This window comes from Amblyraja radiata, chromosome 16 (genome assembly GCF_010909765.2).
Source record: "Amblyraja radiata isolate CabotCenter1 chromosome 16, sAmbRad1.1.pri, whole genome shotgun sequence".
Taxonomy (NCBI): domain Eukaryota; kingdom Metazoa; phylum Chordata; class Chondrichthyes; order Rajiformes; family Rajidae; genus Amblyraja; species Amblyraja radiata.
Genome location: NC_045971.1, coordinates 33,183,991 through 33,256,079, shown reverse-complemented (window position 1 = coordinate 33,256,079; position 72,089 = coordinate 33,183,991). Strand labels below are relative to the sequence as shown.

Sequence of the window (72,089 nt, the reverse complement as noted above, 5' to 3'; positions counted from 1 at the left end):
GCACAGCCATTGATCCTCAGGAAGGTAGAAGTGGCAAAATGTATTATCTGGACAATGCATGTTGTTATGTAGAATCAAGTAAACACTGAGAATTAATAGTCTGGCTATCTCGCAGGAGATTAATGGGTGTGTGTAGGCAACTTTTTCGGCGACTGCCAGCGACTGTCATAGTTATAGCAGGTCACCGAAAAAACGGTGACTGGACCCCCCTACGACAATGTCTACAACAAAGTTTACAACAACCTACCACCTAGTAGGCGACCCATTAGGACGTCCACCCATGACCACACCTATGACAACCTACGTCCACCCGCAACAAGCTACGACCCTGTCGGTGATAACTGATGGCAACTTAAGACAATTCAGTCGCCGGTACCTGTCGCTGGTTGACGTAGGTAGTCGCCAATGGAATTCATGGAAGTCAGCACCGACGACCTACGTCACCTGGCGACATCCTATGTCATCCTGGCGCAACCTACGACAGCACTTACATCAGCAGAAGTCAAGCTACGCTCATTGGCGTCAAGTCCACTGTCGACAAATATGTTTGAACATTTCAAAATCCAGCGGTGACCAGAAAAACGGTATGACTATTTGGGCGATTGAGGAGACTACTCACGACTAAACAGACGACACACTGGTGACCATGTGGCGACAGCCTAGGCGCCTGCAGTCACCTATAAAAATCGTCTGTGGGACTGGCCCTTAATGCTGTAGAAGGGCAGTAGAAACCGCATAAATCTCTTCATGTAGAGACAAAGAACAGCAGATAGACACAAAATACTGGAGTAACGCAGCGGGACAGGTAGCATCTCTGGCTAGAAGGGATGGGTCATGTTTTGAGTCGGGAATGTTCTTCATGATGAATTCCATTAAATTATGCAATAGCAATTGAGTAATTAGAAGATTGAGGGGGGATCTTATAGAAACGTACAAAATTCTTAAGGGGTTGGACAGGCTAGATGCAGGAAGATTGTTCCCTATGTTGTGGAAGTCCAGAACAAGGGGTCACAGTTTAAGGATAAGGGGGAAGTCTTTTAGGACCGAGATGAAAAAAACATTTTTCACACAGAGAGTGGTGAATCTGTGGAATTCTCTGCCACAGAAGATAGTTGAGGCCAGTTCATTGGCTATATTTAAGAGGGAGTTAGATGTGGCCCTTGTGGCTAAAGGGACCAGGGGGTATGGAGAGAAGGCAGGTACAGGATACTGAGTTGGATGATCAGCCATGATCTTATTGAAAGGCCGAATGGCCTACTCCTGCACCTATTTTCTATGTTTCTATGTAACAAAATGTAAATAGTTAAACAGACTTTAACTTTACTTCTAAATAAATGCCATTTTCATATATATAGATGCTTTAAAATAGTCAATTGCCCAAGTTTGTTTCATAATAGTAACAGCAATTGTTTTGTGTTAATTAGGCCACACACTGAAACGTTATCAAAATTGTTCAAGAGCTTGGGCAAAGAGAAGATTTAAGAAGAATTTAGAAGAGAAAAGAGGAAGTAGACCTGTTTCGTAAGGGAGGACTGTGGTGATATGTGGTGAGAAGAGTTGCAACTATGGCACGAGGCAGAATAGGAAGGATGTGGGTATTCCAGATACGTATGGGACTGGAGAAGATGACAGCCACCGTGAGGGGTGAAAAATGGATTTGTAAACTGTAAGCATGATTTAACTGGGGGCAAAGAATGTCAGGAAGCATAGGTTTGATAAATTTATGTTCATATGGTCATAAGTCATATGAACAAAATTAGGACATTCGCCCCATCGAGTCAAATTCACCATTCAATCATGGCTGATCTTTCTTTCCCTCCGGTTAGTAGACTTGATGGGCCAAATAGCCTAATTTTGCTCCTTTAACTTATGAATGTAGTAATACCAACAACAAAAACATGATGTTCAAAATGATTAGGAAGGAACTACAGATGCGGGTTTAAATCAGAGATAACTAAGGCAGGCAGCATCTCTGGAGAGAAGGAATGGGTGACGTTTCGGGTCAAGGCCCTTCTTGACGTTTGGATGACATTTCGGGTCAAGGCCCTTCTTCACCCTGACATCTGTGTAATAAGCGGATATTGGAACAGAAACTGAAAGGGTGTATGGAAGAGAGAAAATAGTGCGAGACTTTCAGTAACGGTGGTTTCAGCAAAGAATTATAGGAAATTGTGGCTGGCTTCCTGCAACCAGTAACAAACTGTGTCTAAATTAATGGCAGTTGCTTGCAGAACATAGCTGTTTCCTCTTCTGTTACTGGACAAAGGAAAGATTGAATTAAACACTCATCAGATGTAAATACTGTTAACATCTGGATTAAATTTAGTAACAATGAAGATGTTGCAGGTAATTTATATCAAGATAGATTGAACAAGCCAGAGCTATTGTGGAAATCTGTGGAATTCATTGCCATAATCGAATGCGGAGGCCAATTCAATGGATATTTTTAAGGCGGAGATTGACAGATTCTTGATTAGTATGGTTGGCAGGAGTTATGGGGAGAATGCAAGAAAATGGGGTTGAGAGGGGAAAATAGACCAGCCATGATTGAACGGTGGGGTAGATTTGATGGGCTGAATGGTATAATTCTACTCATGGAACTTATGATCTTAAGAACATGAGCTATTTAAAAAATGCAGAGGTGAAAATCCACTCTGGCGCAGGGTGCCCAGAACTTGTGTAGGAAGGAACTGCAGGTGCAGGTTTATACCAAAGACAGACACAAAGTGCTGGAGGAACTCAGCGGGTCAGGCAGCATCCAAGGGTTCCAACCCGGAAAGTCGGCTACTCATTTTCTCGAGAGATGCTGCCTGACCAGCTGCAACATTTTGGTGTTATTCCCAGAATTTGGAACTTGCTACCATTTGAGGCCAAAATTTCTTAGGAACAGCGATTAGTACCCAGAATCAGGAATTAAAAGACATCCTCTCGGTAATAGGCTCAATTCGACATTGCATCCGACAATTTTTTTGCACATTCATGTGGGAAGTGCAGCAACCAATAATGGCACAATTCCAACTTCAGTCTAACTCCAGCAATGCATGCTTTAGCCTTCATGCAGGGTAAAGGAATATTGCAGGCAAAATATCTAGGCAGCCCGAGATTTCCTGAAATAAACGTATATTGTCTTCAGTGAGATAAGTTGCAGGAGAAAGGACATGTCAGGGTCAGCAGGAGAAGACCCTGGCAGTTGATGGTTCCAGCCAGTGCCGGATTTAGATGAAGAGAGGCCCTAAGCTGTTCCACTTGTGAGGCCCCCAGCGACCGGACAGCCATGGCGGCCAAATCTCCCACAATTCAATGCGAGAGAGAAAGTGCCCAGCGTCGACCAGTTGCCGTTGCAGTGCGCATGCGCAGGGCGGCCGATGATGTGCTGGCCGTGGTTGTGCGCATGTGCAAGGCGGCCTGCCGTGTCGGTGGATGAGGAGCGAGCGGAGCCCGGCGGCCCGGACACGGATAGCGGGGGGAGATGGAGAGAGAGAGATAGAGAGGGGGGCCGCCCAGAGTTGAACGGTAGGTGTTCTGCCTTGGCCGGAGGCCCCCCTAGACCTCGAGGCCCTAAGCTTATTATTTGCCAGAATATATTTCTCAATGTTTCTTGTTTAAAGCCTGCACAATCACCCAAACTACTGTGCAGGCTTTAAACAAGAAAAATTGAGAAATATATTCTGGCAAATAAAAAAATCTCCTGATTTTGTCCAACAGCTGAGAATTATCCCATTCCTTAGCTTGCATCTGAGTAAAATTGATTTCCAAACGCATTGAGCGTTTACGATTATTTAAATGGTAAATGGAGCTTCAGAAGCATTTTCATTTTGCATGTTAAAACCCATCCGAGAACCATGGGCGATTTTGCAATTTTACTGAAGGATTTCTAACTTTTAATACTTTTCATCTAACAAATTAATAAAGATAACAAAGTCAATAATGCCACTTTTGATGAAATACAGCGAGCAAACGCGATAATTGACGATATTTTGGATCTTTAAATCTACACGAAAAATGTCCGCTAGCACTTCCGCTTATTTTGCCCCTTCAGCACCCTCTTGTATTTACCTTAGTTTCTATCTTTTTTTTGGACTGTAAATTTAGGTAGCTGTTCCTCACGGTCACCCCGACTGGCTCGCTTAATTGCAGCTCAAAACCTGGCCGTTTTCGATGTTTTTAACGGGTGTGAAAGTGCGTGTTTTCCCATCCACTAACATGTACCGGAAGTGACGCTTGTCCCCCAGTTAAAATTTTCGGTCACGTGAGTGGGGATCTACGCTCCAGTGACCTTTCGTGAAATCACCCTATAGGTAGATCCGGCCCTGGTTCCAGCTGTCTCCTTCAGGTGTGAGAATCAACATTGTTGAGCAAAGCAAAAATAGGTACCTGTATGTTGTCACAAAGTATTGTACATGATGGTAATCTTCCAATTTCAATAATGGATCATTCATTCAGGGCACAGAACAGTACACGGAGATAGACACAAAAAGCAGGAGTACCACATTGGGAAAGGCAGCATTTCTGGAGAGAAGGAATAGAAACATTGAGAAATAGGTGCAGGATAGGACATTCGGCACATCGAGCCAGCAACGCCATTTAATATGATCATGGCTGATCATCTAAAATCAGTGCCCCATTCCTGCTTTTTCCCTAAATCGCTTGATTCCTTTAGACCTAAGAGCTAAAACCAACTCTCTCCTGAAAACATCCAGTGAATTGGCCTTCATTGTCTTCCGTGGTGGAGAATTCCACAGATTCACAACTCACTGGGTGTAAATGTTTGTCTTCATCTAAGTCTTAAGTGGCCTACCCTTCATTCCTAGACTGTAAACCCCTAGTTCTAGACTCCCCCAACATCTGGACATTTTTTCCTGCATCTAGCCTGTCCAATCCTTTAAGAATTTTGCATGTTTCTATAACATTCCCTCTCATCCTAAATTCCAGTGAATTCAAGCCCAGTCGACCGATTTTTTTAGCATATGTCAGTCTCGTCATCCCAAGAATTAACCTGGTGAACCGATGCTGCACTCCCTCAATAGCAATAATGTCCTTCGTCAAATTTGCAGATCAAAATTGCACACAATAGACCAGGAGTGGTCTCACCAGGGCCCTGTATAACTGCAGTAGGATCTCCTTGCTCCTAAACTCAAATCCTCTTGCAATTGAGGACATTAGCTTTCTTCGTTGTCTGCTGTGCCTGCATACTTACTTTCAGTGACTTCTTCTTTCGTGTGACGTGCACAGCCTAAAGTTGTTGGACAACTTGTACTATTTGATCTTCCGTTTGTGCACGTCGAGTTGATTGCATTAGTTGAAACAGGGCAGACCACGTGAAGGTTGTAATCTTCCACCCCACTTTCAGTGACTGATGTAAAAGCACACTCAGGTCAAATTGCACCTCCCCTTTTCCTAATCTGTCACGATTTAGATAATAATCTGCCTTCCTGATCTTGCCACCAAAATGGATAACCTCATATTTATCCACATTATACTACATGTGCCATGCATCTGCCCACTTACCCAACCTATCCAAATCACCCTGCAGCCTCATAGCATCCTCCTCACAGCTCACACAGACACCCAGATTTGTGTCATCTGCAAACTTATAGATGTTACATCTAATTCCCTCATCTCAATCGTTAATATATATTGTAAATAACTGGGGTCCCTGCACCGAACCTTGTGGCACCCCACTGGTCACTGCCGGCCATTCTGAAAAGGACATGTTAATTGCTGCTATTTGCTTCCTGTCTGACAAGCAGTTCTCAATCCATTTCAATACCCCACCCCCAATACCATGTGCTCTAATTTTACACACTAATCACTTATGGGGGACATTGTCAAAGACTATTTGAAAGTCCAGATACACCACATCCACTGGCTCGCCCTTATCCATTCTACTTGTAACGTCCTCAAAAAATTCCAGAAGATTAGTCAAGCTTGATTTCTCCTTCATAAATCCATGCTGACTTTGACCGATTCTGTCACTGCTTTCCAAATGCGCTGCTATTATATCTTTAATAATCGACTCGTGCGTCTTCCCTACTATCAATATAAGGCTAACTGGTCTATAATTCCCCTTTTTCTCTCTCCCTCTTTCTTAAAAAGTGGAGTTACATTAGCTACCCTCCAGTCCACAGGAACTGATCCAGCATCTATAGAACATTGGAAAATAATCACCAATGCATCCATGATTTCCAGGGCCACCTCCTTGAGTACTCTGGGATGCAGACCATCAGGCCCTGGGGATTTATCTGCTTCCGACCGTAAAATCAGCTCAATTCATTGCAAAAGCCTTTCACTATACCTCAGTACATGTGACAAATGATTATAAGTAAACTAAATTAAACCAAACTAAACAAGGTGCAGACACTGAATATCTGCAAAAGAGAAATGTTCGGGACATGCATCAAGAAATAAATAGAATTAGATTGTGAAATAATTCCCTGTGAGTCATTCGGCAATAAACTATCAATAATCCCACCTTCCTTTTAAGAAACTTGCTGGGTTTCCTGAAATAATTCTGAATTGTGGCGCTTCTCTTTGGCTGTGACTCTGAGCCCAGGTTTCTCACAGATTTCCAGCACTGTGATCTGCCGACTTGGGAGAACCCTGAGATTTTCCACTGTCCCGAGGCTAAGTGTTCATGGTGTAGATCTTGTTGATCTGTGGCAACACTTGATAGAAAATACAGATCCTCTCCTGGGCCTGCACACAACACAAAGCAACATGAGGGCTGATGTGGTTGCACTTCAAGTGGTTAACTATTATTTCCAAATCTGTCATCAGTAGATGATGCATCAATGAAAAAGTTACCTTTGAAATCTTGGTGGACACAAGGAACTGCACATGCTTGAATCTTGAGCAAAAATACACAGAAAGTACAAGACATTGATGGAGCATTGTGGTCTGATTTGATCATCCAGCTGTAGGCAAGATTTTGTTCAGCAGTCACACCTGTCCGCCCGGACCCCGGCATCCGCTCCTGCCGCCGGCCCTCTCCCTCCCTTCTCTCCTCCACTTCTAACCCTCCCTCCCTTCTCTCCTGCCCTTCTAACCCTCCCTTCCCTTCTTCCCTCCCTCCCTTCTCTCCTTCCCTCCCTACTTCTTCTCTCTCTTTTCACTTCTTTCCTTCCCTCCCTCCTTTCTCTCCTTCCTCTCTCTCTTTTCCCTTCGCTTCTGCCCTCCCTCCCTTCTATCTCTCCTCCCCCTCCCTTCTTTCTCTACTTCCCTCACTCCCTTCTATCCTCCCTCCCTTCTCTCCTTCTCTCCCCCACACACACACAGATAGCGCACAGACAACTAACACACACACACACACACACACACACACACACACACACAATCAAACACACACACACACACACACACACACACACACACACACACACACACACACACACACACACACACAACTAAGTTAGGATGGGGTAGAAGCCCAAAGGGTAGGATGGGGCTGAAACCCAAAATGTAATGCCTGGCCTGGACTGGTTTTTAGTTATTGGTTTTCCAGGATCTAGTTAATTTTTTTTTTATATCACACTCACTAAAACAAGTGGTATTGTAACTATGTACTTTTCAGAGGTGATCTATACATTGTATTTGTTCCTTGTAGGCTTACATGTATGCAATTTTATATTAAAATGTAGCTTAGATCTGTTTGGTTCATTAACTCGCAGGCACCTTTTAAGCGCACATTTTGACTACTTTCCATTCTACCATAGAATGAAAAGTATTCTACCGTATTCTATGATTCTTCAGACGTTGGCTGGGAACCTGGGGCTCAACAAAATTGTTCCCAATTGGGCCCCGCACCTCCTAAAGCAGGCCCTGGGAGGGGGGGGGGGGGGGAGGAGGATGGCTTGAGTGGGTAAAGGATTTTCTGGACCTCCTTCCAAATGGCAATATTTTGTATGTTCAAAGTTCAAAAGGAGGACTAGGCAGGAATATCAAAATGATCACCTGCAGCTGAGAAAAAAAAGATGATTTGTGCATGAAGAAGCCATGACCGTAGCAAAGTTACTAGAGCGGAGACGGAAGCCGGTTATGGAAATGGTGCTGATGATTACCCATGACCCTACTACGGCGTTTTCGTCGAGTGGACTATCTTGTTCCGCTATAGGATCTTTGGTTTCCAGTCTCCATGAGATGGAGAGTGTGGAGGAAAGTAGCGCTGTAAGTGGCACTGTATGCTGCGGATCTCTCTCTCTCGCTCTCTCACTCCCTCTCTCTCGCCCTCTCGCCTCGGCATTACCTGAATTATTTGGCGTTTTGCGGGGACGTCTGCATTTGCGGTTCCTTCCTGTTGGGGGTGGGGGGTTGGGGGGAACCGTGGCCCGTGGCGGCTCCTGGTCAGTTCCCTCAGCTGAGTTCCTCCAGCATTCTGTGTTTTTTGTTCGGCTCTGGAGTTGAAGGTGGACACGGGGGGGGGGGGGGCTGGGGTGACTCAGCAGGACAGGCGGCGGCTCTGGGGAGTGGGTGACGATTCGGGTCGAGACCCTTCTGCAGAAAATCACATGTACTCTCGCCGACGAGAGTTCAGTTCTGTCTGAAGAAGGGCCTTCTCTCCAGAGTCGCTGCCTGGCCCGCTGAGTTACTCCAGCTTTATGTCTAACTTCAATTTCAAGAGTTAAATAAAAAACATAGAGTGCTGGAGAACTCAGCGGGCTGGGCGGCATCCGTGGAGGGAATGGATTAGGAGTTGTTTCGCGCCAGGGTTCTTCTTCAATAGGAAGGAACTGCAGATCAAAGATACTAGAGCAGATACTAGTATCTTTGCTGCAGTTCAGGCATGATAGTCTTCCGACTTAACTCGTAATTCCGATTTTATTGTTTTCCTATTTTCAATTTTTTGTGCCCGATTATTTGGCGGCCAATCAACCGCTGTCTCGAAGGGGGTTGGGTCCAATCACCGACCAGTTTCCCTTAAAATTCCAGTCCAATCAACAAATCGGTCTCCTCCCGCCCAATAAGATGCCGTCCACAAGGGCATTGTGTCCAATCACATAATGCGCTAGTCACTCAGCGGCCAATCAGATACAGTCTCCTAGGGGCCTTTTGATCAATCACCGACCTGCTTCCGTCTCCGAAGCAGACGATGGCTGCAGCCAACACAGAGAGACAGAGAGATGCAAGAAAGCAGCTATGACATATACACAATAAACTATGTTATAAATACACAATAAACAAGTTTTGCATTCTTGTATTCTTACATGGGTATAACCGCACATTACCCCCCCCCCCCCCCCCCCCCCCCCATCCCCCTTCCTTCACAACCTCAGCCTCGCGGACCATAGAGTACCCCTAGTTCGTAAAACCTATTTCCATCACTGGACGGAAGGGACATTGCTGTCGGCCGAAATAGCTCCCATCTCATTCCTCATGTGAGAACTCTTGCTTTAATTTTAGCGGAACTCCTTTAATCAAATAGCGAAACGCACGCACAAGAGACTGCAGCTGCCGGAGTCTAAAACAGAAAACAAACTGCTGGAGTAACTCAGCGGGCCAGGCAGCATCTGTGGTGGGGAAGAAATGGTCGACGTGGCTGGAATGTGAAAGCACAGTTACCCCAATGCTGATATCTCAACATCTTTGGAAACATATTAACATGAATGCGTTCTAAATTAAAATATGTCACATTCAGAATTTCTTAATGACCTTTAAATGAAGCAAACACGTCTCACTTCGTTACACACTCCCCTGTTTCTTATCGATGGACATAAACAAACCCTTGCTTTCCCTCCTCCTCGTAACCATTGCTTTCTCTCTTTCTCTCCGTCCCTCCCCCGTCCTCTTTCTCCGACTAGTATCGCCGTCATCCTTATTAGGTTTTACCGATTTATGCCTCGTTGTCACCTTCACATCAGCTAACAACGGTCCATTCTACATTTTGCTTGATCATCCCCTTTGACCTCTCGTTTTCACAGCTTACCCTTCCATATCTCTGGCCTCCCTCTCCCCAGTCGGCAGAAGGGTCTCGACTCGAAACACCCATTCCTTCTCTCCTGATGCTGCCTGTCCCGCTGAGTTACTCCGTCGTTTTGTGGCTATCGTCGGTGTAGTCGGTCCCACTTTGGTGGCAAAAACAGGAAAGTAGACTATTATCTGAATGGTGGCCGATTAGGAAAAGGGGAGATGCAACTGTGTACACCAGTCATTGAAAGTAGGCATGCAGGTGCAGCAGGTAGTGAAGAAAGCGAATGGTATGTTAGCATTCATAGCAAAAGGATTTGAGTATAGGAGCAGGGAGGTTCTACTGCAGTGGTACAGGGTATTGGTGAGACCACACCTGGAGTATTGCGTGCAGTTTTGGTCTCCTAATCTGAGGAAAGACATTCTTGCCATAGAGGAAGTACAGAGAAGGTTCGCCAGACCTGTCCTGGGATGTCAGGACTTTCATATGAAGAAAGACTGGATAGACTCAGCTTGTACTCGCTAGAATTTAGAAGATTGAGGGGGGATCTTATAGAAACTTACACAATTCTTAAGGGGTTGGACAGGCTAGATGCAGGAAGATTGTTCCCGATGTTGGGGAAGTCCAGAACAAGGGGTCACAGTTTAAGGGGGAAATCTTTTAGGACCGAAATGAGAAAAGCATTTTTCACACAGAGAGTGGTGAATCTCTGGAATTCTCTGCCACAGAAAGTAGTTGGCTAAATTAAAGAGGGAGTTAGATATGGCCCTTGTGGCTAAAGGGATCAGGGGGTATGGAGAGAAGGCAGGTACAGGATACTGAGTTGGATGATCAGCCATGATCATATTGAACGGCGGTGCAGGCTCGAAGGGCCGAATGGCCTACTCCTGCACCTATTTTCTATGTTTCTATGTAAACCAGCATCTGCAGTTCCTTCCCGCACAGTATCTTGACTTCCAGATACCTGCTTTCAGCTGAGCAATGCCGCATGATCGATCCTCCCTGTACCTGGAGACGGGGGAATAGACATCAAAATAATTACAGACGCTGATAGTATAAACTAAACACACACAAGAATGCCACAAAACAAAAACAGTTGCCCAGCACATGTGGAAAGAGAACCAGATCGAAGCCCGAAGACGCTGGAAAATTGTGGGAGGAGAAAATAGAGTCGGGTCGAAACCGTCCTAACTGGGGTAGACTGACAAGTCTGTTCCAGGCTCATATTTAATTCCATTGAGCAATATTTTGGGTCCGACTTTTCCAATCGACCACTTAACTGCATAGAATCGGCCCCTCCTTCCTGTCCCCTCCCGGCCTCCAGAAACCCAGATGGCCATCCCAAGTAAAGGGGTGACTAATTTAGACCGGCTTTGTCCCGTTGTGGTCTTTACTCCGGGAAACTGACACGCGGACTCGGGTTACCGCTTTCAGTTTAGTCCGCGTGCTTCCTGTCACTTGACTGCCTCTTCCACCCCACTCTGATTTAGCGGAGCTCCAGTGTCTTTGCTGACCTCTCTCTCTCTTTGGCTTTCTCCAGCTTCTCACCGAAGCTCACTTTCTGCTCTGTACAGTACACCCTCAGGGGATGGACATTGAATTTAATATAAATTTCACACGTTTATCTCTACTTACAACCATTCATTTATTTCCCTCCTCTAGCGTTTCAGACACCGTTGTACCCCTTCGCCGCGGCTTCACCTCGTCCAGACACACCAATACTACAGTTCTTCATCAAGTACCACCACCACCCATTCCGTCGCCGGAAACATTAGCTCTACAACACCTCGCATTCCGCTTGAGTAGCTTACAGCCCAAAAGTATGATGATAGAATTCTCCAATTTTAGGTAAATAGCCAACACACCATCTCCCAATTTCCCCGCCTCTGGGTGCGCACCTATTTCTTCCATCATCTTCCTCCATTCACTTCCTCTGGCTTCCCATTTCTCGCCACTTCGGTCTTTTTGTCCTTATCTCGCAGCCTTTTGTTTATTATCTCTGACCGTTTTCCACTCATCTTATCAAGTAACCCCCCTCCCCACCTGTATCCACCAGTGCTTTACAACATATACTCCTCCAACATTTCCGCCACCTCCAATGGGATCCCACTACTGGCCATATCTGCCTATCTCCACCCCTTTCTGCGTTCAGCAGAGACCGTTCGGTCCGTAACTTCCTGGTCACGTCGTCCCTTCCCACCCAAACCACCCCATCCCCTTCCACCAAAACCAACCCTTCCCCAGGTACTTTCCCCTGCAACCGCAGGACACCTGTCCCTTTACCTCCCCGAAGCAATGGCTCGGCGATCGTTTCGCTGAACACCTCCGCTCAGTCCGTTTTAACCTATCTGATCTCCCGGTGGCCCAGCACTTTAACTCCCCCTCTTATTCCCAATCTGACCTTTCTGTCCTGGGCCTCCTCCATTGTCAGAGTGAGGCCCAGCGCTAATTGGAGGAACGGCACCTCCAACCTTCAAATAGCCCTTGCATTCTCTCCCCTTCCCCTTCCCAGTTCTCCCCCGGGTCTTCATTCTCCCATGCCAACATTCTATCCCGCCCCCCACCCCTAACATCAGTCTGAGGAAGGGTCTCGACCCGAAACGTCGCCCATTCCTTCTGTCCATAGATGCTGCCTCGCCCGCTGAGTTACTTCAGCATTTTGTGTCAGTCTTCACCAGCATTTGCAGTTCTATCTTACACACCAAGGACTTGTTTGTTGGTCTGTTTTTACAACTGTTTTAATCCAATTAAACTCCAAACCCGTACGTTGTTGGATTGTGGGAGAAAATGGGAGAACCCGGAGGAAACCCACGCGGTCACGGATGAACGCGCAAACTCCACATCCACAGCACCCGAGGTCAAGATCGCACCCGGGTCTCTCTGTGAACTTTATCAGCTTCACGAACACATCCCATGCCGGCCACACGAGCCCAGGCTTCTGAGCTCCGGCACCGTGGCTCAGCGGCAGAGCTGCTGCATTACATCGCTAGAGACCCGTGTTCAATCCTGACTACGATTGCCGTCTGAACGGAGTTTGGGTGTTCTCCCTGTGAACGCGTGGGGTTTCTACGGATTTCCAACACTCCAAAGACGTACAGGTGTCGGTAAAAATTGTAAATTGTCCCTAGTGTTGTGGATAGTGTTCGTGTGCGGGAATCGCTGGTCGGCACAGACTCAATGTGCCGAAGGGCCTGTTTCCGCACTGTATCTCTTAAATCTAAATGTATTCATATTTACAAAATGTATCAACATTAAAACAGGGCTTTGTATTGTATATTTAATTCATAAGAACATCCAGGTTGCTCACAGCAGTGTCGTGAGATACGACATGACCAGGGAGAAAGTAGCTCAGGTATTTTGGGCAGTGCGGGATGTTTAGCGCGAACTCGTTGCGCTGATGGGCTTATTTCCGCGCTGTATCTCTAAAGTCTAAAGTAAAGTATAAAGTAAAATAAGGACTGGACCGCAAGTGGTGTTCAGTGGGGTTCTTTCATGTGTATTTCCGATTGAATGCCTTGGGTCGCGTTACTTTGGACGATCAAGAGTCTACTAATTTCAAAATTCACAGACGGACAAGAGGCACAAAGACTTTTCTATAAATAAGTTTCAAAAGTGGTCCAAGTACAAAATCTTTATTACCTCGCTTCAATTAAAAACAGCAGTTTTAAATAAATAGTCTATAAATTATATTAGAGTGTGAATTCACTTCATAGTAAGCACCAGACTCCAGCAAACATTCTCAAAATAAAATAAATACTGACAGTATATTTTTGCTTGTTAATATTATAAAATAGGTGTCATTTTCAACTAAGCTGTGAATAAATAACATGAATCTGGTAAAATGTGTATTGGTAACTTCCAGGAAACTTCTTCAAAACAAAATAAATACTTACAGTATATGTTTACATGTTAATATTATACAAAACAGGTTATCTTTTCAACTATGTAAATAAATAACATAAATCTGGTTAAATGTATATTGGTCACATCTTCAGTTCGCCTCGTTGATTCTTGTCATTAATAGAGGCAATTGTTGTAAACACGCCCTGGTCTCGGCGCGCGTTACTTCCCAGGCGCAGGCGCTGAATCTCTGCAAAAGAGAAACGTTCAGAATCACGCATCAGAGAATGAATAGATTTAGATTGAGTGAAATAATTGCCCGCGGTTCGTTAGATGATAAGATTCAACCGTCTCACCTTCCGTTTAAGAAACTGGCCGAGTTTGCTGAAGTAGTTGTGAACCGCGGCGCTTCTCCGTGGCCGGGTCTCGGAGCCTGTGTTCCTCACACAGTTTTCCAGCTCTCTGATCTGCCCATCCAGGAGAAGCCTGAGATTCTCCACCTTGTCCCGGGGCCTTGTGACCGGGGCCAGGTTCATGCTGTAGATCTTGCTGAATTGACGCAACACTTGGTAGACAACACGGAGCGTGTTCGGGGCCTGCACACAACACAGAGCGACATCAGCGCGGCCATGGACCCGTGAGAACGGCCGGGAGAGGACAATATCACACTCATTTCCAAATCGAACAGTGATCAATAAAAGTCATAGAGCCATAGAGTCATAATCTGATACAATGTGGAAGAAACTGAATACAGATGTGTACGTAGGAACTGCAGGTGCTAGTTTACACCCAAGATAGAAGTTGGAGTAACTCAGCGGGCCAGGCAGCATCTCCGGGTAGAAAGAATGGGTGAAGTTTCGGATCGAGACACTTCTTCAGACTGAGAGTCCGGGGAGAGGGAGATACAAAGATAAGGAAGGGTAAGGAGTGAAAATGAGACATCAAAGGAAAATGTAGAATAGATCATTGTTGGCTAGGAGAAGGTGACAATGAAGTGAACTGTGATAAAATCAAATCTGGGGAGAGTCAGAGTGGTCGGAGATCTAGCAAGGGAGAGGGATGGAGGGAGAAGGAAAGCAAGGTTTAATTGAAGTTAGAGAATAATCAATAGATTATGCATGTTTGCAAAAGTTGTCTTGAAAATCTTGTATAAACATTTCTGTTGGCACCTTTCCGGCGTGAACACCTCGGTAAGACCAGTTTGAAGAAGGGTCTCGACCCGAAACGTCATCCAATCCTTCTCTCCAGGGATGCTGCCTGCTCACTGATTTACTCCACTATTTTGTGATCTACCTTCGATTTAAACCAGCATCTGCTTGTATAGTTCTTTCCTATACAACTCACGGTTTACTTTGTGTAGGAAGGAACTGCAGATACTGGGTCGGGAAGCATCTCTGGAGAGTAGGAATAGGTGACGTTTCGGGTCGATACCATTCTTCAGATAAAATCTGACCCGTCGGAAGAAGGGTCTCGACCCGAAACGTCCTCTATTCCTTTTCTCCGGAGAAGCTGACCCACTGAGATACTCCAGCATTTTGTGTCATGTTTTACTTTAGCAGTGTCTCTTTCAATCCAAGTATATGAAATCGCTCTTCCCAGAATTGCTGCGTTCGTTGAAAGCCCAGTAGTTGTGGGTATTTATTAAAATGGGCAAAACAATGTGATTATACTTAAACAACCGCGTCCCTGATTAAATTTACATGCGACCCGTACATTCATTGTCCCTGGGAACATTCGCGGATACATTAAATGACGTTTATAAATGCACACTCACCCGTCCTCCCGCCGTGAGTTTGGACAAGTCCAATGTCCTGACTTCCAATGATGTCTTTTCAGCTAGGCACCGCCGGGTCAGGAGGGATCCCTACAACAGGGGAAACGGTCAAGTCCGGCTCCAGCACACAGTTCATATTCACACCAACATTATCTCTAATAACATTGTTGTTATCGAGCAACCTTTTGGGTTACAACGGACAATTTGAACGTACCCGTCCTTTTCCCCCCTTCTCTCCCCTCCTCTCATCCGACGTGAAGCGGTACAGCTCTGCATGCGGGTTATTAACCGCGTATCCCACACGCCGCGTGTTCTCCGCTACGGTAGACAAACTAGGCGCAGTTTGGGTGACCGCTCTGCTGACTGTTGTCTACTCCATCTACCCACTTCTTCAGCGAGGCTCGCCCGCCCACTCGCCACATTGATCATTTACTTTATCTGTTCCTGTGCGCCAGACTTTAATAGTGTTCCTTCTGTCTACGCCTCCACCACACGGCTCGCGCTTACACTGCGACAATCCTGTCCCGCCCTGGTTCTCCGACTAGTTTCACTGTCCTCCTAATTATTTTTACTGGTTGTATGCCTCGCTGTCACCTTTCCCTCAGCCAACAATGAACCATTCTGACTTTCCGTGGTCAGCATCTGCACTTCCATATCAGTTTCCTTGGCCCCTAACCTTTAGTCTGAAGAAAGGTCTGGACCCGAAATATCACCCATTCTTTCACTCCAGATATGTTGCTTGTTCCGCTGAGTTACTCCAGCATTAAGTGTCCGCCCCCTACTCTCTGATCATTTCCCCTTTCTCTGCAGCGGGAGTCTCGCTTCATTGCAAACCTTCTCAGCTGTGTAGAGGTGGTCGAGCTGAAACGCTGCTTGTCGCGCCTCAGAGGCCGCATGACCCACTGAGAGTTCCATCAGGGTCTGTTTCTAACAAGATCACACGGGGTTTAACACTTTACTCACTTTAATGCTACAATGTGATTCTCTATTTACACTTACCATTTTATTCAGCACAATCTGAGCATCCTTATTAATATCCACCTGCACATGCGGACCCCGGCAGCCCTGAGCCAGGACCGCCGCCAACAACACTGGTAAAACGCAGAGTCTCCATGCGTTCGCGAAGGACATGTTCAACCAACCTAGGGACAGTCGGCAGTCTGGAATCTGAGCAGTGGCGAGTCCGGGATTGAGGTCGGAATGCTATATCTGTCCGAGATGACCTGCTTTGCTCTTGGATTGAAATGATAGCCTCTGCTCGAGGCGGTGGGCCCATTTTAAGGTGTACAGCAGGATATTCCTTTGACGTTTCAAAAACAAATCCCTTTTGCTTCTCACCGCAAACTTTGAGGGAATCTTTAATTTCGTTGCGAGCTGACTACAGCTGAAACCTTTCACTTTCTGCTCGTTTCAAAGAGCGAATTGCCTCTGACCAACAGAGATGTCGGTAGCTTCTCAGTATCTCAGGTGGGATGTTCTTAGATACCGGGATTCACAAAGTCAATTAGTAAAATTCCATTTTATGAATGTTTAATTTTCAATAATTGCAGAATGATTTCAGTGTTGGAAATCATGGTACTGTCTAATGATTAGACGGGGATTTTTTTAGGTGTTCAGATTCCATTCACCCCTCTCTACTGCAAGGGGAAAACGAAGCCATGTTCTTTGTACCTCCAGTTTCCAACTCCCATGACTCTCAGTCTGAGAGGTCTCTGCCCAAAACTTCATATATTCCTTTCCCCCTGAATTTTACAACTCCCCCCCCCCCCCCATCTGTCGTGGGGTAGACTGAGACTGACCCCCCCCCCCCCCCCCAATCTTTTCATATCCCCCAAGACTTTCCACTCCTCGCTATAATTTCATGTTTCATGTATTTTGGATTTTTTATGACTGTTGGCAGAACAATTTCCCTCATGGGATAAATGAAGTTCTATCTTATCCTAAGATGTGTCTTACTTCCATTATGTCCTTGCAGTCCCAACAGGTCGCTGGGTGCGGTGTTGCTGAGCTAATTCTACACATTGCAAATCAGGGAAACACACATCAGACCCCTTTGGGTGTGACACTGTGGCCATTCCCATAGAAACATTGCATCCAGGTTCAACACAACACTCTGGGCACAGTCCTCCACCTGTGTGTGCCAGCTCGCAGCATTGCTGGAAAAACTCACATGATAAGGAATCCAGCGAGATTCGGTGGATCAGATGACGTCTTTACCAAGTTCATGGTCCTTCCACAGCAGTTGATTTTTGATTCCACAGAGTACAAAGGCATGGAATTGCATGTTTCATGAATTACACCATATATTAAGTTGAGTGGAAGTTATTTTCATTGCACAAGTACGATGACAAATCGTGTTTGCAGAAGCATCACAGGCAAACGCACAAAAACAAGTTATACATTAAGCATACATAAATTACCATCAAAATTTGTAAAAGAGAAAAAACTACCAAAAAAGCAAGAAATCAGTGTAAAAATACAGGCGAGTAAGTCCATGGTAATACCACAGATGGATTGGAGTGTTCTGTTGTCATGGGAGGGTTTAGGTTGTGCAGGTTGGGTCAAGAACCTAATGTTTTGCGGGGAAATAGGCTGATCTTGAGCCTGGTGATGTGGGAAGAAGGAATGGCCCAGATGATGACGATTTTTCATGATAGATTCCACCCTTTTGAGGCTTTCAATTGAGAGGAATTCTATCCCTGAAATGGACTGGGCTGTGTCTACCACTCTCTCAAGCCTCTTGAATTCTAATGCAATTGAATTACCATACCAGGCAGCAATGCAACTGCCAGGATGTTTTCTCCAGTCTTTCCGATTGCTACACGACAGGAAGATATACTCGAGGTAGCATGGGTGAAATCTGAACCCAGTCTGTTGACGGGTCTTGACACAAAATGTCACCCACCCTTTTTCTCTAGAGATGCTGCCTGACCCACTGAATTCCTCTGTCACTTTGTGTTTATCTTGGGTGAAATTAATGATGGGTCTATCTTAGATGGAGCTTATCGGCATGGATGATTTGGGCCAAAGAGTTTGTTTCTGTGCTGTATGACTCTATGACTACATGAGTGCAGATTATTCGGTCTAAATAAGTTTGGATAATTCCATGAATGATTTTCCTTTAATAATAATAATAATAATAATAATAATAATAATAATAATAATAATAATAATAATAATAATAATAATAATAATAATAATAATAATAATAATAATAATAATAATAATAATAATAATAATAATAATAATAATAATAATAATAATATATTTTATTGTTATTGCACATCAGTGCAACGAGATTTAGTATGCAGCTTCCAACCGATGTAAAAGAAAAGTAAAATAAATAAATAAGTTGTGCGATGTGATCATCCGAGTGAGATAGTCCAGGGGGGGGGGGGGGCACTCAGCAGGGCCGGTTCAGAGCCGCTATAGCTCTGGGAATAAAGCTGTTTCTGAGTCTGGAGCTTTGGGCGTAGAAGGCCTTGTAACGTCTGCCGGAGGGAAGTACTTGGAACAGTCCGTTACAAGGGTGTGAGGAGTCTTTATGGATGCTGACGGCCTTCCTGAGGCACCGCGTGTGGTAGATGCCCTCCAAGGTGTCCCAATGTGTCCCAATAATCCTCTGCGCTCTGTGGACGACGCGCTGAAGAGCTCTCCTCTCCGCCTCCGTGCAGCTGAGATACCACACAGAGATGCCATACGTTAATATGCTCTCTGTGGCGCAGCAGTAGAACGTTGTCAGCAGCTGTTGGGGCAGACCAGTCTTTTTTAATGTCCTCAGGAAGAACAGTCGTTGCTGTGCCTTCTTGACCAGCGCAGCGGTGTTGGTGGACCATGTGAGGTCTTCTGAAATGTGAGTGCCCAGAAACTTAAAGCTGGACACTCTCTCCACACTTTCTCCGTAAATGGAGATTGGGGCGTAATTTCCATTATGGGACCTCCTGAAGTCAATAATCAATGAAGATAATGAAGACGAGAAGAAATTTGACAGCGGTTCATAAAATTTTGAGGTATCATGATGCATTTGATAGGAATAACCTTCTTTCTCACAGCAGAGACATTGATAACCAGGCATGTGGTTTTAAAATAAAGGTGGAATAAATAGAGAGGATTTGAGGAGTGTGATGAGGGTCAGTGAGTCAATGTTTGCAAGAGCAGAAGATGCAGAAACCCTCATCACTTTTAAAAGGTACTTGGATATGTAATTGATGACCTGTAACTTACAAGATTTAGAATATTGTGTACAGTTTTTGGCTCATTGTTATAGAAAGATGGCAAGCTGGAAAGGATGCAAGGATGATTCATGAAGATGTTACCAGGACACAAGGTCCTGAGCTATATCGAGTAGTTGACTCTATGACTTGGAGTCCAGGAGGACAAAAAATGATCTTTTAGAGGTGTACAAAAGATAATGGAATGTTGGCCTTCATAACAAGAAGATTTCAGTATAGGAGTAAAGACGTTCTTCCTCTGTTGTATAAGGCTCTGGTAAGACCACATCTGGAGTATTGTGTACAGTTTTGGTCTCCTAATTTGAGGAAGGATATCCTTATGATTGAGGCAGTGCAGCGTAGGTTCAGATTAATTCCTAGATGGCGGGACTGTCATATGAGGAAAGATTGAAAAGACTTGGCTTGCATTCACTGGAGTTTAGAAGGATGAGGGGATATCTTATAGAAACATATAAAATTGTAAAAGGACTGGACAAGCTAGATGCAGAAAAAATGTTCCCAATGTTGGGCAAGTCTAGAACCATGGGCCACAGTCTTAGAATAAAGGGGAGGCCATTTAAGACTGAGGTGAGAAAAAACTTTTTCACCCAGAGAGTTGTGAATTTGTGGAATTCCCTGCCACAGAGGGCAGTGGAGGCCAAATCACTGGATGGATTTAAGAGAGAGTTAGATAGAGCTCTAGAGGCTAATGGAAGCAAGGGATAAGGGGAGAAGGCAGGCACGGGTTATTGATTGGGGACGATCTACCATGATCACAATGAATGGCGGTGCTGGTTCAAAGGGCCGAATGACCTCCTCCTGCACCTATTTTCTATGTTTCTATGTTTCTATGTTTCTATGTGAGAGAAATAAATCAGGTAAATGCACAGAGTGTCTTGCCCAGAGTAGGGGAATCGAGAACCAGAGGACACAGGTTTAAAGTGAGGAGGGAAACATCTAATAGGAACATAGAAACATAGAAACATAGAAATTAGGTGCAGGAGTAGGCCATTCGGCCCTTCGAGCCTGCACCGCCATTCAATATGATCATGGCTGATCATCCAACTCAGTATCCCGTACCTGCCTTCTCTCCATACCCTCTGATCCCCTTAGCCACAAGGGCCACATCTAACTCCCTCTTAAATATAGCCAATGAACTGGCCTCGACTACCCTCTGTGGCAGGGAGTTCCAGAGATTCACCACTCTCTGTGTGAAAAAAGTTCTTCTCATCTCGGTTTTAAAGGATTTCCCCCTTATCCTTAAGCTGTGACCCCTTGTCCTGGACTTCCCCAACATCGGGAGCAATCTTCCTGCATCTAGCCTGTCCAACCCCTTAAGAATTTTGTAAGTTTCTATAAGATCCCCTCTCAATCTCCTAAATTCTAGAGAGTATAAACCAAGTCTATCCAGTCTTTCTTCATAAGACAGTCCTGACATCCCAGGAATCAGTCTGGTGAACCTTCTCTGCACTCCCTCTATGGCAATAATGTCCTTCCTCAGATTTGGAGACCAACACTGTACGCAATACTCCAGGTGTGGTCTCACCAAGACCCTGTACAACTGCAGTAGAACCTCCCTGCTCCTATACTCAAATCCTTTTGCTTTGAAAGCTAACATACCATTCGCTTTCTTCACTGCCTGCTGCACCTGCATGCCCACTTTCAATGACTGGTGTACCATGACACCCAGGTCTCGCTGCATCTCCCCTTTTCCTAGTCGGCCACCATTTAGATAATAGTCTGCTTTCCTGTTTTTGCCACCAAAATGGATAACCTCACATTTATCCACATTATACTGCATCTGCCAAACATTTGCCCACTCACCCAGCCTATCCAAGTCACCTTGCAGTCTCCTAGCATCCTCCTCACAGCTAACACTGCCCCCCAGCTTAGTGTCATCCGCAAACTTGGAGATATTGCCTTCAATTCCCTCATCCAGATCATTAATATATATTGTAAATAGCTGGGGTCCCAGCACTGAGCCTTGCGGTACCCCACTAGTCACTGCCTGCCATTGTGAAAAGGACCCGTTTACTCCTACTCTTTGCTTCCTGTTTGCCAGCCAGTTCTCTATCCACATCAATACTGAACCCCCAATGCCGTGTGCTTTAAGTTTGTATACTAATCTCTTATGTGGGACCTTGTCGAAAGCCTTCTGGAAGTCCAGATACACCACATCCACTGGTTCTCCCCTATCCACGCTACTAGTTACATCCTCGAAAAATTCTATAAGATTCGTCAGACATGATTTACCTTTTGTAAATCCATGCTGACTTTGTCCAATGATTTCACCACTTTCCAAATGTGCTGCTATCCCATCTTTAATAACTGACTCTAGCAGTTTCCCCACTACCGATGTTAGACTAACTGGTCTGTAATTCCCCGTTTTCTCTCTCCCTCCCTTCTTAAAAAGTGGGGTTACGTTTGCTACCCGCCAATCCTCAGGAACTACTCCAGAATCTAAAGAGTTTTGAAAGATTATTACTAATGCATCCACTATTTCTGGAGCTATTTCCTTAAGTACTCTGGGATGCAGCCTATCTGACCCTGGGGATTTATCGGCCTTTAATCCATTTAATTTACCCAACACCACTTCCCGGCTAACCTGGATTTCACTCAATTCCTCCAACTCCTTTGACCCGCGGTCCCCTGCTATTTTCGGCAGATTATTTATGTCTTCCTTAGTGAAGACGGAACCAAAGTAGTTATTCAATTGGTCCGCCATATCCTTGTTCCCCATGATCAACTCACCCGTTTCTGACTGCAAGGGACCTACATTTGTTTTAACTAATCTCTTTCTTTTCACATATCTATAAAAACTTTTGCAGTCAGTTTTTATGTTCCCTGCCAGTTTTCTTTCATAATCTATTTTTCCTTTCCTAATTAAGCCCTTTGTCCTCCTCTGCTGGTCTCTGAATTTCTCCCAGTCCTCCGGTATGCTGCTTTTTCTGGCTAATTTGTACGCATCATCCTTCGCTTTGACACTATCCCTGATTTCCCTTGTTATCCACGGATGCACTACCTTCCCTGATTTATTCTTTTGCCAAACTGGGATGAACAATTTTTGTAGTTCATCCATGCAGTCTTTAAATGTCTTCCATTGCATATCCACCGTCAACCCTTTTAGAATTAATTGCCAGTCAATCTTGGCCAATTCACGTCTCATACCCTCAAAGTTACCTTTCTTTAAGTTCAGAACCATTGTTTCTGAATTAACAATGTCACTCTCCATCCTAATGAAGAACTCAACCATATTATGGTCACTCTTGCCCAAGGGGGCACGTACAACAAGACTGCTAACTAACCCTTCCTCATTACTCAATACCCAGTCTAGAATAGCCTGCTCTCTCGTTGGTTCCTCTACATGTTGATTTAGATAACTATCCCGCATACATTCCAAAAAATCCTCTTCCTCAGCACCCCTGCCAATTTGATTCACCCAATCTATATGTAGATTGAAGTCACCCATTATAACGGTTTTGCCTTTGTCGCACGCATTTCTAATTTCCTGTTTGATACCATCTCCAACTTCACTACTACTGTTAGGTGGCCTGTACACAACACCCACCAGCGTTTTCTGCCCCTTAGTGTTTCGCAGCTCTACCCATACCGATTCCACATCCTGCAAACTAATGTCCTTCCTTTCCATTGCGTTAATCTACTCTCTAATCAGCAACGCTACCCCACCTCCTTTTCCTTTCTCTCTATCCCTCCTGAATATTGAATATCCCTGGATGTTCAGCTCCCAGCCTTGGTCACCCTGGAGCCATGTCTCCGTGATCCCAACTATATCATAGTCATTAATAGCTATCTGCACATTCAACTCATCCACCTTATTACGAATGCTCCTTGCATTGAGACACAAAGCCTTCAGGCTTGTTTTTACAACACTCTTACCCCTTATACAATTTTGTTGAAAAATGGCCCTTTTTGATTTTTGCCCTGGATTTTCTGGCCTGCCTCTTTTACTTTTCACCTTGCTACCTATTGCTTCTACCCTCATTTTACAACCCTCTGTCTCTACGCCCACACATTTAAGAAACCCTTTCCCTTTAACTCCATCCTCCACTAGCCCATTCGACACCCCACCCCCCTTATTCAGTTTAAAACCACCCGTGTAGCAGTGGCAAACCTGCCTGCCAGAATGCTGGTCCCACACCTGTTAAGATGCAATCCGTCCCTTTTGTACAGTTCCCCCTTACCCCAAAACAGATCCCAGTGATCTAAGAATCTAAATCCCTGCCCCGTGCACCAGTTCCTCAGCCACACGTTCAGGTCCCGTATCTCCCTGTTCCTGCTCTCGCCAGCACGAGGAACTGGAAGCAAACCGGAGATAACAACCCTGGAGGTCCTGCTTTTCAGCATTTTTCCGAGCTCTCTAAAGTCACGCTGCAGAATATTCATACCCTTCTTTCCGACATCGTTTGTGCCGACATGCACTACCACTTCCGGATGTTCACCTTCGCCCTTGAGGATTTTCTGCACTCTGTCCGTGACATCCTGGATCCTGGCACCAGGAAGGCAGCACACCATCCTCGCATCCCGTCTGTTGCCGCAGAAACCCCTGTCCGTACCTCTCACAATGGAGTCTCCCACTACAATGGCGTTGCCTGCCTTAGGCCTTTTTGGTTTTGGCTCAACAGCCCTATTCGCATCACAAGCCAGTTCGTCGCCTAGTGTAAACACCTCTTCTGTCCCGACAGCTTCTAAGTGGGTGAACCTGTTCACAAGAGGTACAACCCCCGGGGACGTTGGCATTCCATGCTTCCCTCCCGTTCTCACTGTCTCCCACCTTCTCTCTTCCAGTACCTTAGGTGTAACAATCGTACTGTGAGACTTGTCGAGGAACGACTCCGTTTCTCGGACGAACCGGAGGTCATCCACTTGCTTCTCAAGTTCCCCAACACGGCCCTTCAGGAGCTCTACCTGGATGCACTTCTCGCATTTGTAGCAGCCAGAGGCACCAGCGGTGTCCTTGACCTCCCACATACTGCAAGCATCACACTGAATCAGCTTGCCTGACATCTCCTTCTTTCGTCTCTCCCTCTGCAGTGTTTTGCGTAGTCTCCTCTCCTCAGCCTCCTCTCCGAAGACTCTCGAGCCAAAGACTCACACTTTTCTCACAGGGCACTTCACTCACAAGGCCGCTCACTCACTGCCGCTCCCTAAGAGAAGTCTTACTTAAATTGACTGATAAATTGCCATGAGGGGTAACTTTTTATATGAAGGGTGGTGGGTATATAAAACATGCTGCCGTAGGACGTATGTGTAGGAAAGAAATGCAGATGCTGGTTTAAATCGAAGGTAGGCACAAAATGCTGGAGTAACTCAGCGGGACAAGCAGCATATCTGGAGAGAAGGAATGGGTGACGTTTCGGGTCAAGACCCTTCTTCAGACTGAAGATCAGTCCTTCTTTCCAGAGATTTTGCCTTGTCCCGATGAGTTACTCCAGCATTTTGTGTCTATCTGCTGTAGGAGATAGTTGAGGCAGGATCAATCACAACGTTTAAGAAATATTTACATGGATAAATAGGGGAAGTGGGATTAGTGTAGATCAGTGTGGGCAAGTTGGGCCGATGGGCCTGTTTCCACACTGTATGACTCTATGACTCTATCTAATTTGTGGAACTAGCACAGAAGAGGAGATGAGGCCGGGGGGAGACAATCCATGACAACCTCGGCGAGGTCAAGCAGCATTTGTGGAAGACATGTATTGGTGATATTTTGAGTCAGATCTCTTCATCAAAGAGCCTATATTACACTACAAACCATTTCCAAAGGCACAAGATTAATGATCTGTTTCCATGCTGAATAGTTTCTTGATTTCATGCTTTATATCTTGATTATAATACCCATAATATAAACACATATGTATTGTTTCTATGAGTTATAAATGAAAATTAATTGTAATGGTACTTTGAAATGAACAGGAAGTTAAAGAACAATGGTTTTGAAACCAATTCTGGAAAACATAAACCACATTTCTCTTTACGATGATGATTGATGTTTTAAGTATTTCCAGCAGTTTCTGTTTTAATTTCACATTTATTTTGTATGTAACTCCTTCTGATCCTTCAGCAGCTGTACCTATGTATGTCCCCCATCCATGTTCTTCAGGGACGCTGTCTGACCCACTGCTGCCTGACCCACTGCAGTACTCCAGTACCTTGTGATATGTAAAAAGGAAAAGATTATTGAAGACAAATATAGGTCCCTCACAATCAGAAACATGTGAATTTTTAATGGAAAACAAATAAAGGACAGAACAGTTAAACAAATACTTTGGTTCTGTCTTCAATAAGGAAGACACAAACAATCTACCTGAAATACCAAGGGACCGAGGATCTGGTGGGTGGGAGGGGGGCACTGAAGGGAATTCATATTAGACAGGAATTGGTTTTAGGTATACTGTTGGGACTGAAGGCAGATAAATCCCGAGGATCTGGTGGGGGGGAGGAGGATGGCTTGAGTGGGTAAAGGATTTTCTGGACCTCCTTCCAAATGGCAATATTTTGTATGTTCAAAGTTCAAAAGGAGGACTAGGCAGGAATATCAAAATGATCACCTGCAGCTGAGAAAAAAAAGATGATTTGTGCATGAAGAAGCCATGACCGTAGCAAAGTTACTAGAGCGGAGACGGAAGCCGGTTATGGAAATGGTGCTGATGATTACCCATGACCCTACTACGGCGTTTTCGTCGAGTGGACTATCTTGTTCCGCTATAGGATCTTTGGTTTCCAGTCTCCATGAGATGGAGAGTGTGGAGGAAAGTAGCGCTGTAAGTGGCACTGTATGCTACGGATCTCTCTCTCTCGCTCTCTCACTCCCTCTCTCTCGCCCTCTCGCCTCGGCATTCCCTGAATTATTTGGCGTTTTGCGAGGACGTCTGCATTTGCGGTTCCTTCCTGTTGGGGGTGGGGGGTTGGGGGGAACCGTGGCCCGTGGCGGCTCCTGGTCAGTTCCCTCAGCTGAGTTCCTCCAGCATTCTGTGTTTTTTGTTCGGCTCTGGAGTTGAAGGTGGACACGGGGGGGGGGGGGGGGGGGTTCAGTTCTGTCTGAAGAAGGGCCTTCTCTCCAGAGTCGCTGCCTGGCCCGCTGAGTTACTCCAGCTTTATGTCTAACTTCAATTTCAAGAGTTAAATAAAAAACATAGAGTGCTGGAGAACTCAGCGGGCTGGGCGGCATCCGTGGAGGGAATGGATTAGGAGTTGTTTCGCGCCAGGGTTCTTCTTCAATAGGAAGGAACTGCAGATCAAAGAAACTAGAGCAGATACTAGTATCTTTGCTGCAGTTCAGGCATGATAGTCTTCCGACTTAACTCGTAATTCCGATTTTATTGTTTTCCTATTTTCAATTTTTTGTGCCCGATTATTTGGCGGCCAATCAACCGCTGTCTCGAAGGGGGTTGGGTCCAATCACCGACCAGTTTCCCTTAAAATTCCAGTCCAATCAACAAATCGGTCTCCTCCCGCCCAATAAGATGCCGTCCACAAGGGCATTGTGTCCAATCACATAATGCGCTAGTCACTCAGCGGCCAATCAGATACAGTCTCCTAGGGGCCTTTTGATCAATCACCGACCTGCTTCCGTCTCCGAAGCAGACGATGGCTGCAGCCAACACAGAGAGACAGAGAGATGCAAGAAAGCAGCTATGACATATACACAATAAACTATGTTATAAATACACAATAAACAAGTTATGCATTCTTGTATTCTTACATGGGTATAACCGCACATTACCCCCCCCCCCCCCCCCCCCCCCCCCCCCATCCCCCTTCCTTCTCAACCTCAGCCTCACGGACCATAGAGTACCCCTAGTTCGTAAAACCCATTTCCATCACTGGACGGAAGGGACATTGCTGTCGGCCGAAATAGCTCCCATCTCATTCCTCATGTGAGAACTCTTGCTTTAATTTTAGCGGAACTCCTTTAATCAAATAGCGGAACGCACGCACAAGAGACTGTAGCTGCCGAAGTCTAAAACAGAAAACAAACTGCTGGAGTAACTCAGCGGGCCAGGCAGCATCTGTGGTGGGGAAGAAATGGTCGACGTGGCTGGAATGTGAAAGCACAGTTACCCCAATGCTGATATCTCAACATCTTTGGAAACATATTAACATGAATGTGTTCTAAATTAAAATATGTCACATTCAGAATTTCTTAATGACCTTTAAATGAAGCAAACACGTCTCACGTCGTTACACACTCCTCTGTTTCTTATCGATGAACATAAACAAACCCTTGCTTTCCCTCCTTCTCGTAACCATTGCTTTCACTCTTTCTCTCCGTCCCTCCCCCGTCCTCTTTCTCCGACTAGTATCGCCGTCCTCCTTATTAGGTTTTACCGATTTATGCCTCGTTGTCACCTTCACATCAGCTAACAACGGTCCATTCTACATTTTGCTTGATCATCCCCTTTGACCTCTCGTTTTCACAGCTTACCCTTCCATATCTCTGGCCTCCCTCTCCCCAGTCTGCAGAAGGGTCTCGACTCGATACACCCATTCCTTCTCTCCTGATGCTGCCTGTCCCGCTGAGTTACTCCGTCGTTTTGTGGCTATCGTCGGTGTAGTCGGTCCCACTTTGGTGGCAAAAACAGGAAAGTAGACTATTATCTGAATGGTGGCCGATTAGGAAAAGGGGAGATGCAACTGGGTACACCAGTCATTGAAAGTAGGCATGCAGGTGCAGCAGGTAGTGAAGAAAGCGAATGGTATGTTAGCATTCGTAGCAAAAGGATTTGAGTATAGGAGCAGGGAGGTTCTACTGCAGTGGTACAGGGTATTGGTGAGACCACACCTGGAGTATTGCGTGCAGTTTTGGTCTCCTAATCTGAGGAAAGACATTCTTGCCATAGAGGGAGTACAGAGAAGGTTCGCCAGACCTGTGCTGGGATGTCAGGACTTTCATATGAAGAAAGACTGGATAGACTCAGCTTGTACTCGCTAGAATTTAGAAGATTGAGGGGGGATCTTATAGAAACTTACACAATTCTTAAGGGGTTGGACAGGCTAGATGCAGGAAGATTGTTCCCGATGTTGGGGAAGTCCAGAACAAGGGGTCACAGTTTAAGGGGGAAATCTTTTAGGACCGAGATGAGAAAAGCATTTTTCACACAGAGTGGTGAATCTCTGGAATTCTCTGCCACATAAAGTAGTTGGCTAAATTAAAGAGGGAGTTAGATGTGGCCCTTGTGGCTAAAGGGATCAGGGGGTATGGAGAGAAGGCAGGTACAGGATACTGAGTTGGATGATCAGCCATGATCATATTGAACGACGGTGCAGGCTCGAAGGGCCGAATGGCCTACTCCTGCACCTATTTTCTATGTTTCTATGTAAACCAGCATCTGCAGTTCATTCCCGCACAGTATCTTGACTTCCAGATACCTGCTTTCAGCTGAGCAATGCCGCATGATCGATCCTCCCTGTACCTGGAGACGGGGGAATAGACATCAAAATAATTACAGACGCTGATAGTATAAACTAAACACACACAAGAATGCCACAAAACAAAAACAGTTGCCCAGCACCTGTGGAAAGAGAACCAGATCGAAGCCCGAAGACGCTGGAAAATTGTGGGAGGAGAAAATAGAGTCGGGTCGAAACCGTCCTAACTGAGGTAGACTGACAAGTCTGTTCCAGGCTCATATTTAATTCCATTGAGCAATATTTTGGCTCCGACTTTTCCAACCGACCACTTAACTGCATAGAATCGGCCCCTCCTTCCTGTCCCCTCCCGACCTCCAGAAACCCAGATGGCCATCCCAAGTAAAGGGGTGACTAATTTAGACCGGCTTTGTCCCGTTGTGGTCTTTACTCCGGGAAACTGACACGCGGACTCGGGTTACCGCTTTCAGTTTAGTCCGCGTGCTTCCTGTCACTTGACTGCCTCTTCCACCCCACTCTGATTTAGCGGAGCTCCAGTGTCTTTGCTGACCTCTCTCTCTCTTTGGCTTTCTCCAGCTTCTCACAGAAGCTCACTTTCTGCTCTGTACAGTACACCCTCAGGGGATGGACATTGAATTCAATATAAATTTCACACGTTTATCTCTACTTACAACCATTCATTTATTTCCCTCCTCTAGCGTTTCAGACACCGTTGTACCCCTTCGCCGCGGCTTCACCTCGTCCAGACACACCAATACTACAGTTCTTCATCAAGTACCACCACCACCCATTCCGTCGCCGGAAACATTAGCTCTACAACACCTCGTATTCCGCTTGAGTAGCTTACAGCCCAACAGTATGATGATAGAATTCTCCAATTTTAGGTAAATAGCCAACACACCATCTCCCAATTTCCCCGCCTCTGGGTGCGCACCTATTTCTTCCATTATCTTCCTCCATTCACTTCCTCTGGCTTCCCATTTCTCGCCACTTCGGTCTTTTTGTCCTTATCTCGCAGCATTTGTTTATTATCTCTGACCGTTTTCCACTCATCTTATCAAGTAACCCCCCCCCCCCCCCCCCCCCACCCCCCCACCCCCCCCCCCCCCCCCCTCCCCACCTGTATCCATCAGTGCTTTACAACATATACTCCTCCAACATTTCCGCCACCTCCAATGGGATCCCACTACTGGCCATATCTGCCTATCTCCACCCCTTTCTGCGTTCAGCAGAGACCGTTCGGTCCGTAACTTCCTGGTCACGTCGTCCCAAACCACCCAAACCACCCCATCCCCTTCCACCAAAACCAACCCTTCCCCAGGTACTTTCCCCTGCAACCGCAGGACACCTGTCCCTTTACCTCCCCGAAGCAATGGCTCGGCGATCCTTTCGCTGAACACCTCCGCTCAGTCCGTCTTAACTTATCTGATCTCCCGGTGGCCCAGCACTTTAACTCCCCCTCCTATTCCCAATCTGACCTTTCTGTCCTGGGCCTCCTCCATTGTCAGAGTGAGGCCCAGCGCAAATTGGAGGAACGGCACCTCCAACCTTCAAATAGCCCTTGCATTCTCTCCCCTTCCCCTTCCTAGTTCTCCCCCGGGTCTTCATTCTCCCATGCCAACATTCTATCCCGCCCCCACCCCTAACATCAGTCTGAGGAAGGGTCTCGACCCGAAACATCGCCCATTCCTTCTGTCCATAGATGCTGCCTCGCCCGCTGAGTTACTCCAGCATTTTGTGTCAGTCTTCACCAGCATTTGCAGTTCTATCTTACACACCAAGGACTTGTTTGTTGGTCTGTTTTTACAACTGTTTTAATCCAATTAAACTCCAAACCCGTATGTTGTTGGATTGTGGGAGAAAATGGGAGAACCCGGAGGAAACCCACGCGGTCACGGATGAACGCGCAAACTCCACATCCACAGCACCCGAGGTCAAGATCGCACCCGGGTCTCTCTGTGAACTTTATCAGCTTCACGAACACATCCCATGCCGGCCACACGAGCCCAGGCTTCTGAGCTCCGGCACCGTGGCTCAGCGGCAGAGCTGCTGCATTACATCGCTAGAGACCCGTGTTCAATCCTGACTACGATTGCCGTCTGAACGGAGTTTGGGTGTTCTCCCTGTGAACGCGTGGGGTTTCTACGGATTTCCAACACTCCAAAGACGTACAGGTGTCGGTAAAAATTGTAAATTGTCCCTAGTGTTGTGGATAATGTTCGTGTGCGGGAATCGCTGGTCGGCACAGACTCAATGTGCCGAAGGGCCTGTTTCCGCACTGTATCTCTTAAATCTAAATGTATTCATATTTACAAAATGTATCAACATTAAAACAGGGCTTTGCATTGTATATTTAATTCATAAGAACATCCAGGTTGCTCACAGCAGTGTCGTGAGATACGACATGACCAGAGAGAAAGTAGCTCAGGTATTTTGGGCAGTGCGGGGTGTTTAGCGCGAACTCGTTGCGCTGATGGGCTTATTTCCGCGCTGTATCTCTAAAGTATAAAGTAAAGTATAAAGTAAAATAAGGACTGGACCGCAAGTGGTGTTCAGTGGGGTTCTTTCATGTGTATTTCCGATTGAATGCCTTGGGTCGCGTTACTTTGGACGATCAAGAGTCTACTAATTTCAAAATTCACAAACGGACAAGAGGCACAAAGACTTTTCTATAAATAAGTTTCAAAAGTGGTCCAAGTACAAAATCTTTATTACCTCGCTTCAATTAAAAACAGCAGTTTTAAATAAATAGTCTATAAATTATATTAGAGTGTGAATTCACTTCATAGTAAGCACCAGACTCCAGCAAACATTCTCAAAATAAAATAAATACTGACAGTATATTTTTGCTTGTTAATATTATAAAATAGGTGTCATTTTCAACTAAGCTGTGAATAAATAACATGAAGGTACACAAAATTGCTGGGGAAACTTCAGTCTGAAGAAGGGTTTCGGCCCGAAACGTCGCCTATTTCCTTCGCTCCATAGATGCTGCTGCACCCGCTGAGTTTCCCCAGCAATTTTGTGTACCTTCGATATTCCAGCATCTGCAGTTCCCTTTTGAACACAATAAATAACATGAATCTGGTTAAATGTGTATTGGTAACTTCCAGGAAACTTCTTCAAAACAAAATAAATACTTACAGTATATGTTTACATGTTAATATTATACAAAACAGGTTATCTTTTCAACTATGTAAATAAATAACATAAATCTGGTTAAATGTATATTGGTCACATCTTCAGTTCGCCTCGTTGATTCTTGTCATTAATAGAGGCAATTGTTGTAAACACGCCCTGGTCTCGGCGCGCGTTACTTCCCAGGCGCAGGCGCTGAATCTCTGCAAAAGAGAAACGTTCAGAATCACGCATCAGAGAATGAATAGATTTAGATTGAGTGAAATAATTGCCCGCGGTTCGTTAGATGATAAGATTCAACCGTCTCACCTTCCGTTTAAGAAACTCGCCGAGTTTGCTGAAGTAGTTGTGAACCGCGGCGCTTCTCCGTGGCCGGGTCTCGGAGCCTGTGTTCCTCACACAGTTTTCCAGCTCTCTGATCTGCCCATCCAGGAGAAGCCTGAGATTCTCCACCTTGTCCCGGGGCCTTGTGACCGAGGCCAGGTTCATGCTGTAGATCTTGCTGAATTGACGCAACACTTGGTAGACAACACGGAGCGTGTTCGGGGCCTGCACACAACACAGAGCGACATCAGCGCGGCCATGGACCCGTGAGAACGGCCGGGAGAGGACAATATCACACTCATTTCCAAATCGAATAGTGATCAATAAAAGTCATAGAGCCATAGAGTCATAGTGTGCTACAATGTGGAAGAAACTGAATACAGATGTGTACGTAGGATCTGCAGGTGCTGGTTTACACCCAAGATAGAAGTTGGAGTAACTCAGCAGGTCAGGCAGCATCTCCGGGTAGAAAGAATGGATGAAGTTTCGGATCGAGACACTTCTTCAGACTGAGAGTCCGGGGAGAGGGAGATACAAAGATAAGGAAGGGTAAGAAGTGAAAATGAGACATCAAATGAAAATGTAGAATAGATCATTGTTGGTTAGGCGAAGGTGACAATGAAGTGAACAGTGATAAAATCTAATCTGGGGAGATTCAGAGTGGCCGGAGATCTAGCAAGGGAGAGGGATGGAGGGAGAAGGAAAGCAAGGTTTAATTGAAGTTAGAGAATAATCAATAGATTATGCATGTTTGCAAAAGTTGACTTGAAAACCTTGTATAAACATTTCTGTTGGCACCTTTCCGGCGTGAACACCTCGGTAAGACCAGTTTGAAGAAGGGTCTCGACCCGAAACGTCACCCAATCCTTCTCTCCAGGGATGCTGCCTGCTCACTGATTTACTCCACTATTTTGTGATCTACCTTCGATTTAAACCAGCATCTGCTTGTATAGTTCTTTCCTATACAACTCACAGTTTACTTTGTGTAGGAAGGAACTGCAGATGCTGGGTCGGGAAGCATCTCTGGAGAGTAGGAATAGGTGACGTTTCGGGTCGATACCATTCTTCAGATAAAATCTGACCCGTCGGAAGAAGGGTCTCGATCCGAAACGTCATCTATTCCTTTTCTCCGGAGATGCTGCCTGACCCACTGAGATACTCCAGCATTTTGTGTCATGTTTTACTTTAGCAGTGTCTCTTTCAATCCAAGGATATGAAATCGCTCTTCCCAGAATTGCTGCGTTCGTTGAAAGCCCAGTAGTTGTGGGTATTTATTAAAATGGGCAAAATAATGTGATTATACTTAAACAACCGCGTCCCTGATTAAATTTACATGCGACTAGTACATTCATTGTCCCTGGGAACATTCGCGGATACATTAAATGACGCTTATAAATGCACACTCACCCGTCCTCCCGCCGTGAGTTTGGACAAGTTCAATGTCCTGACTTCCAATGATGTCTTTTCAGCTAGGCACCGCCGGGTCAGGAGGGGTCCCTACAACAGGGGAAACGGTCAAGTCCGGCTCCAGCACACAGTTCATATTCACACCAACATTATCTCTAATAACATTGTTGTTATCGAGCAACCTTTTGGGTTACAACGGACAATTTGAACGTACCCGTCCTTTTTCCCCCTTCTCTCCCCTCCTCTCATCCGACGTGAAGCGGTACAGCTCTGCATGCGGGTTATTAACCGCGTATCCCACACACCGCGTGTTCTCCGCTACGATAGACCAACGAGACGCAGTTTGGGTGACCGCTCTGCTCGGCAAGTGGGAAGTGGAGCTGACTGTTGTCTACTCCATCTACCCACTTCTTCAGCGAGGCTCGCCCGCCCCCTCGCTACATTGATCATTTACTTTATCTGTTCCTGTGAGCCAGACGTTAATAGTGTTCCTTCTGTCTACGCCTCCTCCACACGGCTCGCGCTTACACTGCGACAATCCTGTCCCGCCCTGGTTCTCCGACTAGTTTCACTGTCCTCCTAATTATTTTTACTGATTGTATGCTTCGCTGTCACCTTTCCCTCAGCCAACAATGAACCATTCTGACTTTCCGTGGTCAGCATCTGCACTTCCATATCAGTTTCCTTGGCCCCTAACTCTCAGTCTGAAGAAGGGTCTCGACCCAAAATATAACCCATTCCTTCTCTCCAGATATGTTGCCGGTGGAGTTACTCCAGCATTTTGTGTCCGCCCTCCACTCTCTGATCATTTCCCCTTTCTCTGCAGCTGCAGACGCGCTTCATTGCAAACCTTCTCAGCAGTAGAGAGGCCGTTGAGTTGAAACATTAACGCCGCTTGTCGCGCCACAGAGGCCGCCTGACCCACTGAGAGTTCTACCAGGGTCTAACAACATCACACGAAGTTTAACACTTTACTCACTTTTATGCTACAATGTGATTCTCTATTTACACTTACCATTTTATCCAGCACAATCTGAGCATCCTTATTAATATCCACCTGCACATGCGGACCCCGGCAGCCCTGCGCCAGGACCCCCGCCAACAACACTGGTAAAACGCAGAGTCTCCATGCGTTCGCGAAGGACATGTTCAACCAACCTAGGGACCGTCGGCAGTCTGGAATCTGAGCAGTGGCGAGTCCGGGATTGAGGTCGGAATGCTATATCTGTCCGAGATGACCTGCTTTGCTCTTGGATTGAAATGATAGCCTCTGCTCGAGGCGGTGGGCCCATTTTAAGGTGTACAGCAGGATATTCCTTTGACGTTTCAAAAACAAATCCCTTTTGCTTCTCACCGCAAACTTTGAGGGAATCTTTAATTTCGTTGCGAGCTGACTACAGCTGAAACCTTTCACTTTCTGATCCATTCAAAGAGCGAATTGCCTCTGACCAACAGAGATGTCGGTTGCTTCTCAGTATCTCAGGTGGGATGTTCTTAGATACCGGGATTCACAAAGTCAATTAGTAAAATTCCATTTTATGAATGTTTAATTTTCTATAATTGCAGAATGATTTCAGTGTTGGAAATCATGGTACTGTCTAATGATTAGACGGGGATTTTTTTAGGTGTTCAGGTTCCATTCACCCCTCTCTACTGCAAGAGGAAAACGAAGCCATGTTCTTTGTACCTCCAGTTTCCAACTCCCATGACTCTCAGTCTGAGAGGTCTCTGCCCAAAACTTCATATATTCCTTTCCCCCTGAACTTTACAACTCCCCCCCCCCCCCCCCCATCTGTCGTGGGGTAGACTGAGACTGCCCCCCCCCCCCCCCCCTCAATCTTTTCATATCCCCCAAGACTTTCCACTCCTCACTATAATTTCATGTTTCATGTATTTTGGATTTTTTATGACTGTTGGCAGAACAATTTCCCTCCTGGGATAAATAAAGTTCTATCTTATCCTAAGATGTGTTTTACTTCCATTATGTCCTTGCAGTCCCAACAGGTCGCTGAGTGCGGTGTTGCTGAGCTAATTCTACACATTGCAAATCAGGGGACCACTCATCAGACCCCTTTGGGTGTGACACTGTGGCCATTCCCATAGAAACATTGCATCCAGGTTCAACACAACACTCTGGGCACAGTCCTCCATCTGTGTGTGCCAGCTCGCAGCATTGCTGGAAAAAAACTCACATGATAAGGAATCCAGCGAGATTCGGTGGATCAGATGACGTCTTTACCAAGTTCATGGTCCTTCCACAGCAGTTGATTTTTGATTCCACAGAGTACAAAGGCATGAATTACACCATATATTAAGTTGAGTGGAATTTATTTTCATTGCACAAGTACGATGACAAATCGTGTTTGCAGAAGCATCACAGGCAAACGCACAAAAACAAGTTATACATTAAGCATACATAAATTACCCTCAAAATTTGTAAAAGAGAAAAAACTACCAAAAAAGCAAGAAATCAGTGTAAAAATACAGGCGAGTAAGTCCATGGTAATACCACAGATGGATTGGAGTGTTCTGTTGTCATGGGAGGGTTTAGGTTGTGCAGGTTGGGTCAAGAACCTAATGTTTTGCGGGGAAATAGGCTGATCTTGAGCCTGATGATGTGGGAAGAAGGAATGGCTCAGATGATGACGATTTTTCATGATAGATTCCACCCTTTTGAGGCTTTCAATTGAGAGGAATTCTATGCCTGAAATGGACTGGGCTGTGTCTACCACTCTCTCAAGCCTCTTGCATTCTAATGCATTTGAATTACCATACCAGGCAGCAATGCAACTGCCAGGATGTTTTCTCCAGTCTTTCCGATTGCTACACGACAGGAAGATATACTCGAGGTAGCATGGGTGAAATCTGAACCCAGTCTGTTGACGGGTCTTGACACAAAATGTCACCCACCCTTTTTCTCTAGAGATGCTGACTGACCCATTGAATTCCTCTGTCACTTTGTGTTTATCTTGGGTGAAATTAATGATGGGTCTATCTTAGATGGAGTTTATCGGCATGGATGATTTGGGCCAAAGAGTTTGTTTCTGTGCTGTATGACTCTATGACTACATGAGCGCAGATTATTCGGTCTAAATAAGTTTGGATAATTCCATGAATGATTTTCCTTGAATAATAATAATAATAATAATAATAATAATAATAATAATAATAATAATAATAATAATAATAATAATAATAATAATAATAATAATAATAATAATAATAATAATAATAATAATAATATCTTTTATTGTCATTGCACATCAGTGCAACGAGATTTAGTATGCAGCTTCCAACCGATGTAAAAGAAAAGTAAAATAAATAAATAAGTTGTGCGATGTGATCATCCGAGTGAGATAGTCGGGGGGGGGGGGGGGGGGGGGTGCACTCAGCAGGGCTGGTTCAGAGCCGCTATAGCTCTGGGGATAAAGTTGTTTCTGAGTCTGGAGCTTTGGGCGTAGAAGGCCTTGTAACGTCTGCCGGAGGGAAGTAGTTCGAACAGTCCGTTACAAGGGTGTGAGGAGTCTTTATGGATGCTGACGGCCTTCCTGAGGCACCGTGTGTGGTAGATGCCCTCCAAGGTGTCCCAAGGTGTCCCAATAATCCTCTGCGCTCTGTGGACGACGCGCTGTAGAGCTCTCCTCTCCGCCTCCGTGCAGCTGAGATACCACACAGAGATGCCATACGTTAATATGCTCTCTGTGGTGCAGCGGTAGAACGTTGTCAGCAGCTGTTGGGGCAGACCAGTCTTTTTTTAATGTCCTCAGGAAGAACAGTCGTTGCTGTGCCTTCTTGACCAGCGCAGCGGTGTTGGTGGACCATGTGAGGTCCCCTGAAATGTGAGTGCCCAGAAACTTAAAGCTGGACACTCTCTCCACACTTTCTCCGTAAATGGAGATTGGGGCGTAATCTCCATTATGGGACCTCCTGAAGTCAATAATCAATGAAGATAATGAAGACGAGAAGAAATTTGACAGCGGTTCATAAAATGTTGAGGTATCATGATGCATTTGATAGGAATAACCTTCTTTCTCACAGCAGAGACATCGATAACCAGGCATGTGGTTTTAAAATAAAGGTGGAATAAATAGAGAGGATTTGAGGAGTGTGATGAGGGTCAGTGAGTCAATGTCTGCAAGAGCAGAAGATGCAGAAACCCTCATCACTTTTAAAAGGTACTTGGATATGTAATTGATGACCTGTAACTTACAAGATTTAGAATATTGTGTACAGTTTTTGGCTCATTGTTATAGAAAGATGGCAAGCTGGAAAGGATGCAAGGATGATTCATGAAGATGTTACCAGGACACAAGGTCCTGAGCTATATAGAGTAGTTGACTCTATGACTTGGAGTCCAGGAGGACAAAAAATGATCTTTTAGAGGTGTACAAAAGATAATGGAATGTTGGCCTTCATAACAAGAGGATTTCAGTATAGGACTAAAGAGGTTCTTCTTCTGTTGTATAAGGCTCTGGTAAGACCACATCTGGAGTATTGTGTACAGTTCTGGTCTCCTAATTTGAGGAAGGATATCCTTATGATTGAGGCGGTGCAGCGTAGGTTCAGATTAATTCCTAGATGGCGGGACTGTCATATGAGGAAAGATTGAAAAGACTTGGCTTGCATTCACTGGAGTTTAGAAGGATGAGGGGATATCTTATAGAAACATATAAAATTGTAAAAGGACTGGACAAGCTAGATGCAGAAAAAATGTTCCCAATGTTGGGCAAGTCTAGAACCATGGGCCACAGTCTTAGAATAAAGGGGAGGCCATTTAAGACTGAGGTGAGAAAAAACGTTTTCACCTAGAGAGTTGTGAATTTGTGGAATTCCCTGCCACAGAGGGCAGTGGAGGCCAAATCACTGGATGGATTTAAGAGAGAGTTAGATAGAGCTCTAGAGGCTAATGGAATCAAGGGATAAGGGGAGAAGGCAGGCACGGGTTATTGATTGGGGACGATCTACCATGATCACAATGAATGGCAGTGCTGGTTCAAAGGGCCGAATGACCTCCTCCTGCACCTATTTTCTATGTTTCTATGTTTCTATGTGAGAGAAATAAATCAGGTAAATGCACAGAGTGTCTTGCCCAGAGTAGGGGAATCGAGAACCAGAGGACACAGGTTTAAAGTGAGGAGGGAAACATCTAATAGGAACATGAGGGGTAACTTTTTATATGAAGGGTGGTGGGTATATAAAACATGCTGCCGTAGGACGTATGTGTAGGAAAGAAATGCAGATGCTGGTTTAAATCGAAGGTAGGCACAAAATGCTGGAGTAACTCAGCGGGACAAGCAGCATATCTGGAGAGAAGAAATGGGTGATGTTTCGGGTCAAGACCCTTCTTCAGACTGAAGATCAGTCCTTCTTACCAGAGATTTTGCCTTGTCCCGATGAGTTACTCCAGCATTTTGAGTCTATCTGCTGTAGGAGATAGTTGAGGCAGGATCAATCACAACGTTTAAGAAATATTTACATGGATAAATAAGGGAAGTGGGATTAGTGTAGATCAGTGTGGGCAAGTTAGGCCGATGGGCCTCTTTCCACACTGTATGACTCTATGACTCTATCTAATTTGTGGAACTAGCACAGAAGAGGAGATGAGGCCGGGGGGAGACAATCCATGACAATCTCGGCGAGGTCAAGCAGCATTTGTGGAAGACATGTATTGGTGATATTTTGAGTCAGATCTCTTCTTCAAAGAGCTACACTACAAACCATTTCCAAAGGCACAAGATTAATGATCTGTTTCCATGCTTAATAGTTTCTTGATTTCATGCTTTATATCTTGATTATAATACCCATAATATAAACACATATGTATTGTTTCTATGAGTTATAAATGAAAATTAATTGTAATGGTACTTTGAAAAGAACAGGAAGTTAAAGAACAATGGTTTTGAAACCAATTCTGGAAAACATAAACCACATTTCTCTTTATGATGATGATTGATGTTTTAAGTATTTCCAGCAGTTTCTGTTTTAATTTCACATTTATTTTGTATGTAACTCCTTCTGATCCTTGAGCAGCTGTACCTATGTATGTCCCACATCCATGTTCTTCAGGGACGCTGCCTGACCCACTGCTGCCTGACCCACTGCAGTACTCCAGTACCTTGTGATATGTAAAAAGGAAAAGATTATTGAAGACAAATATAGGTCCCTCACAATCAGAAACATGTGAATTTTTAATGGGAAACAAATAAAGGACAGAACAGTTAAACAAATACTTTGGTTCTGTCTTCAATAAGGAAGACACAAACAATCTACCTGAAATACCAAGGGACCGAGGATCTGGTGGGTGGGAGGGGGGCACTGAAGGGAATTCATATTAGACAGGAATTGGTTTTAGGTATACTGTTGTATACCTCGTTTGAGTCTCACTGGGGCTCAAATGACAATAAATTTGTATTGTATTGTATTGTATTGTATTGTATATTGTTGGGACTGAAGGCAGATAAATCCCCAGGGCATGATGCATTGGTGATCATTTTCCCGTTCTCTCGACTCTACATCAATTCTGTAGGACTGGAGGGTAGCCAATGTAACTCCTCATTTTATGCGTGAAAACGGGTAATTATAGACCAGTTAATCTTACATTGGTAGTGCGGAAGATGCTTGAGTCGATTGTTAAAGATTGTTAAAGCAGCGCATTTGGAAAGCAGTGACAGGATTGGTCAAAGTCAGCATGGATTTATGAAGGGGAAATCATGCTTGACCAATCTTGTGGAGTTCTTCAAGATGGAACAAGTAGAATGGGTAAGGGAGAGCCAGTGGTTGTGGTGTATCTGGAAATTCAAGAAGCCTTTGACAAGGTCCCACACAAGAGATTAGTATGCAAAAATAGAGCACATGGTATTGTGGGTAGGGTATTGACATGGATAGAAAACAGGTTGGCAGACAGGAAGCGAAGAGTAGGAATTAACGGGTCCTTTTCAGAATGGCCGGCAGCAATTCGTGGGGTGCCACGAGGCTCGGTGCTGGGACCCCAGTTATTTACAATATATATTAACGATTTAGATGAGGGAATTAAATGGGAATTAAATGTGACATCTCCAATTTTGCGGATGACACAAAGCCGGACGGCAGTGTGAGCTGCAAAGGGAATACTATAAGCCTGCAGGATGACTTGGATAGGTTGGGTGAGTGGGTAGATGCATGGCCGATGCAGTATAATGTGGATAAATGTGAGATTATCCACTTTAGTGTCAAGAACAGGTAGGTAGATTTTTTTTTCTGAATGGTGTCATATTAGGAAAATGGGAGGTACAACAAGACCTGGGTGTGTTTGTACATCAGTCACTGATAGTAAGCATGCAGATCCAGCAAGCAGTGAAGAAAACTTAAGGCCATCATTGGGAAAGGATTTGAGTTTTGGAGCAAGGAGGTCCTACTGCAGTTGTACTGGGCCCTGGTGAGACTGCACCTGGAGTATTCTGTGCAATTTTGGTCTCCTAATTTCAGGAAGGACATTATTGCTATTGAGGGAGTGCAGTGTAGATTCACCGGGATGGCGGGATATGATGAAAGAATTGGTCAACTGGGCTTGTATTTACTGGAATTTAGAAGGATGACTGGGCATCTTATCGAAACATGTAAAATTCTTAAAGGATTGTACAGGCTAATTGCAGGAAAAATTTTCCCGATGTTGGGGGATTCCAGAACCAGGGGTCACAGTTTAAGAATAATGGGTAGGCCATTTAGGACTGAGATGAGGAAAAACTTCTTCACTGCTGTATCTCTTAATTCTAAATTTATTCATATTTACAAAATTTATAAAAATTGAAACTGCCCTTTATATTGTATATTTAATTCATAAGAATTATGTGGAATTCCCTGCCACAGGAGGCCAATTCACTGGATGGTTTCAAGAGAGAGTTAGATTTAGCACTTAGGGCTAAAGGAATCAAGGGATATGCAGAAAAAGCAGAAACGGAGTACTGATTTTTGATGATCAGCCATGATCATATAGAATGGTGTTGCTGGCTCAATGGGCCAAATGGCCTTCTCCTATCTTTCCGTTTCTTTGTCTAAACCAGCATCTACTGTTCTTTGTTTCTAAATTAAGATGGCTAAACTGGGTTTGAACCTAAACAGAAAAACAGTCTTATTTGACGAGAACAGAAGCAATAGGAGGGAGATGGCTCTCAGACATAGGATTCAACTACTTACCCAAACACAACAGCTGGGGTCACACAAGGGCTAAGGTCTAAGACTCAGAAGAGGAAACTCTGGATTGTGAATATAAAGGTGAGCCACAAGTTTGGAACTTACAACATTGTGTCTAGCTGATCGTATGCTAATAAGAGCCCATGATACTGGCAATGATATATTGACATGGATGGAAGATTGTTTGATAGTCGCAAAGCAATATTTAGGGATAAGGGAGTTATTTTATGTTGGCAACATAATCCAGATCTCTCAGTTCCCTGCATATCCATGTACCTCTCCAGAAGTCTCTTAAATGCCATTATCTTATCTGCCTTCACCACCACCCCTGACAGTGTGTTCCAGGATCCACCCCCTGTGCAACAATCTTGCCCACTCACATTAAAGGTGAGTATTTGATAGTTCCTGGATAACAAAGTTTTGATTGCCTACCTTATCTTTGCCTCTCATAATTTTATACACCTCTGTCAAGTGTCCCTTCAACCTCTGACATTGCAGAGAAAACAATCCAAGTCCATCCTACTTCAACTATTATCCACTAATCCAGGCATCATTCTGAAGAAGGGTCTCGAACCAAAACGTCACCCATCCCTTCTCTCCAGTCTGTCCTGCTGCCTGTCCCGCTGAGTTACTCCAGTATTTTGTGTCTACCTTCGATTTAAACCAACATCTGCAGTTTTTTCCTAATCATTCTGGTAAACCTTCTTTGCACCATTTATAAAGCCTTCACGTCCTCCCTGTATGTAGGTGACCAGAACTGCACACAATATTCCAAATGTGGCCAAATCAGATTGTTAAGATGCTGCATCATGATGAAGACAATGAAGGCAAGAATACAACATGTCTTCTTTAAGAAGCCGTTCATTCTGGTAGGAAGAACAAAAGGGCAGGGAATTATGTAAAATTGAGAAAATCCACAATGCAGCAGCACAAAAAGATTTGGATGTCCATAGATATTGAAACATCTAAGATGGTTAGGGGACAAGAAGGAATAAATGCCAAGACAACACTCATGGGAGAATCTAGCAACAGAGACATGATCTTAGAATAAGGGGTGTCCACCTACTGTAAGTCTGCGTCGATGAAGAATTTCATCCCTCAGAGGGTGGTCCATCTTGCGAAATATTTGGAGAGAGAGCTGCATCAGGAGAGTTCTCCAAAAATATGTAACATTGAGCTGTGTAGATTTCTGCTTGGTAAAGGAACAGAGGGTTATTGTAAAAGGAATGGGGATGGATTTGAGAAAAGAATCAGCCATGATTCTATTGAATGTTACAGCTGGCTTCTTTGTCTGCGTGGATTCCTCCTGTTCCCACATGGTCAAGAGTCAAGATTCAAGAGTGTTTTATTGTCATATGTCCCAGATAGAACAATGAAATTCTTACTTGCCTCAGCACAACAGAAAATGTAAACATAGTACTTTGTAAACAGTGTGATAAACGAGAGAAAAAAAAGTTATGTGTGTATATATACACATATTCACACACACACACACACACACACACACACACACACAAACACACACACACACACACACACACACACACACACAAACAAACACACACACACACACACACACACACACACACACACACACACACACACACACACACACACACACACACACACACACACACACACACACACACACACACACACACACATATATATATATACACACATACACACACACACACATATATATATATACACACATACTCAAAAAACAAACAATAGTAGTGCAATAATAATAATAATAATAATAATAATAATAATAATAATAATAATAATAATCATCATCATAATATTGTAGTTCAGAGCTTATTTGAGGTTATTGTGTTTAATAACCTGATGGCTATTTCTTACGAAATTCTGGGGTCTCTCTCATTAAATGCTATTATTTAGAAGAATTACATATTTCCCCTAACAGCCCACAGTAATGCGGGTGGAACAGCAGTGCAGTTGGTATCGCTGCTCTCCAATGGGTAACATGGATTCAATCCTGACCTTTTTGTGTGGAATGTGCACATTTCTATTATGATGGTGTGGGTTTTCTCTGGGTTCTTCAGTTTTTTCCCCACAAGCAAAAGTCATATGGGATGGTCATTATAAATTTCCCATTAGTATATAGGTGAATGATATAACTTGGAGGGGGGGATATGAGGCAAAAACATTTGAATTAATGTTGGACTAGTATAAATGGGTGGATGGACTCACTGGGCAGTAGGACATCTTTCTCTGCTAAACTATTCTACATGTTTCTGATATTCTTTCTTTTCAGGAGTTGAGAATGGGATGATGTTGAGAGTGTGGTTTACTTTAGTTTTTTTGTTTAGTTTAGATATTCAGCGCAGAAACAGGCCTTTTGGAACACCGTGTCTGCACCACCCCACACATTAGCACGATCCTGCACATATGGACATTTTACTATTTTTACCAAAGCCAATTAATCTACAAACCTGTACGTCTTTGGAGTGTGGGAAGAAACCGGAGGACTCGGAGAAAACCGACACGTCACAGGGGGAACGTACAAACTAAATGCATACAGTATACAAGTCGCCCCGTGAGAAAGCCCCATTACGATCAAACCTAGGTCCCTGGCAACTCTACCGTCGTGCTGCCGTGCCTTGTCGTGTTCAGGTTGAGGCTATAGAAGGGACTTAATCTAGTATTCTGAAGGTTATATATCGTCTTCTGCCATTGTAGCATTTCACATTTCCCATAACCAGCCAATGTGTGTAAAATATTTTTAGGTTCAGCAAGAAACTGCAATATTTGTGTTGGGAAACCTAGCTTTCAAAAGGGTCTTGACATTGAATTTTGTTGGTGGTTTAAGCTTCCTTCCTTACCTATGCAGGAGAATACTTATTGACCAACTACATACACTGACAAATCTCACTCCTCACAGTTGATTGAAATAAGGTGAAAGTGACACTCAGGCTGAAAGCAATGGTGAAACCTGCAGAAGGCTGGCGATGATTAGTGGAGATCACTGCATCACCACCGTGAGAAAGGGAACCAAAGACAAAGAAAATATCAGGGACAACTATTCAAATACTCTTGCAGGAAATGTATTAGGTTGTGGCAACAGAGGGGCATCTGATCAACTCATTCCATAATCAAGTAGGACTGTGTTCCTTGAAATGTTGGAGGCCTAACATTGGGTGATCTAAATAGTGTATAAAATCATGAGGGGACAGATAGTGTGATTGCACATTTTTCTTTTTCCATGGGAGGGGAATCAAGAACCAGAGGACATAGGATTTACGGTGTGAGTTGCAAGATTTAATAAGAACTGAAGAGGCAACTTTTCAAAACAGATAGTGCTGGGTGTATGGAAAGAGCTACTGATGTACTTGAGGCAGGTACTATAACAGCATTTAAAATACATTTACACAGGTAGATGGATAAGAAAGGGACAGAGGGATGTGGCCAGGTAATACAGGCCTAGATACGGCATTTTGGTTGGCATTGACAAGTTGGTGCAAAGGGCCTGTTTCCGTTAAATGACTATAACTCTAAAGTGTTAATTAACGCAAACCGCTCCTGTACACTTTACAGTTTGTTTACAGAGGGTCTCTTGTTTAATGCTCTCTCCTTTACTCAGCAGGTGATCTAAAGAGTTCAAATAGGAAAGGAAAAAATACTGAAAGGGAGATTAAGAAATAAATCAAAGGAACGTAAGCAAAAAAATCAAAGAATCTTGAAATCATATATCACTATTCTTTGAAAGAATAATTCAAATAGGTTAGTTTTATTTGTAAAAATCCTCATTCCACATATGTATTTCATGGAGATAAAGAGTAATGGATTCAGACAGGACAGGGAAATGGGCCACTTGGACCACCATTCCATGTTGACCGTCAAGAAACCATCTACACTAATCCCACTGCCAACACTTGGTCTGTAGCCTGCTGTACTTTGGTAATTCATGTAGTTGGCTTGGTGCTTTTAAAATGGTGTCAGAGTACCTGCATCCACCATCTTCTCAGAAAGTGTTCTCGATTACAAACACCATGTAGGTCATTTTATTCCCATCAGAACCCCTTCTACACTCATACACCTCACCTTAAACCAAGTCATCTGGTTTTCTTTTCTCCCCAAAGTAAGGAAAGGTTTCTCACTATCTACCCGACCTATGTCGGCATAATTTTGTAATTCTCAATCATGTTGCTTTTCACATGCCTGAGGACTGGAAGGCAGCCAATGTAACCCCACTTTTTAAGAAGGGAGGGAGAGAGAAAAGGAAATTATAGACCAGTTAGCCTTATATCGGCAGTGGGGAAGATGCTTGCATCGATTAATAAAAATGTAATAGCAGCACATTTGGAAAGCAGTGACAGGATCAGTCAAAGTCAGTATAGATTTATGAAGGGGAAATCATGCTTAATTAATCTTCTGGAAATTTTTGAGTATGTAACAAGTAGAATGAATAAGGGAGAGCAAGTGGGTGTGTTGATTCCAGACTTTCAAAAAGCCTTTGACAAGGTCCCACACAAGAGATTAGTGTGCAAAATTAGTGCACATGGGACTAGGGTATTGACATGAATCGAGAACTGTTTGGCAGACAGGAAGCAAAGAGTAGAAATTAATGGGTCCTTTTCAGAATGGCAGGCAATGACTAGTGGGGTGCTGCAAGGCTCAGTGTTGTGACCCCAGTTGTTTACAATATATATTAGTGATTTAGACAAAGGAATTAAATGAAACATCTCCAAGTTTGTGGATGACACAAAGCTGGGTGGCAGAGTGAGCTGCGAGGAAGATGTTATGAGGCTGCAGGGTGACTTGGATAGGTTGGGTGAGTGGGCAGATGCATGGCAGATGCAGTATAACGTGGTTAATGTGAGGTTATCCACTTTGGTGCCAAAAACTGGGAGGCAGATTATTAACTGAATGGTGTTGAAAGGAACTGCAGATGCTGGTTTAAACCGAAGATAGACACAAAAAGCTGGAGTAACTCAGCGAGTTAGGCAGCATCTCTGGAGTGAAGGATTGGGTGACGTTTCGGGTCGGGACCCTTCTTCAGACTGAATGAGCACCCGAAACGCACCCATATGAGGAACCAAGGGTTTGACTGGACTTGAATTCACTAGAATTTAGGATGAGAGGGGATCTTAGAGAAACATAAAATTCTGAAGGGATCGGACAGGCCAGATGCAGGAAAATGTTCCCGATGTTGGGGGAGTCCAGAACCAGGGGTCATAGTTTAAGAATAAGGTAGGCCATTTAGGACTGAGATAGGCCATTTAGGACTGAGATGAGGAACATTTTTACACCCAGAGAGTTGTGAATCTGTAAAATTCTCTGCCCTGAAAGGTGGTGGAGCCCAATTCATTGGATGTTTTCAGGAGAGAGTTATATTCAGCTCTTCAAGCTAGCAGAATCAAGGGATGTATGGATAAAATAGGAATGGGGTACAGATTTTGGATGATCAGCCATGATCATATTGAATGGAGGTGCTGGCTCGAGGGACCGAATGGCCTACTCCTGCACCTATTTTCTATGTTTCTACATTTCTACAACAAACCAAAACTATACAATCTCTTGACATTACTGAACAAATCAATCCTGGCAGCGTCCTGGTTAATCTCCTCTACTCCACCTCCATGAGCATTCATATCTTCTTGTGCTGAGATCCCAGGAACTGCATTGAACACTCAAACTGTGGGATAACAAAACCTCGACAAAATGTTAGCATGAGCTCCATGCTCCATACCCAGTCTTATGAAGCTCAAAATCCCAAATGCTTTCTTAACCACCGAATCTACCTTAGTACACAGAACAGTACAACACAGAAAAATACACTACGGCCTACAATGTACATGTTGAATATAATACCAAGACCCATCAATTATCTACGTGCACATAACCCATATCCCTCCATTCCCTGCATATCCATATGCCTATCCAAAAGTCTTCAGCCACTATTGCATCTGTTTCGTCCGATCCCTGGCAGTGTGTTCCAGCCACTCACTTCCCTCTGTGCAAAAAACCTGCCCACACACATACCTTTGCCCCTCTCACCCTTAAGCTACACCCTCTGATATTTGATTTTTCCATCCTGGGAAAAATATTCTGACTGTCTACCCTATCTACACTTCTCACAATTTTATAAATGCACAGTTTGGAAACCACTGCAACTTGAAAGTTTGTTTAAAAGTGTCATATTTGGAAACCGTAGTTAATTCCACCATAATTTGACCATGAAGTAAGATTTTTGAGTTGGAGTTTGAGTTTAGTTTATTGTCCACAAATGTTACCTCATCTTGATTACTCTATATGCCAGATTCTGATGCGCTCTAGCTCCATGATAGTAAGCCAGTATGTAGAAGATCCTGCTGAATCAAACAGATCAATGTTAGCATCTGGCAGTGATGAATATTCTGTTGTGTCAGTGCCTTGTTTTGAATTAAAATCACAATTAAAAATTAATGTGGCTGGCCATTTAGAACGGAGATGAGGAAATACTTTTTCACCCAGCCTGTTGTGAGTGTGGAATTCGCTGCCTCAGAAGGCAGTGGAGGCCAATTCTCTGGATGCTTTCAAGAGAGAATTAGGTAGTTCTTAACGATAGCGGAGTCAAGGGATATGGGGAGAAAGTAGGATTGGGGTACTGATTGTGGATGATCAGCCATGATCACAGTGAATGACGGTGCTGGCTCGAAGGGCTGAATGGCCTACTCTAGCACCTATTGTCTATTGTCTATTGTCTATTATCTATTGTCTATAGTCTATAAGCAGTTGTGTGATTAAAAATCAATAAAAGGTATATGTGTGGTACATGGCTATAATATACACCCTGGGCATGTGGTCATAAGACATGTTCATGTTTCCAAATGACCCAGACCAACAATGACATTTGGAAATAATTAAAAATGAAAAGTTATTCATTAAAAACAAAATGTAATACAATATTAATTAACATAGGTCTTGACCTGGAATTACATATTGTATAAGCTGTAAAATTTAATTAGGTGAAGGCATTGCAATAAGTGAACTGGATGTGTTTGGCACACCATATATACAGAGATCACCGCAAATCAGGGAAAAGGTTTCAGGTTTGCATATCCACACTTTGAAGGCCTAAATAAATGGTACTCCTCAAAAAATGACACAGATGACTGCTGGATGGAATAATGCTCATCTGCTGAGTTTTCAATAACCAAAACAGAGACGCTGCCACGGAAAACAAGATCAAAATTAAAGCTGCTATTCCCTTTCAGAGGGGTTTCAATCCACAATTCTGATTATAACTGCGACCAACCAATCAATTCAGCCCATCTGAAAACGTGATAATATATTTAATGTGCAAAAAATATAACTTTATGAAATAAATTAATTAATTTAATATTATAATTTTCTATGAACATGTCACTTGAAAATATATGTATTGCTTTTGTTATTTTTGATTTGACATATAGTACAAATAAGTTGAATGAATTAATCATAATCAGTTATTGAGTCATCGAGTCATAGAGTCATACCACATGGACTTGAATACGACTAAGATGTCACACTAGACACTTGTCCCACCTGCCTGCATTTGTCACATACCCCTCTAAATCTTTACAATGAATGTATCTGTCTAAAATTATTTTAAATGTTGTCATAGTACCCCCTCAACTACCTCCTCTGGCAGCTTGTTCCACATAACCACCAGATAAATTGTGTGAAAAATTCCCCCCCAGGTTCCTCTTTCTCCTCTCACCTTTAACCTATGCCCTCTACTTCTTGATGTCAATGTCCATCTACCCGACATGATCTTACTTCGGTTATAGCGGACAAATAAGCCCATGCCTTGTGGGGCCGTTCTGTCATTTAATTGAATCTGATTACGGATAAAGAATGAAATGTAATTGCAGAGGCGCCGTCTTCATCAGAGGAGTGGATAGAGATAATGTCACCGCAGATATTTTGAAGAAAATCGTACGCGCCTTGGCAAACAGGGAACATGCTAATTACAGAATTCAGAAAAATATATATCAGGCAAAATGGGAGACATAATGGGGAACTTAAATTTAATAGGAATATATATTGAGTGAATCAACATGGAAAGACGGGCCAACCAAGTGATTCTGTCTTGAGGGGAAGAAAAAGCAGAGCAACAGTGTTAAAGCTGATGTATATTCACAGATGTTTAAGGGCAAGTTGATAAACGAACAAGTAAACGCTTTGGAGAGAATGCAGGTGCATTTTTAGTAAAGTGAGATAAAGCGTAAATGATGGGCAGATATTTCAATATTCACTCAACAGGCAACCGGCTTGGCTGCCCGCTATAACCGGATATTAATATAACCGCTATAAGGCGCGGTGGTAGAGTTTCTGACTTTAGACCAGAGGCCCAGATTTGAACCTGACTACAGGTGATGTCTGCAAGGAGTTTGCACGTTCTCCCCGTGACCTGGGTTTTCTCCGGGTGCTCCGGTTTCTTCCCACACTCCAAAGACATGCAGGTTTGGAGGTTAATTCGCTTGGTAAAATTGCAAATTGCCCCTAGTGTGTGTAGGATAGTATTAGTGTACGGGGATCGCTGGCGCGATTCGGTGGCCTGTTTCCGCTCTGTATCTCGGTGGGCATGTTTCCGCTCTGTAACTCCAAACTAAACTACACATCTTCTGATATTTCGGATGTTCATAATAAGCTTTAACATCTCACTATTCACAAACCCACTAACCAGGCATCAAGTAGCGCATTATAGCTATTTGAATTATTCGCTAATATTGTCTCACGATTTTCAACAGTTACAGTCAGGGGTGGGGAATCTAGAGGTATGAAAAAGCACAAAGTACATGGCTTTGTTTCACCCTTGCAGTCGTGAGGGATCAATAGAGTCTGAACTGTCAAAAAAAAAATCCCCGTCTAATCAAGATAGTACCTTGATTTCCAATACTGAAATCATTCTGCATTGATATAAAATTAAACATGCATAAAATGGAATTTTACTAATTGGCTTTGTGAATCTCGGTATCGAAGAACATCGTACCTGAGATCCTGAGAACCAACCGACCTCAATTAAGTCTCTGTTGGTCAGAGGCAATTCGCTTTGAATGGAGCAGAAAGTGAAACGGTTCAGCTGTAGTCAGCTCGCAACGAAATTAAAGATTCCCTCAAAGAATTGCGGTGAGAAGCAAAGGAGATCTGTTTTTGAAACGTCAAAGGAATATCCTGATGTACACCTTAAAATGGGCCCATCACCTCGAGCAGAGGCTACCATTTCAATCGAAGAGCAAAGCAGGTCATCTCGGACAGATATTGCATTTCGACCTGAATCCCGGTCTCGCCACTGCTCAGATTCCAGTTGGTTGGTTGAACATGTCCTTCGCGAACGCATGGAGACTCTGCGTTTTACTAGTGTTGTTGGCGGGGGTCCTGGCGCAGGGCTGCCGGGGTCCGCATGTGCAGGTGGACATTAATCAGGAAGCTCAGATTGTGCTGAATGAAATGGTAAGTGCAAATAGAGAATCACATTGTAGCATTAAAGTGAGTAAAGTGTTAAACTTCGTGTGATGTTGTTAGACCCTGGTAGAACTCTCAGTGGGTCAGGCGGCCTCTGTGGCGCGACAAGCGGCGTTAATGTTTCAACTCAACGGCCTCTCTACTGCTGAGAAGGTTTGCAATGAAGCGCGTCTGCAGCTGCAGAGAAAGGGGAAATGATCAGAGAGTGGAGGGCGGACACAAAATGCTGGAGTAACTCCACCGGCAACATATCTGGAGAGAAGGAATGGGTTATATTTTGGGTCGAGACCCTTCTTCAGACTGAGAGTCAGGGGAGAAGGAAACTGGGGATATGGAAGGGTGAGGTGAAAATGAAAGAATAAAGCACTAATGATCTGGACTGCACTTCTTCCCACCCTGCTTCCTGTAAGGACTCTATCCTCTACTCCCAATTCCTCCATCTACGTTGCATCTGCATCCAGGATGAGGTTCCAAACCAGGGCATCGGAGATGTCTTTAGGGAACGGGGATTCCCCTATTCGACTATAGATGAGGCTCGCACTAGGGTCTCTTCTATATCCCGTAGCTCCACTCTCACTCCCCCCCCCCACGTAACAAGGAGAGAGTCCCCCTTGTCCTCACCTTCCACCCTACCAGCCGTCACATACAACCGATAATACTCAGCCATTTTCGCCACCTCCAACGGGATCCCACCGCTGGCCACATCTTCCATCTCATCCCCTTTCGGCTTTCTGCAGAGACCGCTCCTTCCGTAACTCCCTGGTCAATTCGTCCCTTCCCATCTAAACTACCCCCTCCTCTGGTACTTTCCCTTGCAACCGCAGGAAATACTACACTTGTCACTTTACCTCCCCCCTCGACTCCATCCAAGGACTCAAGCAGTCTTTCCAGACGAGGCAGAGGTTCACCTGCACCTCGTCCAACCTCATCAATCCCATCCACTGCTGGAGGTGTCAACAGGCTTGCCGATCGCTTCGCCCAACACCTCCGCACAGTTCGCATTAACCAACCTGATCTCCAGGTGGCTCAGCACTTCGACTCCCCCTCCCATTCCGAATCCGACCTTCTGTCCTGGGCCTCCTCCATGGCCAGAGTGAGTCCCACCGCAAATTGGAGGAGCAGCACCTCATATTTCGCTTCGGTAGTTTACACCCCAGCGGTATGAACATTGACTTCCCCAATTTCTTTCTCCCTCCTTCCCCTCTCCTTCCCAGCTCTCCCACAGCCCACTGCCTCCACCTATTCCTTTCCTTTAGAGATGCTGCCTCACCCGCTGAGTTTCTCCAGCATTTGTATCTACCTTCGATTTTTCCAGCATCTGCAGTTCCTCCTTAAACAAAGGAAATTGGCTGAGGCGGAGGTGATAACGATGCATACAAACAGTAAAATTGATCAGCCCAGTAAAACTATTCAGAAAAGGAGGGAGGAACAGGGTTGACGCATGGACCATGGGCACCAGTGTAAGGGGAGCAGAGTCATGTGGAGGAGGTGTAGACAGAAGGAAAACAATGAAGTCTGGCGCATCGGGAACAGATAAAGTAAATGGATTCTGTTCGTTCTGGTGAGGGGCCTTGGAATTGCTGTTGAATTCGATGTAGTCCGGATGGCGCTAATGTAGCGAGTGGGCGGGTGAGCCTCGCTGATGGAGTGGGTAGACGGAGTACACGACTGAACTTAAGTTTCAGCAGACTAGGTGTACGGGATACGCGGTGCGATAAACTGCATGCAGAGCTGTACCGCTTCACGTCGGATGAGAGGATGGGAAGGGAGAGGAGGAGACCAAAGGGCGGATGCGGTCAAATAGTCAGGTGCAATCCAAAAGGTTGCCCGACAGCAAACAATGTTATTAAAGATAATGTTGCTGTGTGTGAATTGTGTGCCGGAGCCGGACTTGACCGTGTCCCCTGTTGTAGGGAGCCCCCCTGACCCGGCGGTGCGCAGCTGAAAGGACATCATTGGAAGTCAGGACATTGAACTTGTCCAAACTCATGGAGAGAGGACGGGTGAGTGTACATATATTAGCGTCGTTTAGTCTCGCCGCCAATGCTCTCGGGAACAATTAATATACGGGTCGGATATATTCTTAATCTGGGACGCGGTTTTTCATATTATTGTGTCCATGTTAATAAAGACACAACACAACTGGGTTTTCAACGAGCGAAACAGTTCTGTGAAGAACGATTTCACGTCCTTTGATTGAAGGAGTTGGTCAGCTAAAGTAAAATATGACACAAAATGCTGGAGCAGCTCAGCGGGTCAGGCATCATCTCTGAAGGAAAGGAATAGGTGACGTTGCGGGTCCAGACCCTTTCTTCGACGGGTCAGTTTCTGTCTGTAGCAGGAACTCGATCCAAAACGTCACCTATTCATTTTATCCAGAGATGCTGCTTGACCCGCTGACTACTCCGCATTGTGTGTCTATCTTCGGTGTAAACATGCATCTGCTGTTCGTTCCTACACAAAGTAAAACACGAGTTTCCTCACCGAGCTGCTAACGCTGTAAAGTTGCCAACAACAATGTTTAGACAAGGTTTTCCAGACAACTGTAAACATCCATTGATCTCTATTCGATTTAGAAATAAGTGTGATATTGTCCCCTCCCGGCCGTTCTCACGGGTCCATGTCGCTCTGTGTTGTGTGCAGGCCCCGAACACGCTCCGTGTTGTCTACCAAGTGTTGCGTCAATTCAGCAAGATCTACAGTATGAACATGGCCTCGGTCACATGGCCCCGGGACAAGGTGGAGAGTCTCAGGCTTCTCCTGGATGGGCAGATCAGAGAGCTGGAAAACTGTGTGAGGAACACAGGCTCCGAGACCCGGCCACGGAGAAGCGCCGCAGTTCACAACTACTTCAGGAAACTCGGCAAATTTCTTAAACGGAAGGTGAGCCGGTTGAATCTTATCATCTAACGACCCGCGGGCAATTATTTCACTCAATCTAAATCTATTCATTCTCTGATGCGTGATTCCGAACGTTTCTCTTTTGCAGAGATTCAGCGCCTGCGCCTGGGAAGTAACGCGCGCCGAGACCAGGGCGTGTTTACAACAATTGCCTCTAGTAATGACAAGAATCAACGAGGCGAACTGAAGATGTGACCAATATACATTTAACCAGATTTATGTTATTTATTTACATAGCTGAAAAGATAATCTATTTTTATAATATTAACATGCAAACATATACTGTAAGTATTTATTTTGTTTTGACGAAGTTTCCTTGAAGTTACCAATATACATTTAACCAGATTTATGTTAATTATTTGCATAGTTGAAAAGATCGCCTATTTTTTATAACATTATCATGCAAACATGTACTGTAAGCATTTATCTTGGGTTGATGAAGTTTCCCGGAAGTCACAAATACACATTTAACCTGATTCATGTTATTTATTCACATTTTAGTTGAAATTGACACATATTTTATAATATTAACATGCAAAGATTGACTGTCAGTATTTATTTTGTTTTGAGGATGTGTTGGAGTCTGGTGCTTACTGTGCAGAGAATATACACCTTAATATAATTTGTAGACTATTTATTTTAAACTACTATTTTTAATTGAAACGAGGTAATAAAGATTTTGTACTTTACCATTTTTGAAACTGAAAAGTCTTTGTCTGTGAGTGGTGAAATGAGTCGATTCTTTGTGATTGAAGTTTATCCCAAAGTATCGCGACCCTCTGGCATTGAGTCGGACATATCCCTCACCTTTTACTTTCTCTACTCCTGAAAAGAACTTTACTTACATTCGCGGTCTAGTTTTTACTTACTTCAGACTTTACTTCAGACTTTCGAGATGCAACGCGGAGACAACGCTTTCGGCACACTGAGTCGGCGCAGACCAGTACACTAGCACTATCATCCTGTACACCAGCACTATCTTACACGCACAGGGGCAATTTACATTTGTGTTTACTGAGGCTAAGTAACCATTAAACTTGTAGGACGGAACTGCAGATGCTGGGTTTCACCGAAGGTAGACACAAAATGCTGGAGTAACAGCGGACGCAGCATCTCTTGGAAAAGGGATTAGGTGAAGTTTCTAGTCGAGACCCTTCTGGACCCGAAACACCCCTTGTCTCCAGTATTCTGGATGACCAGTTGAGTTGCTCCAGCATTTCATCATCTCTTTGCAGTCGGTAGAGGTCGCTAGGTGCGAATTAATTGCATATCTACATCAGGGGAACATGCGTTTAAGAAAGAACTGCAGATGCTGGTAAAATCGAAGGTAGATACAAAATGCTGGCGAAACTCAGCGGGTGAGGCAGCATCTATGAAGAAGGGTCTCGACCCGAAACGTCGCCTATTCATTCTCTCCATAGATGCTGCCTCACCCGCTGAGTTTCTCCAGCATTTTGTAAAAACCTTTAGGGGAACATAGATCAGGCTCCTTCGGGTCTGACACTGTTGCCTTTCCCATGGAAACATTGCATGCAAGTTCAGCATCAGTCTGGGCAGAGTCCTACACCTGTGTGTGCCTGCTCGCAAAATTCATTGCTGGACACACCTTACACAAGATGTTCAGCGAGATTCAATGGATCATAGGGCATCTTTGACCAAGTTCATGGTCCGACCGCAGCAGTTGGTATCAGTATTACTTCCACAGAGTACAAAGACACGGAATAACATGAACGATTTCTCAGACCACAGATCAAGTCGAGTGGAGTTTATTGTCAATGCACAAATACGCCGAGCAACAGGTACAATGAAAAATCTTGTTTGTAGTAGTACCATAGGCACAAAGACAAACAGTCAAAACAAATTCGATGCCTTCCTACACCAAACAAATTATACATTAAGTATACATCAATTATCCACAAAACATGTGAAATAAAGTAAACTGCGCAACAACAAAAAAAATGTCAGTGCAAAAACACAAAATGCAAGAGATGGATTGGAGTGCACCCTTGTCATGGCAGGACCGGTCATGAACCTGATCATTTGCAGGAAAATCGCTGTTCCTCAGCCAGGTGATATGGGACTTCAGGGTGAAGAAGGAATGGCCCTAGTGGTGCAGATCCTTCATAATTGTGTTGTGTTCGATAAATCACCGGATTTGGACAAATAAGAGTGTGAATAACAAGGTATTTTATTAAACTTCTAAATAAAATATGGCACATAGGCTCACGTATCCGCATATACACTGTCAAACCCCGAGTACACGCCACAGGATGTTCCTGTTGTTGATCACCTGGTACCCGTTCGCTGGGGCTCCTCTTGGAAGGGCGCCGGACACCATCCTTTACGGCATTTCTTATCTGCCATACCCACTCCCGGAGACAATCATAAGCCCCCCTTTGTCCGCGGCGATCCGCCCAACGTGTTTTGCTCAGCAAACTCAGACGTTCCCCGGCATTGTGTGGGAACAGATGCGGAAACATATCCCACATGTCTTGGGAACATCTTGTTTTCGAAGGGTTTAGAATGCGGTGCTGCTAATCTAGCTGATAACTCAATTTTAGCTGAAATTGTCTGTTTAACCCTTAAAATACACTCCACCCTTTGGAGACACCAGCCTACAGTAGCGCCCATCTAACTACATGTTACTGAGTATATAAACAATAATAATCAAATGTTCAGTATAATAATTCTATCTCTGAGAATGCGAGGTGATTATGTGTTAAACTAAAGGGCCTGTCCACTTGCATGCGATTGCATGCGGCTGGGGCGACCAAACGTGGTCGCTTGAGGAGTACGGGCACCGTATGGACGCGCGGGGCCGGTCCCACTTGGATGCGGGGAGGCGCATGGAGTTGTGCGGGGCTGGTCCCGACATCGCGCGGGGCTCCGAAAATCCCGCACTGTCCGAAAATCCCGCGCGCCAACGGCCTGTCGGCCCACAGGCGCCCGCATTGAGGGCGTACGCAGCGTCTTGACGTCGTTCGCAGCGTATTGACGTTGTACGCAGCGTCTTGACGGCGTACGTCGAGCCTGGCGATGACGTCACCGCCCGACGCCGTGCGACGTCCATTAAGATCAGTCTGAAGAAGGGTTTCGGCCGGAAACTTTGCCCAGCTCCATAGATGCTGCTGCACCCGCTGAGTTTCTCCGGCACTTTTGTCTACCTTCGACGCCCATTCTCAGTCGGCCCGCCTTTATCGCATCAGCATAAAAACCGGGCGCGATTTGTAAATAATCGCCACTTACCGCGTTTCTTGCCACAGAGTCCGTTTTTCTTCCCTCCCAGCTGCAGCGATCCACAGAGAACATGAAGAGAACAAGGGACCCCAGGAACATCAAGAAGCATTCCATACAGGACAAGGTAAAGCAGATTATTAGAAACAACATACAGATACTGGAGGGTCCAGCCACTGCTTCTGGCCATGCTGCTGTTCCTGACCCTGCTCCTGCATCAGTACCTGTCCCATCTCCTGCCCGATCTTTTGCCTTAAAACCCTCACCAGTTCCTACCCCAGTTCATGCCCCAACTCCTGACCCAGCTCCTGCTGCAGAATGGGACTCGGATTTGGCTCAGGAGACTGATGCCTCAGCTGCGCCGGTGAAGAGGAAGAAAACGGTGGTCACAAGGCCTTATAATTTTACCAGGGAACAAGAGGGAGACCTGGTAGAATGGTATCAGGCCCACCGAGAACTGTACGATAAGGGCCATCGTGATTTCAGGAGCACGGATCTCCGCAACGCGATGCTTGAAAACAAGGCAAAGGAGTTCCCTGGCTGCTCTTGTAAGTACATATATTGTAGTTTGTCTACATTTCTGTGGTTGTAATTGCAGTTCCAATTAAGATTACAATTTGCTCAACACTGATCTTCATTTATTCTATGTTTTCACAGATGACCAACTGTGTCAATGGTTCAAGAGTCAGAGGACACGGTTCGGGAGGCTGTCTCACAGTCTTGGCAAGACTGGCTCCGCCAGTCAGCCACTGACTGACAGAGAGCAATGGATAGTGGAGAAATGGGGGTTCGTGCGGAATCACATAGTCCGAGTGCATAGGAGGAAGAGCGGCAGGAAGGTGAATAGTTAAGAAAATTATGTAACAATTATAATTTGTTGGAAAGTGAGATGGTCAAATGATATTTGACAATGATAACTTGGTGGTCACCTTGCTTGCTACATCCTGATGGCCTTGCACATTTCTGATACACATTTACTTTCTTCCAGCTTACCATGGGGAAATCATCGTGCGCCACCTCGAGTGAGGGCGAGACGGATGCCCCAGAGGGACCCTCTGGGTCCGGCACAGCGGACAAACAGCAGCACGCCAAGCAGAAGCCGGCCTGCACAACTGCGGCAGGTTGCAACGTGCCTGTTCAACAACTTCAGCGGGAGATGTTCACGGATGTAAGTGCTTTCGGGTGAACCATCAGCAAATTTCTCATTTACTCCGCCCTACGTCCACGTTTCTCCATCGCCTCCCAAAAAATACTTACCAGGATTGCACTCTCTTTGTTGCAGATCATGCAACAGGCTAAGACCACTGCCGAGACAATAAACGTCTTGTCGCAGCCAAGGACGCCGCACGAAAGAATAGTTTATGCCTACTCAACGCTACTGAGGGAGGAGATGTTGCAGATCCCTGAGTCGCAATGGCATAGCTACTGCTTGGAGGGCTTAGTCTTGGCAAGGGCGCACAGACTTCTTCTGCCAGTAAAATCTTTTAATCAAGGTTTATTGAATTTATAAACATTTTACTTTAATGCTTTTTATGAATTACTCACCACAAATTCCTTGGTGTTGCAGAGTCCGATGAGGCCCATACCATAATGGCGTGAGTTATGTGTTCTATCAGACACTCAGCTAGTCACGGATGTCTCTATGGAAGCAAAGCTTAGCTTAATGACCGTGCAAGCGTCCTCACGATTTACTGGTCCTTTTTAATCAGCCCAAACTGATGTTTTAAACATAATAACGAGGAAAGAAGATTTGACTTTATTGCCTTCCACCGCGAGGAGTGTGGAATCCGCTGTGGTGGATGTTTATGTTAACTTTTATGTAGTTGTGTGTCTTGTTGCTTTTTTATTAGTATGGCTGTATGGTAATTATTTTCACTGTACCTTAATTGGTACGTGTGACAATAAAAGACCTTTAAACCCTATGCACCTAATCGCGGAACATTCGGCCCTCAGGCTGTACCATTACAAACAACCTTCAGGATCAATACCAGCCCTCCACCCTCCGGGCACTCCTCACACAGCAGTAGGGAAGCCATAGGGAATTGCAGTATATTATTCCCCCGGCTTCCGAACTTCCAAGACCACAATTTCCACCAGGCGCTCTCCGTGGCCTCATAGTGCAATTGTTTCCCAATTTTATTCTAGGCGTCACATGTGGACCACCAGGTCCGTAATGTTTTCATTAGTATCCGGTATATAAGTGCAACATTCTCTTACTATGATGCCACAAGTACCCCCTGCCTCAGGTCGTTGGTTCAAGTTATTTACTGCTTGCTGTAACACAAGGTCCCACCCCTTGAGCATGTGGGAGGGAGTTAATGTATGTATCTGCTCTTTTAGTAGACCATTCCTGCTCCACCAGCCCAGTGGGATGTGGAGAGTCCACTGCACCCCACTATCAGCTGCTCGCCATTGTACTTTGTTATCTGCAAAGTGGGACACCTTGTCAGACGGATTCTAATTTGAGGAAGGACATTCTTGCTATTGAGGGAGTGCAGCGTATGTTCACCAGGTTAATTCCCCGGGTGGCGGGACTGACATATGATGAAATAATGGGTTGACTTAGCTTGTATTCACCGGAATTTACAAGGATGAGAGGGAATCTTAAAGGATTGGACAGGATCAATGTAGGAAAAATGTTCCCAATGTTGGAGGTGTCCAGGACCAGGGGTAAGAATAAGGAAGGCGGCCCGAAACATTGCCTATTTCCTTTGCTCCATAGATGATGCATCACCCGCTGAGTTTCTCCAGCAATTTATGTCTACGTAAGAATAAGAGGTAGGCCATTTAGGACTGAGATGAGGAAATACTTTTTTACCCAGAGAGTTGTGAATCTGTGGAATTCTCTGCCACAGAAGGCAGTGGAGGCCAATTCACTGGATGTATTCAAGAGAGAGTCAGATTTAGCTCGTTGGGCTAAAGGAATCAAGGGAAAAGCAAGAATGGGGTACTGATTTTAGATTGTAATCCATGATCATATTGAATGGTGGTGCTGGCTCGAAGGGCTGAATGGCCTACTCCAGCACCTATTTTTCTATGTTTCTAATCTCCCATGGGGTGCCATACACGGCCAATATATGTATCCTTCCCATATATCATATGGACCAGCAACCAGCAGAGACATTACAGTTTTGTGGGCACGAGCTGTTCCCCGCATGGCAATCTCCCCTCTGTTGCCTGACAAGGCAGATGGCCCCTACCTCGATAGGGCCTTTGAAGAAAATGGTAGGGAGCGATTGTAGTCAATAGACAATAGGTGCAGGAGTAGACCATTCGGCCCTTCGAGCCAGCACCGCCATTCAATGTGATCATGGCTGATCATCCCCAATCAGTACCCCGTTCCTGCCTTCTCCCCATATCCCCTGAATCCACTATTTTTAAGAGCCCTATCTAGCTCTCTCATGAGGCAGAGAATTCCACAGACTCACAACACTCTGTGAGAAAATGTGTTTCCTCGTCTCTAATCTAAATGGCTTACCCCCATATTCTTAATCGGTGGCCCCTGGTTCTGGACTCCCCCAACATCGGGAACATGTTTCCGGCCTCTAGCGTGTCCAAACCTTTAATAATCTTAAAAGTTTCAATAAGATTGCCTCTCATCCTTCTAAACTCCAGAGTGTACAAGCCCAGCCACTCCATTCTCTCAGCATATGACAATCCCGCCATCCCAGGAATTAACCTGTAAACTTACGCTGCACTCCCTCAATAGCAAGAATGTCCTTCCTCAAATTAGGGGATCAAAACTGCACACAATACTCCAAGTGTTGTCTCACTAGGGCCCTATACAACTGCAGAAGGATTTATACTGCAGAAGGACTTGCTCCTATACTCAACTCCTCTTGTTATAAAGGCTAACATGCCATTCGCTTTCTTCACTGCCTGCTGTACCTGCATGCTTACTTTCATTGGACGTCCCAAGCAGTCGTTCCAGGTGCGACAAAGGTTCACCTGTATCTCCTGTCCCAAGCAGTCGTTCCAGGTGCAACAAAGGTTCACCTGTATCTCCTCCAACCTCATCTACTGCATCCGCTGCTCTAGATGTCAGCTGATTTACATCGGTGAGACCAAGCGTAGGTTGGGCGATCGTTTCGCCGAACACCTCCGCTCAGTCCGCAATAACCTACCTGACCTCCCGGTGGCTCAGCACTTCAACTCCCCCTCCCATTCCCAATTCCACCTCTCTGTCCTGGGTCTCCTCCATTGCCAGAGTGAGCAACAGCGGAAATTGGAGGAACAGCACCTCATATTCCGTCTGGGGACCTTGCGTCCTTATGGCATTAACATTGAATTCTCCCAATTTGGCTAGCCCTTGCTGTCTCCTCCCCTTCCTTAACCCTCTAGCTGTCTCCTCCCACCCTCCCATCCGCCCGCCCTCGGGCTCCTCCTCCTCCTCCCCTTTTCCTTCTTTCTTTCCACCCCCCATCAGTCTGAAGAAGGGTTTCGGCCCGAAATGTCGCCTATTTCCTTCGCTCCATAGATGCTGCTGCACCCGCTGAGTTTCCCCAACAATTTTGTGTACCTTTGCTTACTTTCATTGACTGATGAACAAGGACACCCAGATCCCGCTGTACTTCCCCTTTTCCCAACTTGACACCGTTTAGATAGTAATCTGCCTTCCTCCTTTTGCTACCTTCTTCTCTGTCATGCATCTGCCCACTCACCCAACTTGTCCAAGTCACCCTGCATCTTCCTCACAGTTCACATTGTCACCCAGCTTTGTGTAATCTGCAAATTTGCTAATGTTACTTTGAATCCCTTCATCTAAATCATTGATGCATAATCGTAAATAGCTGCGGTCCCAGCACCGAGCCTTGCGGTACATCACTAGTCACTGCTGCCATTCTGAAAGGGACCCGTTTATCCCTACTCTTTGTTTCCTGTCTGCCAACCAATTTTCTATCCACGTCAATACCCTACCCCCCAATACCATGTGCTCTAATTTTGCCCACTAACCTCCTATGTGGGACCTTATCAAATTCTGAACGTTCAGGTACGCTACATCCTAGTTACCTCCTCAAAGAATTTCAGAAGATTAATCAAGCATGATTTCCCCTTCGTAAATCCATGCTGAGTCGGACCGATCCTGCTACTGCTATCCAAATGTGCCGCTATTTCATTTTTGATAATTGACTCAATGCGAAACACAAAGTGCTGGACTATCTCAGCTGGTCAAGCAGCATTTGTGGAGGACATGGATTTGTGAAATTTTGATTCAGATCCCTTCTTCAGAAATTCAATATTACACTGTAAACCATGTCCAAATGCAAGATTAATGAGCTGTTTCCGTGCTGAATAGTTTTTTGATTTCATGCTTTATATCTTTATTATAATATCCATAATATAAATATATATGTATTGTTTCTATGAGTTATACATGAAAATTACTTGTATTGGTACTTTGAAATGAACAGGATGTTAAAGAACAATGGTTTAAAAAACAAATCTTGAAAATAAACCACATTTTCCTCAATGATGATGATTAATGTTCTGAGCATTTCCAATAGTTTCACTTTTATTTTCCGAATTATTTTGTTTGTAACTCTTTCAAATCCTTCAGCAGCTGTAGCTACGTACATCACCTGTTCATGTTCTCCAGGAATGCTGCCTGACCCAGCACTTTGTGTCAATCTTTAGTTATATCTCCACCAAGCTTTCTTTCTTCCTTGATTGCCAATAGATTTTGTTGTCCCTGTTATGTAAGGAATGATGTAGGCCAAAGATAGACACAAAGTGCTGGAGTAACTCACCAGGTCAGGCAGTGTCTCTGGAGAAATCGGTTAGTTACCTATCTTTTATCTCCAGAGATGCTACCTGATCCACTGAGTTACTCCAGCACTTTGTGTCTATCTTTGGTATAAACCAACATCTGCCCTTTTTTGTTTCCACATGAAATTGGCCAAACTTGGTTGGAACCTAAACCTGAAAGAACTGTCTTATTGGGGGGAGAACAGAAGGAATATGAGGGAGATGGCTCTCGGGAATAGGATACAACTACTTACCAAAACACAACAACCTCACAAGGGCAAAGATCCAAGACTCCAACTACTATGCGCTAATCCAGGCATTATTGTGGTAAAGCTTTGATGCACCCTTTATAAAGCCTTCACATCCTCGTCTCTCTCCCCCTCTCTCTCTCCCCCTTGTCTCTCCAATTCTTTCCCCCTCTCTCCCTCTCCCTCTCCCCCCTTCATCTCTCTCCCTCTTCTCTCCAATTTCCCCTCTCTCTATCTCCCCCCCTCTCTCTCTCCCTGTCTCTCCCCATTCCTCTCTCTTCTCTCTCCAATTCTCTCTCTCTCTCTCTCCCTCTTCCTCTCCCTTGCTCCCCCCCACTCCTCTACCCCAGCCACGTTTATATCTACAGTTCACTCCACGAGTGTGTGTGTGAGAGCCGAGCAGTGCTTCTCATTCTGACTCTGCTCGGTGAGCTGCTCGTATTGACAACTGCTCGTGTCCAACTCTTAACTGAAAATCCCCCCTCTCTCTGTCTCTCCACTGCCCCCCCCCACACACACACAGACAGAGACACACACGTAGATAGAGATACACACACACAGTGACAGAGACACACACAGCCATAGAGAGACACACACACACACAGAAACACAGAGACATACACATACACAGAGTCTCACACACAGACAGACATACACACACACACAGACACACACACACACACACACACAGACACACACACACACACAGACAGACACACACACACAGGGTTAAATCCCACCTGTAACCCACCCCGGCCATTAAACCCAACACCAATTTTAACACAGACTCAAACCTCCAACCTGGTCTGCTGTAGTACCGGCACGAACGAGTTAACACAAACGCCCGCCTGACCGCTCCCGGCGTTTAGCGTTGAATACTCACAGCTGAGTTTGCTGCGGTGCTGGGGCTTGCTGCCTTGTGGACTCCCACACCCCCCCAGAGCCTTGTACTGCCCAGTATTACCCTACTACACTACTACCCGCCCTCCCCCCCGGTCCAGACCAGAGTCCCGGCCACTCCTGCGGCAGCGAGTAAAACATAATTTAACGCATTTACTGAGGAATGTGGATCGATGCATTGATGACCCATTGTATAACTAACTACTGGCTGTTAACAAGTACTACAGTAGCAGTTAACACATCGTTTATTATCCACAGCGGTTGTTATCCATGTTCGTTTTGTAAAAAAATCCGTATGGCGAATGTTTTTTTTAATTCTTTATTTAACAAAGCGAATTTGTATTTTCATATGAAATATGGAAATTTAACGCGGGCCCCCCTTCGGTACGGGGCCCAATTTGGGGAAAATCGGTCCAATCGGTCAAATGCTGGCCCTGAGGGGGGCCCATTTCATCAGGTGCCCACTTGCCATCAGACAAGCTGACACCCTGGCCAGTCTGCCACTGACCCTACCCATTCCCCTCATGATTTTATATACCCCACTATAAGATCACCCCTCATCCTCCTGCATTCCAAATAATAAAGTACTAGCCTGTCCAATCTCTTCCTATAGATCAGGGCCTCAAGTCTGGCAACAACCTTATAAATCTTCTCTGCGCTCTTTCCAGTTTAACATCTTTCCTATGGCAGGGTGAATAAAACTGAACACAATATTTTAAATGTGGCCTCACCAATTTTTTGTACAGGTATCATAACATCCCAGCTTCTATACTCAATATTCTGACTGATGAGGCCAATGTGCCCAAAGACCCGACCACCCCGTCTATCTTTGCCGCCATTGTCAAGGAACCATATACCTGCATTCCTCAATCCCCCTGTTCTGCCATACTCGCCAGGAACCTGCCATTCACCATGAAGATCTTGCCCTGGTTTAACCAAAATACAACACCTCGCACTTATCTGCATCAAACTCCATTAACCATTCCCTGCCCACTTGCCCAACTGATCAAGATACTGGTGTAATTTTTGATAACCATCCTCACTATCTATGATACCACCCACTTTAGTGTCATCTGCTCATTTCAAAGGAGGATCAAAATTAGCCTCGACCACAACATAGCCTGACAGTGAAAAACTAATGTGTGGAATAAGGTGTCCAGAGTGAAGCTGAAATGAAACTTCTTGTAACAGCTGCTGATCTAAAATGGGAGAGGAAATAGAATATTTCATAAACTTCCCTCAATAAACGCTATCACAGGAAAATACACAGCAAAAAGTTAAAATGATAATCAAATATGGGGAAATAACATATATTTTTAAATCAATCACTCACCAGCATCAAATTGTGCTATTACACCTAAGTAATAGAAAATTATTGAGGCACCGTTACTTTCATTATTAAAAATATATACATCTGATTATCAATCTCAGTCACCAACGGGCTGGAAAATCTAATCTGAAGACGGGTTTTGACTCGAAATGTTGTTTATTTCCTTCGCTCCACAGATGCTGCCTCACCCGCTGAGTTTCTCCAACATTTTTGTCTACCTTTGCAAATTAGTTCTTGTCTCAAAGAAGGTTACTTTCCATGCACAACCACTGGGTCCACAAAAAAAAGTATTCAAGAAATTACCAGAAATAATATGAAAATCTTAAATTATGCGAGAGAAGCTGTATTGGTAATCATACGAGAAATTAACTGTCCCACCTTTTGTAAAATGGTGTGATTCTAAACTTTTTGTTAAATGTGCCATTTCTTATCAATTTTGTTACCGTGGCTGATTTCCATACGCATTCTTCCAGTACCCTGAACTGACATTCAGAATTGTTACAGCATTGTGTTTGACCATTCAGCCTTTTCAGTCTATATCACCTCTATGTAGAATTATGTCAACAAATCCCACTCTCACACTGTCTCCTTTAGCTCTTCAAATTCATCCCTTTCAGATATTAACCCAGCTCCCTCCTGAATGGTACAATGGAATCTGTATTACAAATAGTGCATTCCAGATTCTGACCACCTGCTACGTAAATTCAACATGTCACTTTTGGTTCTCTTGCCTATTACTGCACTTTCATTCCACATCTCCTGCTTATAGATGCCTCTCTCAACAGGGACTGTTTCTCAATCCTTCATGATTTTAAATGCCCCCATCAAATCCACTTGGAAACTCTTCTATTCCAAGGAGAACATGCCAGTCATCACTCCATCGTCATAATTAATGCTCCTCTTCTGTGAATTATTTAATTGTGTTTTTGCCAAAGTCTTTATATCTTTACTTAACTGTGTTGCAATAATCCAAAGTGGAATCTACCATTATTTTAAAGCCCTCTGTTTCAGTTCCCCAAAATCCACAAACCTGACTGTCCTGGCAGACCCATTGTTTCTGCTTGATCTTGTCCCACCCAACTTATTTCCACATACCTCGACTCCATTCTATCCCCCATGGTCAAATCCCGCCCTACGTATGTCCAAGATACCTCACATGCTCTTCATCTCCTCCATGACTTTCCAGGCCCTCACTCCCTCATCTTCAACGTGGATGTCCAGTCACTCTACACCTCCATCCCCCACCAGGAGGGTCTTAAAGCCCTTCGATTCTTACTCGACCGCAAAACCAACCAATTCCCTTCTACCAATGCTCTCCTCCACCTAGCGGAGCTGGTCCTTACCCTCAACAACTTTTCCTTTAACTCCTCCCATTTCCTCCAAATCCAAGGCGTGGCTATGGGCACGCGCATGGGACCCAGCTATGCCTGCCTCTTTGTAGGGTACGTCGAACAATACTTGTTCGAGGCGTACCATGGCCCTAACCCCGAACTCTACCTCCGCGACATTGAAGACTGCATTGGTGCTACCTCCTGCACCAGGCACGTGCCATCAGGGTAGGCAAGGTAGGCACTTCCTACCCTGACCAAAATTATAAAATGGTAATTACTAAATATAAATAGTAAAGGCATGGGAGAATTATGCCTATCTAAGAGTTCGATCTATTAAGTAGGCATAATTCTCCGTGCTTTTCATCCGCAGCACTTGCAACCCTTGAAGGTCTGTGCAGCCCATGTGCCGTCAGTGCTGCTCCAAGCCGTCAATGACAAGCGAGACTGAAGGCAGCTAAAATTCTGCCTTTGCTGTACTGCGCATGCGCAGCGCTAGTTTCTTGGCGGGGTTTTCAAATATGGATTGTCATTATTATGTGTATCTTAGGAAACAAAGAGAGAAGAATGGAGTTCGTGCACCGATAATGAGGTAAGTACATTTCTTGGTGCTTTATTTTTTTTAAATACCGTATTTCCCAGGGTGCGGTGGTGGGAGGAGAGTTCCTTTCACAGCGTTTGGGGAGTCTGGCCCGGGGTAAAGTTGCGGGGAGGGCACGAATGTTGTGAACGAGGGGTCGGGATCATGCCACTTGCGACGCTCCTTGCACGGAGCCACCGCATTGAGGCCGGAGAGGGAATCAGCTCGGGTGGCTGTGACGGCCACTGGGCCGGACAGCGGAACCAGCCGCCCCTTCAGCCTCTTCTGCCGGCCCCCGCTCACCTCTGGCATCTCTCCGTCTGAAAACCTCTCTCCTGCCGCTTGCTGGCCTCACTCATGTCAGCCGCTTCTCGCAAATCCTTAAATTCCGACAGTGTGCTTGAGGTTACTCGGCTGTGGGAATTTAAAGATTTGCGGGAAGCGGCTGACATGAGCGAAGTCGGCGAGCGGCAGGTGAGAGGTGTTCAGACGGAGAGCACTGCCAAAGGTGAGCGGGCTGGTAGAAGTAGCAATGTTACAAAATTTTGAGATTTTAAAAATCAAGTCTGTAATTTATCCCATCAGATAAAGCATAAAAATAAGTTTAATTTGACACCTAATTCACTTTCATATCTCAAGTATTTAAAAAGTTATGGCCATTTTCATACTGGGAAATGAGCATCTTGTTCCCTATTGATTTTCTATGGACATAACAAAAAAGCTGTGATCGTGAACAGTCAAAAGCCCATAACTTTCTTAAAAATTAAGAGAACTGAATGAAATTTTCAGTTATCATAGATTGAAGCATTCTGAAACAAATATAAAATAATCTTACTTGGATGACCTGAAATTAAAGCATATAATTAGTTAGTTACCTAATTGTAGCTAATTTCAGACTTCAATTACTAGATCTAAACATCTATCCATTTCTTAATAAATGATTAACATTTTTAAATAGCCTAAATGTCCAAATAATATTCACAAATAATTCACAATAAAACATGATTTTAAAATCTCATTTACATTAATTTATAGGCCAAATGGAAGGAATTTAGTGTTTAATTGCTGTAAATAAATGCCCATTTAAATCAGCTTTCCAGTGGGTCCCTGTGGAACGCGCTGGTTTAGAACGTTCACATTGCGGTAGATTTGTGCCCCAAATGCCCAGAAAAATACTGCGGGATATAATGGGCCCAAATTGAGCCACTCGCAATATTAAACTTAGTATAAAGGGATCTTTAGAAGCCCTTTTTAATGTAAAAATATACAACCTAACTTCTGCTATTTGCTTTATGAGACCCTGCGGTTGCTGACGGTCGCGGGTTTAGAGATTGATTTTTAAACTACTATAACTATTATTCAAGGCCTTTAAACCTAATAATAGCTTTTGCGACGGGGTCTTCCAGCGATTTTTCGTTAATAATTAACTAGGCTGAACATTTTCGATTGGAACAGCTTAGAGAAAATCGCGTTTTAAACCCGCCCCCTCTAAACGGCGCCAAAATCGCGCACACTTGCAGCGACAGATTTTCAACGACGCTTCAGGTAGGCTTTGCAACATACCTAGTAGAAGGTGCTGAAGTGGCGGCTAGTTCTGCTGTAGGGTCCCAGCGGCTGCTCGCAGACACCCGAGCTGCTTCTATCCCCGGCTACAATGCGGTGGCGCCCGGAGCCGGGAGTGCCGCGGCAGCGGTGAGTGAGTGAGTTGCTGGCACGATCCCCGACCCCCTCCTTCTCAACGTTCCTGCCCTCCCCGCAACTTTACCCCGATCAGACTCCCCACACGCTGTGAAAAGAACTCTCCCCCCAATTGGTCCCTTGAACAAGTGTTGTCATTCAATAAGATGACAACTGATACAACTTTTCCCTGTACTCCCGTTTTTCCCACCATCTCTCCACTTGCCATCACCCGTCACCCCTCCAACCCATTCAGTAATTCAGAATAATGGAGACTTGGAAGCCTTGGGCAAATTGAATTGTTACTGTCTTTGTTTATTTTTATTTTTTTTTACAGCGAGAACAATCTGCGCATGCACGGTTTAAGGGTTTTTTTTTGGTTTTTTTTTGAAAGCCGACTGACTGACTCTGAGTAATTACTCACGGCACGTGCCTGTCCTGCACCCATGCAGACCTCACTGACTTCATCCATTTCATCACTAACTTCCATCCTGCACTCAAATTCACCTGGACCATTTCCGACATCTCCCTACCGTTTCTAGACCTCACTGTCTCCAATGCAGGTAACAGACTACTGACCGACATCTACTACAAATCCACTGACTCCCATGGCTATCTGGACTACACTTCTTCCCACCCTGCTTCGTGTAAGGACTATATCCCCAACTCCCAATTCCACCGTCTATGTCACATCTGCACCCAGGATTAGGTGTTCCAAACCAGGGCATTGGAGATGCCCTCATTCTTTGGGGAACGGGGGATTCCCCTCTTCGACTATAGAGGAGGCTCTCACCAGGGTCTCCTCTATATCCCGTAGCTCCCCTCTCACTCCCCATCCCTCCACTCGTAACAAGGACAGAGCCCCCCCCTTGTCCTCACCTTCCACCCTACCAGACGTCACATACAACAGATAATTCTCCGACATTTTCGCCACCTTCATTGGGATTCCAACACTGGCCACATCTTCCCATCTTCTCCCCTTTCGACTTTCCACAGAGACAGCTCCCTCCGTAACTCCCTGGTCATCTATTATATCCGCTGTTCTAGGTGTCAACTGCTCTCATCGGTGAGAACAAGCGCAGGCTTGGCGATGGCTTCGCCCAACACCTCCGATCTGTGCGCATTAACCAATCTGATCTCCCGGTAGCTCAGCACTTCAACTCCCCCTCCGATTCCAAATCTGACCTTTCTGTCCTGGGCCTCCTCCATGGTCAGAGTGAATCCCACCGCAAATTGGAGGAGCAGCATCTCATATTTCGCTTGTGTAGTTTACATGTCAGCGGTATGAACATTGACTTCTCCAATATCAGGTAGTCCCTGCTTTCTACCTCCTTCCCCTCCCCTTCCCAACTCTCCCACAGCCTGCTGTCTCCGCATCTTCCTTTCTTCTTCCCGCCCCCCCACCCTCACATCAGTCTGAAGAAGGGTCTCGACCCGAAATGTCACCTATTCCTTCGCTTCATAGATGCTGCCTCACACGCTGAGTTTCTCCAGCATTTTTGTCTACACTTTATTTTATAAAGGTTCACCGTGACTTATCTTTTGTACTCTATCTCTCTTTTTATCACGCTCAGGATCAAATGCCATTTTATAATCACTTCCTTACACCACTCTGCCAGTTTCCATCTTTCCTCCACAAATCCACAGACCTCTCTTACCTTGTGAGTTTTTCAGAAATATGCTCTCTTATTTTTATTGGATCTTCTCTACCTTCCTACTAAAATGTAAAATTTCACATTTCATCTGCCACTAATCCATCTATTTCATCTTTTGTTAATCCAGGAGAAGATGGAAGAGTTCCTCTGTATCCTGTGTTCCGGACTCACCTCAAGTTCATGTCATGGATGTCACACTTGTTTAGTTTAGTTTAGTTTAAAGATACAGCGTGGAAACCGACACTTCAGCCCACTGAGTCCAAGCTGACCAGCACTATCCATCATACTAGGGACAATTTACTTTTTTTTACCAAAGCCAATTAATCTACAAAACTTGTGATGTTGTGTTTAAAGGACAATGTGAATCCTGCTCACACAACAATGTTAATGGGAGACCAGATCCCTTAGAGTTGGAGTTAGCTTAGAGTGCTTATGGAACTCAGTAGAAAAGATAAGGAGCAATTAACACAGAGCAGTCATACTCACTTAGAGAATTATTAATGATAATAAACTGAAAGAAATTTAGGCCCAAGTGAAATGCAATTTAATACAATTTGGGAAAGAAAAACATTCAAAGGCAGATTTCCCTACAGAGTTTAAAACTGAATAGGAAAAGAAGATCCATCAAAAATGCCAACCACTGAAAGCAATTGAACAACCAAACTTCTTGAGAAAGCACAGATATAATCTGACTAAGGAAATAAGATACAAAGCAAATGCATAAAATTGTATTGGAATAGATTAATAAGAGAATCAAAATGCTTTTTATAAACAAGTAAAAAGAGACAGGCAAAGGAAGAGTGAATGCAATTTAAAATTGGAATGGAAATTTTCCAGTGGTAGGGACCACAGCCAATGGCACAATTATCACAGAGAAAATGGAG

The 72,089-nt window shown here is 44.7% G+C and overlaps 3 protein-coding genes across 4 annotated transcripts; 2 read left to right on the top strand and 1 right to left on the bottom strand.

The window, feature by feature from the left end:
• Positions 1 to 32,355: 32,355 nt before the first annotated feature.
• Positions 32,356 to 35,129, bottom strand: LOC116982254 (interferon alpha-21-like). The gene is made up of 4 exons (XM_033035535.1): positions 34,998 to 35,129; positions 33,983 to 34,072; positions 32,561 to 32,800; positions 32,356 to 32,454 (listed from the first exon to the last, which is right to left on the bottom strand). The coding sequence occupies exons 1-4, from the start codon at positions 35,127 to 35,129 to the stop codon at positions 32,356 to 32,358; spliced, it is 561 nt and encodes a 186-aa protein (XP_032891426.1).
• A 16,334-nt stretch (positions 35,130 to 51,463) lies between these two features.
• LOC116982253 (interferon alpha-F-like) lies at positions 51,464 to 54,695 on the top strand. The gene is made up of 4 exons (XM_033035534.1): positions 51,464 to 51,595; positions 53,521 to 53,610; positions 54,251 to 54,490; positions 54,597 to 54,695. The coding sequence occupies exons 1-4, from the start codon at positions 51,464 to 51,466 to the stop codon at positions 54,693 to 54,695; spliced, it is 561 nt and encodes a 186-aa protein (XP_032891425.1).
• A 2,924-nt stretch (positions 54,696 to 57,619) lies between these two features.
• Positions 57,620 to 60,298, top strand: LOC116982106. Of its 2 annotated transcripts, none has more exons than XM_033035425.1 (5): positions 57,620 to 58,290; positions 58,400 to 58,581; positions 58,731 to 58,910; positions 59,025 to 59,216; positions 59,696 to 60,298. In XM_033035425.1, exons 1-5 carry the CDS (start codon positions 57,816 to 57,818, stop codon positions 59,858 to 59,860), a joined length of 1,194 nt encoding a protein of 397 aa, XP_032891316.1. In that variant the 5' UTR covers positions 57,620 to 57,815; the 3' UTR covers positions 59,861 to 60,298. The 2 variants fall into 2 exon arrangements, with proteins under 2 accessions (XP_032891316.1, XP_032891317.1); XM_033035426.1 differs by having other exon boundaries at positions 57,622 to 58,290; positions 59,310 to 59,837.
• The last annotated feature ends 11,791 nt before the right edge of the window (positions 60,299 to 72,089 follow it).

Excerpts from the sequence above, each read along its gene's own strand:
- LOC116982254 (XM_033035535.1), bottom strand. The coding sequence starts at position 35,129 with ATGTCCTTCGCGAACGCATGGAGACTCTGCGTTTTACCAGTGTTGTTG. Across the intron at positions 34,073-34,997 it reads AGATTGTGCTGGATAAAATG|GGACCCCTCCTGACCCGGCG; the intron begins GTAAGTGTAAAT and ends CCCCTGTTGTAG. Across the intron at positions 32,801-33,982 it reads AACTCACGGCGGGAGGACGG|GCCCCGAACACGCTCCGTGT; the intron begins GTGAGTGTGCAT and ends TGTTGTGTGCAG.
- LOC116982253 (XM_033035534.1), top strand. The coding sequence starts at position 51,464 with ATGTCCTTCGCGAACGCATGGAGACTCTGCGTTTTACTAGTGTTGTTG. Across the intron at positions 51,596-53,520 it reads AGATTGTGCTGAATGAAATG|GGAGCCCCCCTGACCCGGCG; the intron begins GTAAGTGCAAAT and ends CCCCTGTTGTAG. Across the intron at positions 54,491-54,596 it reads GCAAATTTCTTAAACGGAAG|AGATTCAGCGCCTGCGCCTG; the intron begins GTGAGCCGGTTG and ends TCTCTTTTGCAG.
- LOC116982106 (XM_033035425.1), top strand. The coding sequence starts at position 57,816 with ATGAAGAGAACAAGGGACCCCAGGAACATCAAGAAGCATTCCATACAG. Across the intron at positions 58,582-58,730 it reads GGAGGAAGAGCGGCAGGAAG|CTTACCATGGGGAAATCATC; the intron begins GTGAATAGTTAA and ends ACTTTCTTCCAG. Across the intron at positions 58,911-59,024 it reads AGCGGGAGATGTTCACGGAT|ATCATGCAACAGGCTAAGAC; the intron begins GTAAGTGCTTTC and ends TCTTTGTTGCAG.